This window comes from Ochotona princeps, chromosome 22 (assembly GCF_030435755.1).
Source record: "Ochotona princeps isolate mOchPri1 chromosome 22, mOchPri1.hap1, whole genome shotgun sequence".
NCBI lineage: Eukaryota > Metazoa > Chordata > Mammalia > Lagomorpha > Ochotonidae > Ochotona > Ochotona princeps.
Genome location: NC_080853.1, coordinates 34,754,910 through 34,824,421, shown reverse-complemented (window position 1 = coordinate 34,824,421; position 69,512 = coordinate 34,754,910). Strand labels below are relative to the sequence as shown.

At 47.9% G+C, this 69,512-nt stretch overlaps 3 protein-coding genes across 3 annotated transcripts; 2 read left to right on the top strand and 1 right to left on the bottom strand.

The window, feature by feature from the left end:
• Positions 1–9,389: 9,389 nt before the first annotated feature.
• On the top strand, positions 9,390–20,908 carry CHGB (chromogranin B). Its single transcript, XM_004593390.3, has 5 exons — positions 9,390–10,016; positions 13,836–13,882; positions 14,319–14,412; positions 18,176–19,830; positions 20,606–20,908. The coding sequence occupies exons 1-5, from the start codon at positions 9,968–9,970 to the stop codon at positions 20,681–20,683; spliced, it is 1,923 nt and encodes a 640-aa protein (XP_004593447.2). The 5' UTR covers positions 9,390–9,967; the 3' UTR covers positions 20,684–20,908.
• Positions 20,909–28,733: 7,825 nt separating this feature from the next.
• Positions 28,734–39,557, bottom strand: TRMT6 (tRNA methyltransferase 6 non-catalytic subunit). The gene is made up of 11 exons (XM_058679585.1): positions 39,221–39,557; positions 36,930–37,060; positions 34,546–34,655; positions 33,942–34,033; positions 33,729–33,812; positions 33,341–33,465; positions 31,647–32,005; positions 31,171–31,256; positions 30,429–30,531; positions 30,243–30,329; positions 28,734–29,009 (listed from the first exon to the last, which is right to left on the bottom strand). The coding sequence occupies exons 1-11, from the start codon at positions 39,421–39,423 to the stop codon at positions 28,818–28,820; spliced, it is 1,572 nt and encodes a 523-aa protein (XP_058535568.1). The 5' UTR covers positions 39,424–39,557; the 3' UTR covers positions 28,734–28,817.
• Positions 39,558–39,571: 14 nt separating this feature from the next.
• MCM8 (minichromosome maintenance 8 homologous recombination repair factor) lies at positions 39,572–67,861 on the top strand. Its single transcript, XM_058679584.1, has 19 exons — positions 39,572–39,703; positions 40,451–40,575; positions 40,859–40,942; positions 42,405–42,487; positions 42,791–42,940; positions 45,097–45,200; positions 47,552–47,750; positions 48,895–48,980; positions 52,868–53,019; positions 53,245–53,440; positions 55,827–55,857; positions 56,369–56,509; positions 58,507–58,648; positions 61,769–61,964; positions 62,756–62,975; positions 63,509–63,718; positions 65,165–65,241; positions 66,417–66,606; positions 67,566–67,861. The coding sequence occupies exons 2-19, from the start codon at positions 40,455–40,457 to the stop codon at positions 67,656–67,658; spliced, it is 2,475 nt and encodes an 824-aa protein (XP_058535567.1). The 5' UTR covers positions 39,572–39,703; positions 40,451–40,454; the 3' UTR covers positions 67,659–67,861.
• The last annotated feature ends 1,651 nt before the right edge of the window (positions 67,862–69,512 follow it).

The following is a 69,512-nucleotide window of genomic DNA, read 5'->3' as shown; positions in this document are numbered from 1 at the left end:
CATGGTACCTCCTGAGCTCCTGGCATCAGCCGAGCTGACCAGAAGGTGGGGCGAGGTCAGGCTCATGGCCACCATTCCAACTTGGCGCTGGAAATGACATGTTTAAACAGGTAACACGTCTTGAAATGAGAGCCATCCCTTCCTGAGAAGACTTTGACAGGGGAAGGATGAAAAGAGGCTGTGGGTATCAAGGCACCAGGGCTGGAGAGAGGTCACTCCTTCCCCCAGTGGGGAAGGATCCGCCCTGGAGCTCCTCCAGGGGCTGGCAGGAGCTCCGACTGGGCGAGTGTGACCTTTCTCCCTTGGTGTGAACCCACCTGCTTTTTGTCTTTTGAAGATTTCTCATGAATTCTCTCGATTTTTAAGTATGTGCTTTGGCTTAAAAGGCAGACAGAGAAAGGCAAAGAGAGACCTTCCATCCACTGTCAAGCCAGGACAAAGCCAATATTCTAGAGTCCCATCTGGGTCTCCCACATGCATGGCAGGTACCCAAGTAACAGGCATTGTCTGCCACCTCCCAGGATGCACAGTAACAGGAAGTTGGATAGGAAGTGAAGCAGCCAGGACTCGGGCTGGGAACTGATACGGGGTGCAGGCTTCTTAAAGTGCTAACTTATCCACAGTGCCACGCGCCTTTCCTGTTGGTGATTTCTTATTGAACTGGAGCACTCTGCCTTTCATTCCAGCACTGACAAGTACAAACACTGCAGACATGTGCAGTCCTGTATCAGTTGGAACACACTGAGCTTGAAAGGTACACTCCAAAAACAGCTCCAGTCTTCCCTCCCAGCTGCCTTCAAGCACATTCCATCCAGTTCCCTCCTCCTGACCCTGAAACAGCATCTCTGGCATCTCAGGAACTCTGGACCCTGAAACAGTCTTATCAAAACTCCGGCTTTCATCGTCACTCGGTTGCAAGCTCCTGCAGTTGCTCAACCAGGAACCAGATGTGTGGAAGAGGGAAGGGCTGGCGCATTCTTTGGTGCATGTTTCTTTCCTTCCTACGTCCCCCACACCTCTGGCCCTTGTCTGGGACAAGGTAAGGGACCACAGGAGCCAGTGTGTGCCCTGCAGTTCTCTTGGCTCCTCAGTGTCCACTGCCATGCACACCAGTCACGGGGCCTTTGCTGATTCTCCAGTCTCCATGGCAACCAGTCCCTGCCAGTGTGATGCCAACCACACTCCTCAGTGTGACCGCCAACCATACTCCTCAGTTTCCATCATCAGCACATCCCCCAACCCTCTTGCTCCCTCAGGCAGGAGCCTTCAGGGATAACTCAAATCCAGTAGCATTCCTAGGTGGCCACCTGGGCAGCTGTGCCAGCCCCTGAATTCCTTCCTCAACTTATGCTTGAAGGCTGCTCCAGCCAGCCTCCTGCCTTCCTCCCTTTACTAACTCTCTGCTCCTGGGAACGTAGATGAAATTGTCCTTTGGTCTCTTTCCCACTCTCTTCTGGTAGTGGCATGGGGAGGCTCAGGGGCTTTCACAGCTCAGTACACACCCGGCCAGGAGAGGAGACACAAGTCCCCCGTGACCGACAGCCCCACTCTGTGTGAACCTGTCCCTGCTGTCCCTCACTTAGGAGGTGTCACAAGCAGCGCGGGGCTCCCTGGCAAATGCCTCTCATGTCTTGGTCCACCTAGTCCCCCTTGGCATGTCCGGTTTTCTGACACTTGCACATCAAGAAGGATGACCCCTGTGCCATTTAGATGCCACAGTAGTAAGTCTTACAGAGTCGTCACTGGCTCCTCTTTGGGACATATGGGTACTAAAAATCCATGATTGCTAGCTCCAAGGCCTCAGGCTGAAGTCAGACCTAATGAGAAGGATTTTGTTTCATAGCCTGCTGTGGGTTTGTGTCACAGTTCCATTTCCTGACAAAGATTGGACTGGAATTCCTTTCTTCTGGAAATAACTTGAGGAAACTTAGCACCAACAGGGCAGTGAAGGAGGCTGCACTAATGAGTTCACTGTCAGGGACATGTCTGCTGCAGGCAGCCAGGGTGGGCACCACAAGGGAGCTCTCAGTGTCTGCAGAACCCGCAGCTGCGTCTCACCTACACTCCGAGTCCTGCCAGGCCTTGTCCCAGGGCTGCTCCTAGGGTCTTAATTCCCCAGTACATCCAGCTTGCCATTTGCATAACAGTGTCAGTTCTGGTGGCTTGAGAAATCAGCAAAAATGGACATGTCTTGGTCACTGGCAGCTAAGCCAGTATGCTTCAGAATGATATGCATGAGGGAACTGGGCAGGGTCCAGCAGCATCTGCCACAGCGTGTGTGTGTGTGTGTGTGTGCGTAGGCTAATATGGATATGCTGTCTTTGGAGCCTAAGGTCAAAGGGGTGAGCTGCATCCCCATCGTTTTGCCACATTAATGTATAGACTACCAGTTTCCAAAAAAAAAAAAAAAAAAAAAAGCAAAGCAAAAGACTGATTACAGACATGAGTAAGGTGAGTCAAGTGTTGTCCCACTGGGGTTCAGTCATCTGTCTTTCCGCCTTGCCTGTTTGCAATACCACTGAGCAAATGCAGTCCAGGTTATGCTAGCAGCTGTCTAGTCTTGGGGGTCTTGTGTCCAGCAGGCCCCAAGACCACTGGGAGGGTGGTGGGGTGAGGTGACAGTTCTCTGCAGCAGAAACACTGGAGACAAACTATTGGCAAGGGATGTCCGTTTATTTGAAAGAAGTCGCAAGCTTATATAGGGTTGGAAAAGGGGGCAGGAAGAAGGGTGGTCCCGACAGTACTCCCACCCAACTGTATTGTGACTGGCTAGTAGGTATGTCTATCTCTCTGGACTCTCCAATGAAATTAAAGGTCATGAAGCACAGGAAGCTATGTCTCAGGGCAAATTTATCACCTGCGATGAACATAAGGCTTGACTTCCTAGAGTTGTTTACCGAGGAAGTCCTAGCACAGTTCATGAAGGAGGCAGAGAGGAGAGACTGGGATGCAGCCCCTCGCTCCTGCTGCATGCTCAGTGAACAGGCCACGTTTGGGTCTCCGTTAGCCAAGACTCCCATCAGGGGATCCCCCAAGTGTGCTGTGTGCCTACAGCCTCCCGCATGGGCTGGGCAGGCATCCAAGAGGAATGTTATGTCACAGAAGAGCATCAAGTAACAGCCAAACAATGCAGATTTAAATCTGAGCTTCTGATACCACCCCTTCAGAAAACTCAGTTCCCTCTAGAACTGAGCTAGCAGTCCACATGGGTATGTCATTGGAAGCCAGTATACTGACCTCCACCAAGACATGTGCACTTGAGGGGTCACAGCATGGCTCTCCATAGTATTTCTAACCAGAGACAATTGAAATAGACACCAATAACAGAATACACAAGCCTGTTGTTCCACGTGCGCACTAAGGACTACATAAGGCAATTGAGAACAAAGCATTGCTGTAGATAGTATAGCAACTCGGAGGAACACCACAGCTGGAATCCTGAGTCAGAGTCAACACAAAGAGGATATCCTGCAAGCTCCCATGTACGTGAAGTTTTAAAGCAGTCTGAAAAACATGTGGTAGTAAACAGATCAGTTATCTGCGGGGAGTGCAGACTGGGAGGCTTGGGGGGACCTTTCTGGGGTGCTGGGAATGTCCTAGACCTAGGTGGTTACTGTGTGGGTGTAAGGAGTAACTCAAACAGAAACTCCAAGGACTGACCCCACCATCCTGGACTCAGTCCCACCTGGAATGTCTGCTAACCCAGTGCTGCCTTCAATCCCCTAGGACTCAGTCGCCTTGAGTACCTAGCTACCCAGCACTACCATAAAGCTCCAAGGCTCTCAGCTCCATGAAGGCCCACTTGTCTAATCAAGCTTAATGACCTTCAGGCTTAATCTGTGCACTCCACCACTTGAGGCGTCTATTCCTGGTGTCCACCTACAGAGCATCTGCCGATCCCTGACCCCACACACTCCCTATCTCCTTACCCCGAGACCATAAAGGATGCCTCTCCCCTTCCTTCTCTGTCTCTTCTTTCATCCTGCTCTCCCTTTCAGCTTTTCTCCTCATCCTCTGTTTCTCTCTGCTCTCACCTTCTCCCTGCCCCACACTATCTCCCTGGCTGAAATAAAGGCCTCTCATGTGGCTCGCTTGCTGCGTCTTGGGTTTGTGGAAAATGCTAACAGTCAGGACAAACGTGTAAAACTCCAATGGCCAACGTACTTGTGATCTGTGCACTTCCTCACTTAACTCTATGCTAATACTCTCAATTAAAAATAAAAATGATTGGGCCTGGCACAATGGCCTAGTGGCTAAATCCTTGGGATCCCCTATGGGCACAGGTTCGTGTCCCAGCTGCCCCACTTCCCATCCAGCTTCCTGCTTGTGGCCTGGGAAAGCAGTTGAGGATGGCTCAAAACCTTGGGACCCTGCACCCAGCATGGGAGAACTGGAAGAAGCTCCTGGTTTCAAATTAGCTTAGCTCTGGCTGTTGAGACCACTTGGGAAGTGAACCAGTGGATGGAAGATCTTTCTGTGTCTCCTTCTCTATAAATCTGACTTTCCAATAAAAGTAAATAAATCTTTAAAAAAATTTTTTTCTTGAAATAAATCTTGGGACCTGTGCTGTGGCGTTACAGACTAATCCTTTACTTGCAGCACCAGCATCCCAAATGGGTACCACTTCATATCCCAGCTGCTTCACTTCCAGTCCAGCTCTCTGCTTGCAACTGGGAAGGCAGTGAGCCATGGCTCAAGTCCTCGGTCCCCTGAACTCTAGTGGGAAACCCCACGGAAGCTCTTGGCTTCTGGCTTCAGATTAGCTCAGCTCTGTGGTGACCATTTGGGCAGAGAACAAGCAGATAGAAGGCCTCTCTGTGTGTCTCTCCTTCTCTTTGTGTAACTTCGCCTTTCAGATAAAAATAAAGTAAATCTTTAAAAAATTAATCTTTAGACATAAGCCAAAACATGTCAGTCTTGGGTTGATTTTGTCAACTTGGAATAGTTTTTAAGATATGTCTTGGGATGCCTGCATTCCTATTGAAGGTTCTGGGTTTAAATCCCAGCTCTGCTTTTTTTTTTTTGTAAAGGTATTTATTTATTTATTTATTTGGAAAGGCAGATACACAGAGAGGAAGAGAGACAGAGAGAAAGATTCGTCTGCTGATTCACTTCCCAAGTGGCCGCCAACAGCCAAAGCTGAGCTGATCTGAAACCAGGAGCCAGGAACTTGTTTCAGGTCTCCCACGCAGGTGTAGATCCCAAGGCTTTGGCCCATCCTCTGTTGCTTTCTCAGGCCAGAAGCAGGGAGCTGGATGGGAAGAGGAGCAGCCGGGATACGAACTGGCGCCCATACGGGATCCCGGAGATGCAAGGCAGGGATTTGGCCACTAAGCTACCGCACTGGGCCCCCAGCTCTGCCTTAAATTCCGACTACTTGTTAATGCATGCCCTGGGAGGCAGCAGCAACAGCTCGAGTAGCTATGACCCCACTGCCTGTGTTAGAGACCTGGGTTGAGTTCACAGTCCCTGGTTTTCTTGTTGTTGTGAGATCTGATGGATGCACTAGCAAACAGAAGACTGATGTCTCTCTCATTCTGTCTGCCTTTCAAATTAAAAAAATTTTCAGTAATCTCAACCCTGCTTTTTACACTAGACAGTTTGTGTTTTCCATTGTAGCCTCGTTTTTCTCATCTTATAAGGTGGATATTAGTGACCTGAGAAATCCATTCTATAATAGTTGCTGTAAAAACCCAGTCAAGAACATTTATGAAAGCGCTTTGGAAACCTGTAAATTACTCTGAGCAGATCAGCATGTGTTGACAGAGGAACATATAAGAATCCTGCAAGTACCCTCCATCCTAGATCCTTACTCTGGGAAAAATTGCTAAGTAGGAGCTAGCATCATGGTACAGCCAGTTCAGCTGCCACCTGTAACACTGGCATCCCAGAGGAGTGCTGGTTCCAGAGGAGACACCCAGAGGAAGCTCCTGGCTTTGGATTGACTCAGCTCTGGCTGTCACCACCATTGGGGAAGTGAGCCAGCAAAAGGAAGACTTTTCTCTCTGTGTCTCTTCTCTCTGTAAATTTTCCTTACCCATAGAAAAAAAATAGATAAATCTTTGTTTGAATAGTTCCTTTCTTGTCTTAAGGTGAAGCTTTGCTTTATGATTTCTTCACTACATTAAGATGCATCAACAATCTCATCTGGGAAATGAAGCCAGATGCTAAATACAGCTAGTGCCAAACCACCCAGGGACGATTGGTTGGCATGGTGCTTTTTATTAGGAGATAAATGTTGGTCTTGATGGCCACACACATGGGTAATTCTGCAGCTGTCCACTTGCAGGCCAGTGGTTTCCATGGTAGCACCATTTTCCTGGCCCGCCGTGCACTCCCTTCTGTCTCCTGGACTGGACTCTCCCTTTCACCCCTCCCCCTTCACTTCCTGTGTGCTAACCATTGCTAGAGCGGGTGTGCCATACTTCCTGTGCCATGCATATTAGGAGTGACCACATAACTTGCTGTCCCCAGATAAATTTGCATCTACTGCAGTGTTTCATGTTCAGTCAACATTCAGTCTCCCTTGCAAGTGGCAGCGGGCCAAGTACTTTTCCCAGGCCGGTCAGGGGGTTGGCTTGGAAGTAGAGCAGCTGGGATTCAACACTCCAATGGGATGCTAAGGCAGCAGCTTAGCCCGGTGCACTACAGTGACAGCCCCGCCCCCAGAGGTTTTTGATTGACATTGATGTGGATGATACCACGCGTCTCAACATACCAAGAACCAAGAGCAGCCAGTGCCCTTCTGAAGGTGTGCAGAGTTCTTTTCTTTTACAAAAAAATCAAGACTTACTAACAAAGATAAAGAAACCGTGGTATTGCCGCAAAGAATATAGAGGCCAATGAAATGAAATGCACCAGTGTCCTGGAAAAATTCAGAAATGCATCCCACCCATGTGCTCTAGATTTTTAAGTGTTTTTTTTTTTTTCTTTGAATGGTATTGCAAAGCAGGTGGGAAAGGACAGCTACTTCAGTAAAAATTCCCACGATGATATGGTTTAAAAAAGTGACTGTACCTCGTGTCACAGCATGCTTATTCTGAGCCCCGGTTCCTGAAGGAAACACTGGCTTTCCTTACTCCTCCTAGGTCAAGGGCATTGCTGAGAAGTGTTCTTCCAGATGTCTGTCCTCTTCTTTTATGGGGACGTGGAAATCGAAATGTGAAAGGCAAAACATCACAGTTCATTGGTAGAATAAAGCCAGGTAGAAGGAAAGCTCGGATGGATGTGGGGACTGGCTGGAGGTCACGGCTGCCATCTTCAAGTCCAATTGACAACAATAAAAAGATCTTTCCTAAATCAGGATTGGCCTTGATGAGGAATAAACAACCCGAGGCCCATCTGAGGAGACACAAGATGACGCGAAAAGTATGGAACCTTGCATTTTTGAGGAGGAGAGAGAGAAGAAGCAGTGGAAACCCAGAAGACAGATGCTCCTGGAAGGTGCCAATTTTCAAGAACTTTTGGCAACCAGTGCATCAGAAAGCATGGTTGGAACGCTTACATAATAAATTCCAACAGCAAAGACTCATAGACTCACACCCCATCAGGGCTGTCACTCACCTTTTTCTCTACCCACTAATTTACTGAACAGACTCTTTTATGTCCCAAACTTACATTTTAATTGTTTTTAAAATAACTTCAAATTTCAGGAAAAAGCCAAAGTTGCATAAAAAGTCCCGTGTGCTTTTCGCCCCAGCCCTCCAGATGTTAGCATGTACCCCTCTTGCTTTTGCTTGCTCTCTTTTCCTGCCCGTGGCACCACATTCTCTTTAAAATTGGAGAATAATAGTCTAGATACTTCAATGTGCATTTCCTGCAAGCAAAGACATTCTCATAACCACAGTGAAATTCTCAAAATCAAGAAATTAGCATTAACATGATTCTATAACCACGGATCTTCCTTGGATTTTGTCAATTGTCTCGCTAATATCTTTTAAAAAATTTTTTTAAATGCATTTCATTTTAAAATATTTTCTTTATTTGAAAGGTACAGTTACAGGGGACTAGGAGGTGGTGTGTGGTGGGAGAGACATAGAAATCTTCCATCTGATGAATCAGTCCCAAAAAGCACCTGGGGCTCAGCCAGGCCCAAGCCAGGTGCCAGGAACTTCATCTGGAACTCCCACATGGGTCCAGGGGTCCAAGGGCTTGGGCTGTCTTCCACTGCCTTCCCAGGAACATTAACAGGGAGCAGAATTGGAAGTGAAGCATGCAGGACTTGAACTGGTGCCCATATGGGATGGTGGCATTGCAGGCAGTAGCTTGCCTTGCTATGCCACAACGACAACCCCCTTTAAGAATGTTTTAAAATTTAATTTACTTTCCCTTTATTTCAAAAGTAGAGAGGGATTTCTCCACCCACTCATTCACACCCAAATATCCCCAGCAGGGGAGATATTTGCTGGAACAGGCTGAGGTCAAAAGCCCAAAACTCAATCGAGGGCACCCATATGGGTGGCAGGGACCCAAATACTTTGAGCCATCATCTACTGTCTCCCAGAATGTTTTAGCAGGGAGCTGGCTGCATTGCAAGTGGGGTAGCAGAGGTTCTGTGCTACTATGTGCTGGTATCCCAAGCCCCAAGTGGGAGTTAGTGGTTGTGACAAAAACGCACCCAAGGCCCTGTTACGCGGTATTCTGTGGCTGTGGTCTTGGTGCCTTTTCAGAGAAACGAAGTCACTCACATAGCTCATAGATGAAGATTTTGATCCTCATTCTTTTTCAGGAAAAAGAAACCGAAACCCTCCTTTTAGTTGGGCCTCCAGCTGGCTCTGTTCCCTGAAGCCTGCGTTACAGAAAAGCTCATTTCTGCTCTGTGCAGGGCATTATCTGGTTCCTCATTCATCCTAGAGAATCTGTGCCAAAAATATTCTAAAAGATGTTTTCACCTTGCTCTCACACATACTAAAAATATACTTTACTGTTTCGCCTGTGCAAGCAAGAGAGAATGGACAAGACTCGTAGGATGCGGCAGTTCCTACAGATGAGACTGGCTGTGTGGCAAAGGAATAGAGACGGACAGGGGATTGGCTACACAAATCCTGCTGTATCCATGCAGAGTCCTTCCCAAGAGGCAGCTGCGTGCGCTCCTAAGTCAACCACAGAAAACGTTGAAGTGTTGATGCTGAGGGGGAGCTGCACAGTTTGAGAACTGCAGGGAGGGATGGGAGATATCTGAGGAAAATCCGTGGTGCCATCCGATTTTATTTGTAACAGTGTATATGTTTATTATGAATCACGACAGGGAGGAGAGGGGGAAGGGAGGAGAGCGCGAGCGAGGGAGAGAGAGAAATAAAGAAAATGAATCATGGGTAGATATAAAACCTGAAAGTTTGAAGTAACATCAGGTCGCATATTCTGGTGCCCCTTTTATTATAGAAGCCACCATTCCCTTCGCTCTCCCTGGCGAGCGTCTCTTCCTCAGTTAAATGGTGGAGACACAAATCAGACTTAGTCACACGTTGTCTCTGCAGGAGCACACGCGTGTGCACGCAGCCTCCCGCACACGCTTTCAGAATTGGAAGTGGGGGCGGGGTGCGGGATGGGGCGCCATCCAAGCAAGCAGGGCTCCTCGCCTCTCTCGCTACCGCGGATCTGCACCAACTTCCCTCCCTCTCTTCCCTGCGCCCAGCTTTGCGCCCCACCCCCGTCCCGAACCCTGCGCACCCAGGCGCCTGGACTGGCGTAAATTTCCGCCCACTTGCGCGGCCGCCCTGGGGGGCTGCTTCGTGACGTCAGGCCGGGCGAGGGGGTGCCGCCTCCCGGCTGCCCGCTCCTCCCGGTCCTGCGGCCCCCGCCTGCCCTTTAAAAGAGCGGGGCCTCCGCCTGCCGCGCCGCACCGCCGGGGACCGGGACGCACGACTGCCTTCCCGGAGCACCGCAGCCTCGCCAGCCTTCGACACCTCGCTCCCCCGGGCCAGCAGCAGCAGCCCCTTGCCGCGCGGCTTGGGGACGAGCCGGGACCATGCTGCGTGCACGGCTTCTCAGCCTCCTGGGAGCCGCGGTGCTGGCGGGTGAGTGGGCGCGGCGGGCCGTTCAGCACCGCGGACAGCGCTGGCCCGGGTCCTGCCGGGCGGTTCCAGGCGTCCCTGCGTCCCCGCGCGGGTTCTGGGAGAGAGGGAGGTCGAGGGGCAGGTTTTCTGCTCTTGCTGCTTCTCTTGCCTGGGTGTTTCCCTTCAGCTCGCTCCCCTCCCCACCGACTGACTTGGAAAGAACCCGAGGGCTCCCTTCTTCAGCCTGGAGAGTCCTCTTTTCCTAGGAAGCAAATGGGCTGCACCTCCAAGGAAAGTCACATTTTGTGCTCATTTTGGATGTCAGCTCTCTGTGTCTTGAGACTCAGAAGTCTCCTTCTGTGCCTGTTGGACTCTTGAAAGCCCCAGAAACACAAGAGCACATGCAGTATGATATTAGTGGGCACCTGTTTTCCTGTATTATTACCTCTGTTGTGATATAAACTTGAAGAGATAGAAGGTAGTCCTGTTTGTAGACGGAACATGCCTTTAGAAAAGCGTTCATATATAATATATATTATGTGTGTCTAGTGTGTTTTTGTATTTTCATATGTGGAAAGATGTCACACTATTTTAGAGTTATGAATGGAAACTGCAATGGACACTCTTTTACACTCCAGGAAAAACAACTGGTGTAGAGAATAACTACAAAAAAAGGATCTTGTGAGTAGTAAAAACAAAATGATTCAGGCCACTCAGGAGGATGACATTTCAAGCCGTTGAATTTTTTCTTTTGCTGTGTGAGAGATTGTGAGATTCATGTTTCCAACTACTCTAAATCTGAAGGAACACAATACCCAGAGATTTCAGAAGTGTGTGTGTGTACGTGTGGAAGTAACAATATTGTGTCTATTGAAAGTATTGGGAGTGTAGCACCATGGATTGAAGTAGGGGTTTTCTGGGGTCGTTTCGGTGGTTTCTAGCAAACTGGCATCAAGGTTGAGATTCCTAACTAGAGTTAAAGTAATTGGCACCATTACTATGCAACGTTCATTGACAGAAATTACCAAATCCCAACTGCAGAGATAGAATGAGAGCCAGGGGCAGTTTGTTTGATCGCAAACTACCTCCATTCAGTGTTTTCTAATTTTTTTTTTTCATTTTTATACGTTGTTGGTCTATTTCTCAACTAGGCAGAAGAAACCATTTAGAATTCCTTCCAGAGTATTCCCAGAGAGGAACTAAGAGGATGTAGCTGTGTTGCCTATTTTGCAACAGACCTGGAAAACTGGCATGTGTGGGATTTAGTGAACTGTGATGATAAAAGACCAGAGTGCTTATATAACAGGATGTTCTTGTAGCAACAGCATGGGTACAGGATATTCTTTTAAAAAAGATTTTTTTGAACTGTTTTTCATACGCCATAAAATCCACCCTTGAAAGTGTGTAATTCAGTGGTTTTTAGTATAGCCACACATTGTGTAGTCATCACCCTTATCAAATCTCAGAATATTCCCATCAGCCCAGAAAAGACACGGTGTATCTGTTAGTAGTTAACTCACCATTTGCTCCTGACCCCAGCTTCTGGCTACAAGGCCTGATGCCTTCCAGTAGGATCTGGTTTTTGTTTTTTTTTGTTTTGTTTTGTTTTGTTTTTTTCAGCAGAATCACGAGATTGAGAGAAACCTCAGGAAACGATTTAGTTCATCTTCTACTATTAGAAACTTCTCGATGGAGATCCACAATCTTTCATAATAGCTGGTGCACACTCCAGAGAGTAATATGAAAGCATGACGTCTGTGTTATGCTGGGTGAGATGGTTTCTGTCATTCAGATGTGGTCTGGCCCACGTTTTAGGAAGAACTCAGGATCTTCATAACTCACTGTCACAAAAGCTGGTTTAACCTATTTCACAGCTATTCTTTTCAGTTTGTGATCAAATCATAATCACACTATGAAATATTCTCAGATTATTATATTCTACAATTTCATGACTTGACTTTGAACATGAACATTTTATTTTTGCAACCCCTGAATCTTACTGTGTGCAAATGTAACTTCAACTATTTTATGGCAGTCAACCTGATTTTTGGGTGTTTTACGGTTGTCATAGATTGCATTGGCAGAAGTATAGCAACATTGTAGATGTTTCACGAAGTGTAATATCCTTTCACAGGCCAACTCTCATTTCTTTCTGTCCAAGATGTTTGAATAGCACCAGTCAGAGAAGTAGGATTTTCCTGTACTTACAAACCTAAGCTACAAATTATTTAAATGCATAAAAGAAAAATATTTTTCTTTCATAAATATGAGAAATCTTCATTCTGGCAGTTTGACAATACCATTAGTTCATTAAAAAAAAACCACATATTTTACATTTACGAGGGAGGGAAAATTATTAGCACAGAATTGATTTAACAAACAAGGTCTGGTAAAGCTTCTAAATGCTCAGGGATGTCAAAGTGAGTGAGTTGAACAGCTGTTCTATTTCTGAGTTGATCCCCATGACAGGTCATTCATTTGGGCGCCAGTTATACAGGCTTGAAGGGTGAAGCATTTGGGGCAGAAAGGGCATGTCGCTGGTCCTAAGCAAACTGCAGTCAGGTGCCTTCCAAGTCTGATGTCCGGAGGTGTTTTGCTCTTAGCCCAACTGCTGCTGCTTCTGTTGCTCCAGGACCCTAGACTCATTACCTCCCAGGAGCCTCTCCCTTGGTGCCAGCAGTTACCTCCCTCAAGGTATGCCGGGAGAACGGTAAAGATGGGCCCGTATGCAAATGTTTGAGTTTCTCTGCAGAAACGGCTTAGACACAGCAAAGGGTGGGCGAAAGATTAAATTGTGTTGAAGGAGGAAAAAAATGGTACACAAAATTAAATCATCAGGAACACTTCTTAAGAGAAAGGCACTTCAAATGCTGTTCTAACATAGGTAAAAGCTCTTGCAACTTAATTACGTAAATTAAGTTTTTCCTTTTACAATGTTCTCATAAGCTAGTTGCTGAACACTAGCACAAGCCTGATGTTATGGAGTTGACGCTGTCCCAGGAGGATTAGGGAACTTGCCCATTCTTTAATGGCTGTAGACAACGTAGGCAAGAGGAAGCCCATGAGGCTGGTGCATGTGTAACCTTTTCAGGCAAAGGCCTTGGGTGAAACCAAGGCAAGGAATGAAGTGACAATTATGTCTGCATGGAGCAAGGGAGTTTAGGAGGTGATATTTTGTTGAGAGTGGAAATAGCTACAAGGGGCTCCAGCTGTTGGTCTGTTATTGCAGGGCCAGTGCCATAGTGCAGTGGGTTAAGCACCATCTGCAGTGCTGGCGTCCCATTTGGGTGCTGGTTTGAGTGCTGGCTACCCCTCTTCCAATGGGTTTCCCTGCTGGTGCAACTTGGAAGGCAGCAAAGGATGATTCAAGCGTTTGGGCTCCTGCCACCCACATGGGAGATTTGGCCAAAGCTCTGCAGCCATTTGAAGAGTGGACCTTTGGGTGGGTGTTCTCTCTCCTCCTTCTTTATGACTTTTAGAAAAACAAGTAAATCTTTAAGGGGAGGAGGTGAAAAGGAAGGGAAAAGTGGAGGAAAATGTCTTGGTTCTATGTAGACCTGGTTTGTTTTTAAACTTGTATTAAAGTAGAATATGTAAGCAACTGCCAAGATCATGAGTACAACATTTAGTGAAATTTTCAAAAATTGAGCAACCAGCTCAAGAAATGGTCTGTGTTCTGGATTTGACTGTACATTGGATGTAAGGTAGCGATTGTTTGGAAATATGTTGAAGACAGTGTGGGGGGAAGCCCTTTGATGGCATGTGTGTAAGTTCAGCCAGGGCACTTGAGGTTGCTGCAGAAAGCATCAAGATATTCATCATTCTTTTTCTCCTTCAAAGCAGTGAGTGCCATGCCACTGGACAACAGGAACCACAATGAAGAGATGGTAAGTTGAAATGTCAGCCCAGAATCTATTATGGTCTTCCCCCACCATCAGACCAAGTCACACACACACACACACGCACACACACAGCATGGTTGTATGTGGCAGGTTTTTGTCACTGAGAGAATGGGAACAAAGAATGCTCCTTTTGGGCTGTGCTTTTCCATCCCCCCGCCAAGGATAGCTCAGTCATCATGGTATTGTCCTTCATTGTCCTTGTTCAGAAATGGGTATTTATTTCCCTTCCCAATCCAGTGCTCTCTTGTATCATCCTGTATAGAGGCTTGGGAGCGTTCCTTATGGTCCTCCAAATCTGAGTCCAAGAGACACTTGCCCAGGTCACGTGGGCAGGCGTCCTTCCCATCAATTTCGACCCAGGGAGCCAGTCTGTCATCCCTGGGATACCAGTTGTTCCACCTGCTTCTGGGTCTTCCCCCAGGTGACTCGCTGCATCATCGAGGTCCTCTCAAGTGCTCTGTCCAAGTCCAACGCGCCACCTGTCACCCCGGAGTGCCGACAAGTCCTGAAGAACAGTAAGTGCTTCCCCTGCAAGCAGCGCTTTGTCCCTGAAGGGAGTTTTCTTTTTTCTCCTGCTCTCTCCCTCTCACCTTCCATTTTACATACAAATGGACCAATGGGGATTTAGGGCGCATGTGACATCATGCAGCAGGGAGAGAGTGGATTGGCTGCACTGGTGTTTGGAAGACAGAGGTTTGCCCCCCTCACCCCGCGTCCCTGCTCTGCCAGTCAGTAGGTGACTCTAGGGAAGGACCCTTGCCTCGTGGGCTTACTACCTGGAAGCAATGTGAAGGCGTTGGACTCCACCAGAACCTTGGAGATGCATAGCAGCTCTCAGATCCCTTCTTCCCACATTTCACATTCTGGAACAGACCTTTACTGGGATGGAAGGCGATGTGAGGAGTGCTTGTGTGTGAGTCACTGAGGAGGTGATCCTGGGAGTCGGGGAGATCAAGGGCTACAGATGGAAAAGTCCCTCTCCCCCCTGCCCTCTCCTCCTCTGACAGTGGGACGTTAGAAGCTTAGAAGTGTGGTCTGGAAACTCTCAGCCTGCTTACAGATTAGTGAAGACATTTCTAAGCAGAGCTTATTGGAATGCAAGGCACTGCCAAGTGGTACTGGGCGCTCAGGCGAGGATGTAGGGGAAACAGAACATTTCCCAATGAGTCAGATGAAAGACTTGCATCTACCCCGAGTCTTCCCTAGTATTAAATAGTTTCCTCTGAAAACACAAATCCGAGCCATGGGATAAGCAGTATCCACATTATGCAGCCGACCGCTTTTACAAAATCACACAATCTTTTCTGCGGGTGAAGTCAAGCTGATCTAAACAAACCCAGAAAACACTGCCCTCTTTAACCTTGCGGCCAACCTGGGAACAGTTGAATTTTAATATTTTTTTCCCCCCTTAAAATATCACTGCAGATTTCTCTTGCTCTTGCTGCTCATGAACCCTCATGCGTAACACAGTGACAATAAGTAATGCTGGCCACTGTCCAGAAAAGTTAGCCAAAGAAACTGAGTTCACCTCTGGAGGCTTCAGTGAGGGAAGCTCAACCTTGGGGCTGCAACTCTCACAGGAACAGCGTGTTCCCACAGCCTACCACCTCTTTCTAGATTTCTCCTCTATCCTGTTTCGGGATTGTTACAGGGCGTGAGAGCAGCGGGTACCAGATGGATGTAACAGGAAGAGGTATTTATTCAGGTCACCAGGGAACCATGATTGCTTAACCAGAGGTGTCAAATCTGGGCTCTCAGGCTCCTGGAGTCTTTCCAAGGTCTGTTGAGAGTCCTAGCAAACGGATACAAATAAAATGGCCCATGTTACAAGGATCCTGGAGACACTGTACCCAGAGAGAGATTAGACTGCAGAGGGGCAGAGTGCGAGAGCCCCTCTGAGGTTGCAGTTTGTTGTCTTTTTTTTTTAATATTTTAAAATTTTCATTGGAAAGTCAGATATACAGAGAGGAAGAGAGACAAAGATCTTCCGTCCGATGATTCACTCCCCAAGTGGCCACAATGGTTGGAGCTGAACTCCAATCCAAAGCCAGGAGCCAGGAGCTTTTTCCAGGTCTCCCACGTGAATACAGGGTCCCTAGGCTTTGGACTGTGCTTGACTGCTTTCCCAGGTCACAGGCAGGGAGCTGGATGGGCAGTGGGGCTGCCAGGACACAAACTGGCGCCCATATGGGATCCCAGCATGTGTAAGGCAAGGCCTTTAGCCACTAGGCTATCACGCCAGGCCCCCAGGTGGGGTCTTAAGAAAAGTACTGAAGGCCCTCTCCTCCTCTTCCACCTGTGTATCCTGAGTCAGCATCCACTCGCTGAGCAAATGGGTGTCTGGGGAGGAAGGAAACATCATTGTCTTGCAGCTGTCAGAAGCCTCGTGGAACAGACACACTGCCCAGCTTTTTCACGGACACAGAATTCTCCTGGGCCAGGGTGAGCTTGCGGTTCTTGCAGCACAGCAGTTAGGATGAGAAGTACACTTCTCCCCCCGCCCCCCCGCAGCTTACAAGAAAGATGAACTTCCCACCTTGGCTTTCTAGAGTGCCAGTGACTATGTGCTGTCATCACAGCCCTCTGCCAGTATCACCTGCTGAGACTTAGAGCTCAATTTAGAAAGAAGTGCTAAGCCTTAGGCACCAGCTGCTCTCCACAGAAAACACCGAACTGGGGAAAAAATAAAAACACTGTGTTCCTGACACCAAGACCCCATCAGCGGCAGGAAAGGGGCGATCCTTTCTGATCAGTTCCAAGTCAACTGACGCTCGGGCTGACGTCAGCATCTGCCCGACAGACAGCTCAGGCAGCTAGCACTAACACCAGCCAGGATTCTAGCATTTTCAGATAGAGCAGATGGGAAAGACTATTGAGAGATCTGATGCCCTGGCCCCTAGGATGTCTTGGAGATCTGGGGTGCATCTGACATGGCCTGTATGTCCCCCCAGTCTTGACCAACCTCATCTGTGGCTCTGTAGCACAAAGGTCTAGTGGCTCCCGCAACAGATGGTGCAGATTTACACCCAGAACTGTCCGTGACCTTGGCCTCGGGTTTTCTCTGGGGACCCAGTGCCATGCAGTGAGACCCAAGCTGTCCCAGCTGGTGGCTGAGACGCTGTAAGCTGAGTGGCTCATTTCAGGAGGGAGGGAGGATTTAGCGAAGGAGTTGTTGGAAAAGGTGGAAGAGAACCACCTTCCATTAAAGTGTCAGTTATACCATCTGCTGCCAGCTCACACAACAGAACAGCGCAGTGCAGGGCAGTTTATCCTCTACGCCTGAGAACACATTTGGCTGGAAGAACTGGTCCTGCCCGCTCCATACAGGAAAGAAACATGCCAAGCATCTCTCCAGTTCCTGAATTCTAGCTAGCGTCACTTCCTGTGGGATCAACTCTGCAAAGTTCATGTTGATTGGATAACAGGTGCCGGATAAACTCACAATTTAAAAATAGTAACTTCTCCTTGAACTCCTGATATTTCTGCTTGTGGCTATTTAACTTTGTATTATGGAGATTTTGGTTAGAGTCAATCACACCATGGTAATTATTTAAGTTTTCCATAGAGGAAAGATGGAAAGAATGATCCAGAAACATACTTCCCTGGGTCTTAACGTCTACCAAAAGAGGAGGGTGCTTCTAGTTCTACTCTGTTGTTTTGTAACTCCGTTTCTGGCTTTCAGTTTGGTCATGGCTAGTACAGCTGAGAGATGTTGGCTGGGTAGTATAGAAACACAGAAATATGGAGATTATCAGACTGAAAACAGCCAAGAAACCTTAAAATGGCATTTGCCTTTAAAAAGAATTTGAGAGGGCCTGGCGCAGTAGCCTAGTGGCTAAAGTCCTCATCTGGCACGTGCCGGGATCCCATATGGGTGCAGGTTCATGTCCCAGCAATCCCACTTCCCATCCAGCTCCCTGCTTGTGGCCTGGGAAGGCAGACAAGGATGGCACAAAGCCTTGGGATCCTGCACCTGCGTGGGTGACCTGGAAGAGGCTCCTGGCTTCTGATCGGCTCAGCTCTGCCCGATGTGACCACTTGGGGAGTGAACCAGCATACAGAAGATGTTTCTGTCTCTCCTCCTTAGTGTATATCTGCCTTTCCAATAAAAATGAAATAAATCTTTTTAAAAAGAATTTGAGAATATTCTTCATTAACTGAAAAGATTGTCCAAGAACCTTTCAATGTCCTTAGGATTTGCAAAATTTACCTATGCTAATGATTACTGAATTACACGCAATTTTTGAAATTATACTGACTTTTCTATTTTCAATCAAGGTGGGAAAGAGGCCAAAGATGAAGAGAAAAGTGGCAAAGAAAACAGCAAGTTTGAAGTCAGACTGCTAAGAGACCCAGGGGCTGCTTCGGAAGGCCAGAGGGCGTCGAGCAGGGCAGAAGAGGACGCATGGGGCCCCACCAAGGTGGAGAACCGGGCCCCAGGGGGCGGGCGCGGCCAGGAGGGCACTGTGGCCCCTGGGAGCAGTACCCGGGCCGCCAAAGAAGCGCAGACGCGCCCATCTGAGAAGACCGTGGGAACAGACAGTGAGGAAGAAGAGGGAGAGAATAACTCGAAGGAGAGGCACGGGGAAGATGCCACCGACGGGAAGCACCGCACAGAGCTAGGAGAGACACAAAAGGCCCTTCCCGACAAGCGAAGCCAGGCGGCGGCCCAAGCGGTCAGGTGGGACGGCCACTCCGAGGAGGAGACACACAGCAGGGAGAAGAGCAGCCGGGAGAGCGGTGAGGAGATGGGGAGCCGCGAGGAACGCCCCCCGGAGCCCACAAGCCAGTCCCAGAGTCAGGAAGAATCCGAGGAGAGCCGGGAGGATGCCACGGTGGAGGTGGCCAAACGGCGCGCCAGGCCCCGACACCACCACGGGAGGAGCAGGCCTGACAGGGCCCAGGACGGGACTCTGGGCTCCCAGGAGGGAGGGCAGTCCCACCCGGAGATGGAGGCGGCCGGTGCAGGCACGGCAGGTGCAGGGGGAAGAGCGGTCCAGCATGCAGCACACCCCAGGGCTTCCGAAGAGGAGCCAGCTTATGGGGCCGAAGGGAGGAGTTCCGCAGGTGTCCGGGCTCCTGCCTACCGGGACAGAGGGAGTGAGGAGTACAGGGCTCTGGGGCCCCAGAGTGTGGAGAGCAGAGAGGAAGGAGAGGAGCCCAGCCTGGAGCTGGACAACATGGCGCACAGAGATGGCGAAGGGCGCGAGGTGGAGAGGGGCCGAGAGCAGGGCAAGGGGCCTCGTAGCAGGGGCCAGGGAGGAGAGCCAGCTGCCCGTTCCTCCCTGACCACCAGAGGCGAGCAAGGGCCCATGGGTGAAGGACACCGGCGTATCCAGGAAAGCCAGATGGACAAGGCAAGCCGGTTACTGCCAGGGGAGTGGAGCGCGCCGGAGAGGAGGTACCTCAGCTATGGAGATGAAGGAGCCCAGGGCAAGTGGCCGTGGCAGGAGGACCTGCAAGCCCCAGAGGAAGTGATGCTCCAAGACAGATTTGGTCCCTATCCCAGCAAGGAAAGGAGGAAGAGATTAGGGGGGCTCTTCAACCCTTATTTCGACCCTCTCCAGTGGAAGGACGGCCGCTTTGAGAAAAAAGACAGCCTGGATGACAACTTTCTCGAAGGGGAAGAGGAAAACGGGATGGCCTTGAATGAGAGGGCCTTCTTCCCGGAGTACAGCTATGACTGGTGGGAGAGGAAGCCCTTCTCCGAGGACGTGAACTGGGGCTACGAGAAGAGGAGCTCCGCCAGGGCCCCCAAGCTGAATTTGAAAAGGCAGTACGACAGGGTGGCCGAGCTGGACCGGCTGCTCCACTACCGGAAGAAGGCGGCCGAGTTTCCCGACTTCTATGACTCCGAGGAACAGATGAGCCCGCGCCACGAGGCAGAGCGTGAACGGGCTGGGGAGGACGAGGCGGTTCTGACCGACCAGGAGGTACAGTACACAGCTTCTGTTACCAGTGTTGGCGTCCTGGGTCCCAGACGTCCTGCTATGGGAGGTGGGGGGTTGGGGGGGGCGAACGGAGGGATTTTATCGCCCTAAGAGTGTGGTCCTAGAGACAGCACTGAGGTCACCCTTCATCCATCCCTGTCCACCTGCCTCCATTGTGGCGTAGCTCAACCCTTGACTACATGTTAGAAGCATCTGGAAAGCTTGAGAAAGTTCTATGCCAGGAATCCACCCCTGCATGCCCTCTCCATGTTACAAAGACACCAGGTTTAAGCGTCCCAGGTGATTGCGGAAGACTTCCCTTGGTCATTTGGTGGCTCATCACTAGCTCCCAGGGGAGGGAGAACAGGTGACACGCAACGCAACTGCTCTGATGTCTCTGCGCTCACAGCCTACCATCAGAAGCTTGTATCTGAGGGACGTGACGTTGGAGCTGCATCTCTCCCAACCACCTCCCGCCTCCCCAGTACTGATTCCACAGATTCATGCTCCTTGAGCTTGAATGTGTCTGAGCATTAGGCAGTATCGCCAGGCCCTGGAGTGTGTGATTCACTTGGCCCGGGGAGGACGCAGGAACTCTGCATTGGCGGCAGGTTCCGGGCGCTGCTGTTGTGACTGGCTCAGCAGCTCAGGCGCGGCTCTCACTGAGAGCCATGGAGGCTGTGGGCTCCCTGCTTCCCGTTCCAAGCCACATTCCCTCCAACTGTAGCAATGGAAAATGATCGGGAAACTCACAAATCCACTCTTCTGTATTTTCCAGGAAAAAGAACTTGAAAACTTGGCTGCGATGGATCTGGAGCTACAGAAAATAGCTGAAAAGTTCAGCCAAAGGGGCTGAGTTTCAGAGCAGTGGGGGACTAAGATGCAGCCCTACCTTCCACCACTTCACCGGAAGTCACACTTATTTACCCAAAGGCAGAAAATAGAATTTACTAGTCATTAAGTGTTTGACACAATTGGAGATGCCTTTAATTTTTGCCAGAATGCTATTGAAGATGTGAATAGCATGACTTGTAGCATATTTTTTTCTTGCAAAATAGACATATTAAAATGCTTGTGACAACGACTGCTACTGTCTTTGACAACACGTCTCAGTTTGAAATAATAAAAGATTCGCTCAAGACCAAAAGCTTCATGGTTCTTCCTGTGGGCAAATCAGGAGTATGATTCTCAAATCTATTTCTTTTCTTTTAAATTCTGAAACATAGGGTCCAGTGCTGCGGTGCAGGGGGTTAAGTTACCACATGAGATGCTGGCACCCCGTACTGGAGCTCCAGTGGGAGCCCTGACTGCTCCACTTCCGGCCCCGTGCACCTGGGAACGCAGCAGAGGGGGTGCCGCCTAGGTGTGAGGCTCAGGGGAGTGCCAGGCGACCCAGTCACCTTTCAGGGAGTGAACCAGCAGATGGGAGCTCTCTCAGTCTCCCCTTCTCTGTCCTTTTGCCTTTCAAATAAAGTAAATCTCGCTCTATTGGGATGTGTTGGGCTTTGAATGCACAAACAAAAGCAAATATTTTGATGCAGAAGAATGTGCAAAGTGCAGGATGTGAAGAGAGCTAGCTCAGCAGACGCCTGCTCCCCTAGGGTGAAAACCAGAGTGGCCTGAAGAAACTAGTGTCACTGTTTGCCTAACATTGCATACATGAAATTCATAAGATATCTTTATAAAGGAGGGAAGGCCGTCCTTCAACATGACTTCTGACAGTGTATCAGCTGGCACCCTTAGGGAGTCACCATCTGCTAGCATCCCCAGGCTGATGGGAAAGCCTGCAGCATGAGCCTCACTGTGGATCTGGAGTCTGAACATCCGGCCTGTCTAGACAGATCCCCGATCCCCCTGGGTCCAGCTGACTTGCACCTTGTACAGTGGTGGCACCTGGCCTTGTGGCTAACTAGCTGTGTAACTTTGGTCAGTTGACTGTCCTTGCAACCTGTTTCATCAATAAAGTAAAGATGTTGGTGTCTCCGGGTTGTCATGAGGCTGACTGCAGGTCGGGAAGAGCCCGCACTTGGTGCCTGGCATGTGGCAGTGCAGGGGAAATGTTGGCTGCTATGAGGAATCCCTGCGGCTTCTCCGAGACTGGCAGCTGGGCGATGCCTCTTTCCTTTGTGTCCTGTCATTTCTTTGCTCACCGGGAGTGGCTCACACTCATCTCCTTCACTTTGGCAGGTGACAGAGCACAACTGTCTGGCAATATGGGGATCTACTGAGGAAGGTCCGACCCTGCTCCTCTTGGCTAACTCGAGAACTATCCATGCTAGTTCAACCAGACTAACAGATCTCAGTGATGTGTCTTTCCTGGCAAAGTGTGGCTTTGTCATGCCATGCATTTAAAGGCATGCAGTTCTGGCCCTGAACACGTTTCTGGGGCCTGCTCACTGTCTCTCTGGTGTCTATGACTCTGGCCTCAGGACTTTGGCTGTTTGCAAAGACCAGGGGGAAGCACCAGGGATGCGGGGGAGAGGGCTGGATCGTGACTGTTGGAGGCAGCCTTTTCAAGTGGGTAAAATTTAGTCTATCCATTCCTAAGGCTGTCATAATCAGATACTGCAGATCAGGTGGCTTCCAAAATAGATGCTGTCTCCTGGTCCTGCAGGCCGGAAGTTCAAAATCAAAGTGTCAGCAGTCACGCTCCCTGGCCTCTCAGCTGGTGCAGTGTGACTACACTCTGCCATCTACACTCAGCGACTTCACCTGGCCACCTCCCTCCTGAGAGAGCCTCCTCACCTGGTACTCTGGCCAACCCTACTCCAGTATGGTGTCATTTTAACTACATATACAATGGCCCTACTTCCAAATAAGGCCACATTTTGATACCCAGCAGAAGGCTGGGGTGACAGACTTCAGAGCATCTTTTCCTGGGGAGATATTTCATCCCCAATAAGACAGGCCAGGGCCCACCGTGGCCAGGGGCAACAAGTCTAAAATGGCCTCCCACAGTGGGTGGAGCCCTGGGTGCCATGGTGATGCCATGCTTCACAATGCATCCTTTATGTTACCTGCCTTAACTCGGTCTTGCTGCCTCCAGGTGTTTCCTGGAGTCATGCCCACCACCCCACCACCACCCAGATCAACTTTTTGTCCTTAACCTTTTATTTTAGTGTTCCTTTTGGAAATCATCCAAAGCCAAATTTTATGACATCAACATAACTGCAGTTGTAGTAAGTCATAGTGAAAACTCTTATAACGTCCTGGTGGGAGATGCTGATAAATTGCTACCACATACTCACACTCTCACACCTGCGATGCAGTCTATACTGGCCCTGTATTCCATAGCAGTATTAGTAGAAAATGATTTCCCAAAGAGAATTTTAGGAGCCCAAGATGAATGTGGGGGGGGGGGCTTCACTCATTGGGAAACAAAAAACTTCAGGACTCCAAATGCCAGCTTACACGCACACATGCACGCACCGTGCTACTCGTGGAGAGAAGCTGTTGACAGGCACAGCACAGCACAGCACAGCACAGCGCCTACTGGCTTGGAGATGGTTCTGGAACCAGAACAGTCCTTGTGTGTTAGAACAGCAGGGAGGCAGCGTAGGCATCCTTATAGGTGATGGTATAGGAGTGGCAGGTGGTGATCACACAGGACAAGGGCTTTTGCTTTTGTGACAGGTGAGGTCAAATACGGCCTTCTTGGTATTGGCCCTGCTGCTTGTTTCTACATTGCAGTGATGGTGGTGGTGGTGAGGATGACAATAGCTTAGCTAAGCCTTGCCAAGGTCAGATCTCTCTTTTTTTCCTAATGTTAATTTATTTTTATTGGAAAGGCAGACATACAAAGAGAAGATACAGAGAGAAAGATCTTCCATCCACTGATTCACTCCTCAAGCAGCTGTGACAGCCAGAGCTGAGCCAATTCGAAGCCAGGAGCCCAGAGCTTCTTTCAGGTCTCCCATGTGGGTGCAGGGTCTCAAGGTTTTGGGCCATCCACCACTGCTTTCCCAGGCCACAAGTAGGGAGCTGGATGAGAACTGATGCCCATATGGGATGCCAGCACATGCAGGCAAGCATTTAACCATGAGGCTATCGTGTAGGACCGTACATTTTGTTCGGAAATGTGGCTGTGCTACATGTTGTTCAAAGCTAAGACACTGGGCCCAGCGTGGTGGCTTAGCTTCTAAAGTCCTCGCATTGAACACCCTGGGATCCCATATGGGCACCAGTTCTGATCCCAGTAGCCCCACTTCCCATCCAGCTCCCTGCTTGTGGCCTGGGAAAGCAGTCGAGGACGGCCCAAGCCTTGGGGACCCTGCACCCACATCGGAGACTCAGAAGAGGCTCTGGGCTCCTGGCTTCGGATCAGTGCAGCACCAGTGGTTGTGGTCACTTGGGGAGTGAATCATTGGATGGAAGATATTTCTCTCTCTCCTCCTCTCTGTATATCTGACTTTGTAATAAAAATAAATCTTAAAAAAAGTCAATACACTTTCAAAGGAGAACACAAAGCCAGAGGACAGAAGGAATGGTAGGGTTCCTTATGCTTTCTGGGAGTACTTCCCCCAACAAAAACTCAGTTGACCATGAGCAAACTAAAGCCATGTATTTGACGGGTTGAAGGAAACAATGGTGGAAATCAATGGGGTCACAGTGGGAACACAGAGTTTGTATGATTGGTAACATTTTTAAATAGTCGCAGGGGAAAGCTAAAAGACATGAGAATTATTTAAGACCATGCCTGTGGCTTAGCAAGTAGTTGGAAAGAGACCAAATGGCCTAGAATGTTTGCTTCCAAACTCTCGGGGAAGAATGTGCTGGTGGCTGATTTGAGGACGCCAGGAGAGGGGTGTGGGGAGCTGGTGAGGGGTGAGCAGCCACACAAGTGGGGGTGTCAAGTCCAGGGTTCCTCCTCGTGCCCCGAGGACTGCCTCTCCTGTGCCTGCCTCAGCTTCCCTCTCTTGGCTTCTAGGACATCATCTGCCTCCTGGTTTCTCTCTCCAGGATGAGTAAGCCTCAGGAACTGGTCAAGACAAAAGCTCCCCCCATGAGGTGGCAGCGGGAGAGAGACGCTTCATTAGGCGACAGTGAGCATGACAGACAGGCATGGAAGAGGGAATGTGTTCCTCACACCTTGGGGCACGCCACTCGAAGGGGCAGGAGGCTGAAGAATGGGCTTTATGACTACGTGTTGCTGCTCAGCAGGGTGGTGGGGAATAGCTTGCAGAGTGGGTCTCCCAAGCACAGGGCCGTATCCTCTCAGGGGCTGTGTGTGTGTGTGTGTGTGTGTAGCTGGAAGGGGGGAGTAAAGGCCGGCCAGCAGGCAGGCAGGCAGGCTGTAAGTGGCTAGGAATTATTCAGTTTGTTCAAGGAGTTGTATAGAAATCTGATCTTGGGACCCAGTATGGTAGCCTAGTGGCTGAAACCCTCACCTTGCATGTGCTGGGATCCCATGAGGGTGCTGGTTCCTGTCCCAGCTGCTACACTTCCCGTCCAGCTCCGTACCTGTGGCCTGGGAAAGCAGTGGGGGATGGCCTTGAACCCTGAGACCCTGTACACAGGCAGGAGACCTAGAAGATGATCCTGGCTCCTGGCTTTGGATTGGCTTAGCTCTGACCATTGTGGCCACTTGGAGAGTGAACCAGTGGACGGATGATCTTTCTGTTTCTCCGCCTTGCCAATAAAAAACTCTTTATTAAAAAAGTGTCTTCAGTGCTTTGTTACTACCTCTGCCTTTGTGAAAATGAAATGCCAAAAAAAAAAAAAGTCTGATTAATAAAACGATAGAAACAAAAAAGTGGGACCCCAAGAGAGTAAGTTACTTGCCTACACTTATTCATCAGTCACAGGTTATCAGCCGCTAAGTAGGTACATAAGGACTCTTACCACCTGACCCATGCTTCATAGCGAAGTACAAAGAAAATCCTTAATCTTTCTGATGGAAACTAGTATTAGCTCAGGACAACACTGCAGTATTAGATGCATTTTGTTCCTTTCCAGCACCGCATTTTTTTTTTAAGATTTTTTTTTTTCTTGGCAAGGCAGATACACAAAGAGGAGACAGAGTGGAAGATCTTCTGTTGATTTACTCCCCAAGTGGCCGCAATGGCCAAAGTTGCACTGATCCGAAGCCGGGAGCCTGGAGCTTCATGTGGGTGCAGGGTCCCAAGGCTTGGGCCGTCCTCTACTGTCTTCCCAGGCCACAAGCAGGGAGCTGGGTGGGAAGCAGGGCTGCTGTGCCAGGACCTCCGGAACGCATTTACATGCATCCAAAACTCAGGAACATTTAGAGCAAAGGAAATTTCAATCAGATTTTTGGGATATGCTTTTTGATATTACTCTTTCACCATTTACAATCAAGGTCTTTAAAACAACATGTACCCTACCCCACCACCAAATTCATACACATTAAGACCACTTTTGGGGTCTGGTGCAGTAGCCTAGTGGCTGAACTCCACAACTTGCATGCACGAAGATCCCATATCCTGCTTGTTCCACTTCCCTTCCAGCTCCCTGCTTGTAGCCTGGAAAAGCAACAAAGGATGGCCCAAAGCCCTGGGACCCTGCACCCGTGTGGGAGACCCTAAAGAAGCTCCTGGCTTTGGATCGGCTTAGATCCGGCCATTGTGGCCACTTGGGGCGTGAGCCAGCAGAAGGAAGATCTCTCTCTGTATTTCTGCCTTTCCAATAAAAATAGTAATAAATGTCTTTGGCTTTTCCTCATCAACTCAATGATTTCCTGACATGTACAGTGTCCCTTTCCTCAAACACCTTTTAGATGTCTCCCTGGTGTTCTTCCAAGCCCGCAATCCAAAGCAGAAAGAGGATGCCTGCTACAAAATACCCTGTTCCTCCTTTGCACAACTTTGAGGCGTGGAGAGAATCATCGATCACACGCATGCTTCCAGTGCTGGTTCAAGCCCCAAAAGCCCTCCACGGCCTGAGCGGCGACTGCTGCCCCCACCCATCCCAGGGCAGGCATTAGCAGAAAGCAGGAGTCAGAAGCCAAAGCAAGGCACTCTACCACATGATGGTGGGCATCTCGATCTCACAGCTAAATGCTTGTCTGATTAGCATTCATTAAGGTGTTATTCCATGCAAGTGTCTTGGTGGCTGGATATCCAGTGGCATGAATTGGCCAATCTAGCGTGTACCATGCTGTCAGCAGCAGTGCCATGCCAGCACCCTAGATGGGTCCAGTGTGTATCCTGGCTCCTCCACTTTGGTTCAGCTTTCTGCTAATGCACCTGGGAAAGCAGAAGACGGCCCAAGTGCCCAAGTACTTGGAGCCTGCACCCATAGGGGAGTCCCGGATGAAGCTCCTGGCTTTGGTTTGGCCCCATCCTGGCCATTATGGCCGTTTGGGAGTGAACCAGTGAAGGGGAGAATCTTTCTGTTTAACTCTTTCAAAAAAAAAAAAAAAATCCCTGCTCCAAAGACAGATCTCTGTTCTACAGGAGGTAACACTGCGCAGGTAGCCACACCTGGGACTGAGGGCAGCTCGGAGGTTCTCAGGGGCCGCTCTCCTGGCTGGCAGCATCAGCACCACGTGGAAACTTACTAGAAACGTCCTAGACCTACTGAATAAGGAACTCCCATGAAGGCTCCAATGATTTCTGAAAACCCTGCAGGGGTTCCCGAGTTTTTAAAAATGGGACTTGGAAATAGGTTTGAATCCCCAAAAGATGATGGCTCTAAAAATAGTGACAAAAGATCAACCAATCCTGACTCTAGTCCATGCACACAGTTTCTGTGTTCTCTTGTCAACCTGACTGGCTGCAGGCAGCGACAACCTGCGCGTTCACACCAGTGACGGGCTGCTGAAGCAATGTTCTCTCGCCCAGACAAGACAGGCTGAAAACCCGAGATACGTACCAGCAACGACTGCATCGGTGAGTTAGACCACAGGAAACACTTTTTATTTTTTAAAAGCAACTGTTTTAAGAAAAGAAAGGGTCCAGACTGTCCTCACTGGTCATCACACTGGCCATGAGAACAGCGCAGGCCACAGGCAGTCCCCTTCTGAGCTGTCGTCACTGGGTCACACATCTGTTCTCCGATGAGAGGCACAACACGTGCAGGACACACTTCCTGCGAGCTGCGGCCATGCTCTCTGCGGCCGCAGCTCCTCACAGTCTGCTCACAGTCTTGAGCTTGCACGGACCAATCACCAATGATGCCAGAGCTTTTTAGATCAACATTAACCACCACCAGTAAAGGCACTTTAGAATATGTATGACAAGCAGTGACACCAACGCAGTGAGACTGGCTTAAGTGTTGCTTCAACTTTGTCAGGGTTCAAACAGCACATTTTGTGTCTGTCCGTAGGTAGTACATTCTGTCTTCATGTTTATGTATTTAGCAATATCTATACACATATAAACACACGTACCTTGCGTATCAATAAATCTGAAGTTTCTAAAAACACCCGCTTCCTTCAATTCAATATTACACAAAAATTCTAGTCACTTTATTTAGAACAAAGACAGGATTGGAAAATGAATGCAAAGAAGTAACCCACTAAAACCTCTGTATTATAAAAAGGAGTAAAAAGTAAAATAAATATTCAAAACTTGCCCAGGTTATCTCCTATTAAAAGAAAACCCAGCAGCGACCACGCTTACTGTACTGCAGGGGACTGGACATTTTTGGTACTCTCAATTTCACGCTCTCACACATCCATATTGCTTAGGCTGAAGAGAAAGAAAAATGGAAATTCCTTCCACAAATTCCTTCCTTCCTTTCAGTACTCACCAGGTTTTAGCTAAGTTGTGCCACTCCACTTAGCTGAAAATATAAACCTCAGTCTTGTAGAAACAGACACGGAGGAGGCTGAACTCCCACGGCCTGTGTACTTAAAGGACTGCAGGGGCTCTGGTAAGCCGACAGACTCCTCCTGCCCACAGAGGGTGTGTGGACACAGTCTTACTCTTAGGACAGGAAAAAAAAAAAAAAAAACAATTGCAATGGTATTGAAAGTTTAATTACTAACTGTATAATGCCTGAGAACAAAGATGGAAGCCAATCTTGCAGGCTTAAGAGCCAGACTCCGGGCATTTCCGTTTTTTAGCTGCTGGCTCCTCAGGCTCCTGGGACTCCAACGTGCTCACACTGGGTTTCAGGCTCGTGTCTGCTTTTATGTTGTCCATGGCAACCGTGAAGCCCGAGAGAAGGTACCCCCCACCGCCACTCATCAGCAGTTTGGGATGACTTCGATCTGGCAAAACCTAACCAAAACAGAAAGAGAGACATTCATGCTTCCCCAGACCAGGCGGCCAAAAACCAGATTTGAGACACACACATTTCCCTGAAGACACAAAGGGACCAACTTCCAAGGAGCTCATTCCTTCATGTAACAGTGCACACAACACCAGAAGGAACAGCTTTCTGTCAGAGTAACATGAAATCCCCACTTCTCTGAAACCTAACAGGCAAGTGCTTGCACAGCACCCCACATCTGCACACAGCTTTCTTCCTTTTGGCCTCAGCAAAGCGTGGGCCTGGACCTGGAAGAGGTGCTCAGAACCTCCCCGCTCCCAGTAATCCAGCCGAGCAGGGATGTCCCTACCACAGCATCTGAGGCCACACAGCAGGACAGGCTAGCAGTGGCATGAAGTACCCCCTCAGGACTTCCTACCTCAGGGAACAGGCCTCTGGGCAGCAGAAAACCTCCAGCTCTGCTGCTCCGGGACCCACAGCAGTGCACGTGCTGTGGCCCTCCGAAGCTCCTACAGTGCTGACAGGGCAGCAGGGAGGGCGCTGTCCGCCCAACACGGGACCCCTTCAGCAGCACCCTGGGCTCCTGAGGTCCCCCCGGCCCAGCCGCAGCTTTTCCAGAGTGGCACTACAGTCCTTCCCTCCCGGGCAGTACACTGCCTCAAGTCATTCTTTCTTCCCTTTTACCTTTCAAGGGCATTTCTCTCAAATCTTTTCTACTTCAACTCCCACCTTGGTGAGTCTTCTGAAGTGCTGAACTAACACACAGCCAGACAGTAAACCCTGAAAACTGGCCATAAAGACCAGCAGAGGAGCTGGAGGTGTGGTGCAGCTGGGAGACGATCATCCCATATGGGCACTGGGTGGCCTGAAGCCTCGGGACCCTGCACCCGTGGGGAGACCCAGAAGCAGCTCCTGACGCATGGATTCAGATAGGGCCAGCTCTGGCTGTTGGGGCCATCGGGGAAGGCACACAGACCTGTTTCTCTCTTCCTCTCTCTGTAAACCCTGGCTTCCAAATCAGATAAAAGATGACCAGCGACACAGAGGCTTATACTATACCCTCACAGTACCACCAAGGGCCTGGGACGGCCACATTATTCAGGGCAACATGCCCAACAAACAAGAAAAGACAGGGACAAATAGCCAGGGTCCTTTTTCTACCGTCGGTCTGAGACACTCCCATGCCCGTGGATGGAGGCCGAGGGCCCTGTGATCTGCAGCAGCCCGGGGCTGCCACCCACCTGGTAGTTCCGGAGCCAGGTTTCCGACAGCCTCAGATTGATGACTCCTCCACGCTCCCGCAGTTTGGTGTAGCACTCCAACAGAGGCTGAAGGCACAATCAGAGTTGTTAGGGACAACCTGCTGGCCAGCACTTAGACTCAACACTCAAGCACAGGAAGTCCCGTCCAGTCCACCGCAGCATTACCTCTTTATACTGACAGTAGACCACGAACGGCCTTGAAGGCGCCACGAAGTCCAGCAGAGACAGCAGCAGTGGAGTGGGATGGAAACGACTAGCTACAATGAGGCTGCAAGCAAACCATCAGAACAATCATGTCTCCGTTCCCTCAGCGGGGGACACAGGCCTATGAATAGGCATCTGGACTCGTCATGCACCTGTCTGCACAACTCACGTAAGCCAAAGGATTGAAATATTGTGGAAATTCAAAGCAGAATAAACTCGCGAGCTCTTCCTTTCTAGGAAATACCAATCACATCATAAGCTCTGACAGTGCCAGGTCATTTTAAATGGCATTTAGTGATTTGGAACCTTTATTACACCATCTGGAAACAAGTCTGTTGCTTTTCTGGATGTCTCCTTTGGCCTCTGCCTGTCCGATTTTCAGCAGCCTTTGCCATCAGCACTGGCAAGCCAGACGGCCACCTGCCTCTGGTGAGAGTACTAAGCCCCGTCACGTTTGGTGCACTGACGTGCGGGACGGTTCAAACCTGTTGTGAAGCTTTTCAGAACCACCGGTCACCTTGCCACCTCTGAGACCCAGTGTCCTCTCTCTAACCAAGACAGAGCCCTCACTGCTGTCCCACAGCCCATGGGCCTTGCCACCTCTGAGACCCAGTGTCCTCTCTCTGACCAAGACAGAGCCCTCACTGCTGTCCCCACAGCCCACAGGCCTTGCCACGTCTCCGGCATTCTGCCACCCACTCACCCATCTGCATTTCTCTCACTCAGCAGGGCGGCTGCTTCTAAACGTCTTTTCTTCTGCTCTTCTTGTCTCCGTTGTTTTTCCTGAATCTTCAAAAGGAAAAACGAGAAACCAAAGTACTGAGGTCATTCAGTTGGGTTTAAGGAAATTCTTGCCTGTGCAAATGTTTCAATAGTATTTCGCAACACAGCCTAAACCTACAGAAGGAGGCTGCTTATACGGAAGGTGAACATGAAGGAGCTGGGATTTTACAAAGCCATCATTAGGCTAGATGGGCAAAGCTTGTGCACCCCAAAGCCACACGCTGAAAGATGAAGCCACCCACATGCACACGCACACTCCTTCTCCGGCTCTTGGGGACGGCTAGTTACCATCCCAGGAGCTCATGTTCCAAAGCCAAACTGAACCTCAGTGCCTGCACAGAGTCCACGGAGGCCCTGAGAACATCACCAGGCCAGCGGGGCTCTGGCCATTCTTACATAATCTCTCTTGCCATCTTTTTCTTTAGGCTCCTTATCTTCTGGATCCTGGGAAACCTCTTCCAGCGTCTCTTGCTCTTCCAGAAGGTTGCTCTCTGGGGCCTCGGCCAGGCCATCCTCACTCTCGGCTTCAGCAGCCTGCTTGCGCCCCAGAGTCCCACTGCTTTCCTCAAGTGTAGCGCTGTCCTTGGGCTCTGAGAACAACATCTCAGCCGAAAACGTGCCATTGAGGAGACTGTCCACTTTGTTCAGGGGAAATTCATAAAGACCACTGAAGAAAGACTTGGGAAATCCAAAGCACGTTGTAGCTGCCCGAACAGGCCCACCTCCAGCGTACAGCTGAATAATGGAGCCAAAACCTGCGCAGACGAAGGAGACAAACACCCGCATGATGGAGGGGCCTGCGGAGCCCCACACCCCCACAGGGTCCTCCCCGGCATCAGACCGAGGGGGGGGCTCTGCTTCACAGGGGCCTAGGAACGCTTCTGTTGCAGGCAAGAAAATCCCAAAGTAGTCAACAAAAACCATCCCACTTGACAAAACTGTTAAATCCTGTGATGGGGGCGAGCGCCATGATACAGTAGGCTAAGCCTCTGCCTGGGGGGCCAGTTTGTGTTCCAGCTGCTCCTCTTCCCATCCAGCTCCCTGCTTGTGACATAGGCAAGCAACAGGATGGCTCAAGGCCTTGGGATCATGCACCCATGTGAGAGACATGGAAGAAGTCCCTGGATCCTGGCTGCAGACTCGCACATCTCTGGCCAATGTGGCCATTTGGGGAGCAAACCAAGAGAGGACCTTACTCCGTCTCCTCTATGTAACTCTGCCTTTCAAAAAAAAAAAAAAAAATCTTAAACAACAAAAAACCCCTGTGATCAAGCAAATTTGGATGTCATTACTGGTGATTGATTCCTGCCCCCCCGCCCAATGCAGAAAGAAGGGGCACTTAAAACTCTTTATTTTCTGTAGTTCACAGCAAGATAAGCAATCAGACCCTGCTCTTTCACGAGAGAAAAATCTATTCCTCATATTGTTCCCACTCAGTCTACTCAATTCGGGGCAATAAAACGAGCACCAGCTACACAAGAGTACACACGATTCATGGTTCGACACAAGTCCTAGCCAGCCAAGGCACCAGAACCATCTCCTAAGATGCTGCAGCTAGACATGACAACCACCAGCATCACCTGGATGGCACAGGTGCGTCATGCGGGAAAGGCCTGGGTGGGAGCGGTGCAGGTCACCCGCTACTGCAGTAACCCTGACGTAACTCCATCTAGCTTCACAGCAGTCCAAGCTTTTAGATCCTTCTACTTCCATCAGGGTGGGGGTTTACTGCATTAGAAAATGCCAACTCTAGGGTCTGGCACAACAGCTTAGCGGCTAAAGTCCTCACCTTGCACATGTCGGGATCCCATATGGGCACCGGCTCTTACCCTGGCAGTCCCGTTTCCCATCCAGCTTCCTGTGGTCTGGGAGGGCAGTCAGGAACGGCCCAGGCCTTGGGACCTTGCACCCACATGAGAGAGCTGGAGGAAGCTCCTGGCTCCTGGCTTCAGATTGGCTCAGCTCTGGCCACTGCAGTCACTTGGGGAGTGAGTCATCGAATGGAAGATCTTTCTCTCTCTCCTCCTCTCTATATATCTGACTTTTCAATAAAAATAAATCTTTAATGAAAAAACAATGCTGACTCTCACCTCCCATTCGTTCCATCACTGCACCCAGCACCAAGCCTGCACATGTTTCCATGACAATCATTTTATTGCCAGCACGGATATTTCCCAGCGTCAACATCTGAGCTAATGTATCGTACCGCATGTGGCTAAGGAAGAAAGAAGGATTCATTCACTCGTCGTCAGGTACATGAAGCTTGTGATTTCAATCATTTTTCAAATTTTGTCTTATAATAAAATTATGCTGATAACGTTATTGATTGGTTAGGAGGCGACAGTAAAGGACTTACAAATTTATGCAGGAGGAGGACACTTTATGCAGGTGAGCAAACTTTTCATTTTACTTAAAATCATGACTTTCTTAAAGACACATTTTCCCCCAATTATACTTTTGAAAGGAAACAAAGCGTACTTAATTTTTCCAGGTTCTCTTGCATAATACATAATTGAAAGAATACGAGTGGACGGCCTCACAACAGTAATGACTGCTTCGTATCTGGGTGAAGAAAAAAAGGAGAACACTAATTTGGAAAAATGATGTAAAATGTATTATTTTAAACAAGATGCACATTTTCACATTTTTAAAAAGAAAACGTTTTAACCTTTTCAATCATGAACTACTTACTTCTTTTTCTTCTTTTTTATATATTTATCTTGGGCAAATTCTGTCTTGTCTCGGAATGTTGTACTATTCTCAATTAACTGCTGAACTATTTCCTATAAGAAAAGGAGCAAGCAGATTTTCTGAAACTTTATTATCACAAGACAAGTCACTTCAAAGGTACCTTACCCCCAAATGGATCCACAGGTCTGCCCCTCCATCTCCTCGTGGGCAGCGGTCCAGATGATGAACTCTGTCTGTATATTGCCATACTCTACTGATAACTTGTAAATAAAAATCTATCAAGCAATGTGTGAGCCAGGGTAAAAGAACAGAGTGAACACGACAAAGGGCGGCGAGGGGGAAGGGAGCCTGCTGGACGCCAGACACTGGCGGGAAACAGAGTTCAATGTGGAGCAGCACGCACTAGCGACAGTACCAGCGAGAGCAGGAATATCCTTCATGGTACAGCCCTGCGAGAGACACTGGGCTACGGAGCACAGGTCCACCATCACCCTCCTGCCAGCAGAGTAACATCATTTGTCCATTTTAGCTCGGGCAAAGCCTGCTTTAAAGATGAAGACATTTTCTACACACCGAAAAAAAAAAAAAATTCTTCGAATATTACCTCTCCTTTAATGCCTCTGTCCTTCAGGGCTTTAATGTCATCCTGAGTGAGTTTCTGTGATTTCCCGTCATCGATTATATTTCTATTATCAGTGCCTGCTTCTTTCGTCTCTAAGGAAAGAAATTGCGCCATGACATTTATGATCTGAAACTATCATACCGCTTTTTATTTTTCCAAATTTACATCGCTATGTAGTCCGAGCTTTAAAAAAAATTTTTTTTTTTTTTAGATTTATTTTTTAATTGCAAAGCCAGATATACGGAGAGGAGAGAAAGGAAGATCTTTCATCTGTTGACTCACTCCCTATGCAGCTGCAACAGCTGGAGCTGAGCCAATCCGAAGCCAGAGCCCAGGGCCTCTTCCGGGTCTCCCACATGGGTGCAGGGTCCCGAGGCTTTGCGCCATCTGCCACTGCTTCCCCAGGCCACATGCAGGGAGCTGGAGCCCATATGGGATCCGTACCTGTGTGAGGCGAGGACTTTAGCTGCTAGGCTACAGTGCTGGGCCCTGTAGTCCAAGTTCAGCAGTCCATTTCCACGGTGGCCAAGCCCGTCCACTTCTCGCCAGGTTTCTGCAAGGCTCTCATTCTCCTTGTGGCTTTCGTTTCTTACCTCTACGCTATCCACATGGGGGTCAGAGAGCTTATTTATTCTGATGCTTATCACCATGCAATAGGAAGAATGAAAACACATTGCAAACATGACCTATAAGGTCCTACACACCTTGTCACTGCCCACCTCATCTCCCAAGCCCTAAGTTTCACTCTAACTGCCTCTCTTCCTCCCTTGAGCACATCCAGCCAGGGCTTTGGTGTCTGCTACTTGTTCTGCTGAGGTACTGGGGTTTCCCCAGTCCTCACCCAGGCCAGGGTCACCTTCCCTAACCAGGCTGGAAGAGCTGCCTTACGCTCGCCACTGCACACTGCTGCCACCAGAACTCAGGCTACTTATCCCTGGGATTATATCTGCTGTCCTCTGGAAAGACATTTTAAGAATTGCTGCAAATACAATGTCTAAATGTGACTAGCACATTTTTTGGTGCTTAAAAAAATAAAAGTATAGATATCAGGCCCGGCGGCGTGGCCTAGCTGCTAAAGTCCTCACCTTGAATATACTGGTATCCCATATGGGCACCAGTTCTAATCCCAGCAGCTCCACTCCCATCCAGCTCCCTGCTTGTGGCCTGGGAGAGCAGTCAAGGACGGCCCAATGCTTTGGGACCCTGCACCCGCGTGGGAAACCTGGAAGAGGTTCCCAGCTTCGGATCGGCGCACACTGGCCGTTGCGGCTCACTTGGGGAGTGAATCATTGGACGTAAGATCTTCCTCTCTGTCTCTCCCCCTCTCTGTATAGCTGACTTTGTAATAAAAATAAATACATCTTTTAAAAAAAAAGTATGGATATTAATGTAAATGTATCTAATTGGATAGCATCAGAATCTTAGTACTATTTTAGTGATTACTTAAATATTTTATCACTGGCAACCTTTTTATTAATATTATTACTCTGAATACTTAAGTACTTGTTTTTAATTAACAATGATTAATAATAGCTAGTTACGGAGAACTCACTGCAGACAAAATACTGTGAGGATCTTACTGGAATTCATATTATAATATTCAGAACTTAAGCATTAATTACAAGAATGCTTTAAAAATCATGGCAAGGGCCCAGTGCTGCAGCTTAGTGGCTAAAGTCCTGGCCTTGCACACACTGGGATTCCATATGAGCACCGGTTCTAATCCCAGCAGCTCCGCTTCCCATCCAGCTCCCTGCTTGTGGCCTGGGAAAGCAATCGAGGACGGCTCAAAGCCTTGGGACCCTGCAGCCGCGTGGGACACCAGGAAGAAGTTCCTGACTCCTGGCTTCAGATCGGCTAACCTCCAACCGTTGCAGCCACTTGGGGAGTGAAATCAGTGGATGGAAGATCTTCCTCTCTCCTCTGTGTACATCTCACTTTCCAATAAAAATAAACAAATCTTTAAAGAATAATAATAGCAGATGCAAAAATAGTTAAGAAGTCTTCACAAAGCTCATGAATTATGCATATTTTGAAAAAAACTGCATACAGATTTGCAACATTTCTTCCATTAAAATGAACTTCCTCAATTCTTTTTCTAACTCTCCAAAGCATCTCAGCTACCTTCCAGCTGACCCCGACTCCAGCCCTGAAGGGGTTCCCTGTGTGTACCCTGTGTACCCTGGCCTTGAGGCAGCAGGGTCTCCCTGGGTTAACTGCCAGGTCCGAGGCCGACAGTCAGGTAAGAGCAGGGCCAGTGCGGCTCCAGGTTAGCCGGCTGTGGAAGGCGGCACTGTGTTCCTCCTGCTCCTGCGGGCCAGCCTGGACAGCACTGAGGGATGAAGCTGACAGTTCTCTGACTGCACCTGCAGTGGGCTCCCCCTCCTTCTTCTTCTTGGGCTGAAGACTTCCTCCTCCGGTCACCTCAAAGGTAGTCCCGTAGCTGTGGCCAATGACATTATCCAGGTAGAACCACTGCTTCTCAAAAGTCACTTTTCTGGGGAAGAAAACACAATCAATCAGTTAAATTTCCTTTGCAAACAGGGTAGAAAAGACACACTCATCCCAGTTTATCTTAAAAAGAGCTGCCCCAGCAGTCAGTAGCATCATCTCTGGACACAAAACAAACAATAAAAAAATTCAAGAGAACTGTGTTGAGAGATGCAAAGCGAACAGAGAAGCCCTAGACACTGTGAATTCTCCAAGGATTCTCCTGGGACAACAGCTGCTCCCAGTCTGCACGCCAGCAAGCAGCTCTCCACTCACAGGCCCTGGAGCTTCAGTGGGCAAGGCTAAGGCCCCAACAAGCCCTAGGAAGCCCATGCAACTGACACCAGGAAATCTCAAGACAGCACAGTCCCCCAGAGGACCAGAAACAACAATCTCTCTGCTCCTGGCCATTTTATTAAAAAATTGTCCGATAAAATCAAGTTGCATTTACAAATAAACATTAATGACAATCTATACATTAGGATTTTTAAAAAATCTATCCATTTTTACTGCAAAGTCAGATATACAGAGAGGAAGAGACAGATCATCCGTCCGATGATTCGCTCCCCAACTGACCGCAATGGCCGGAGTTCAGCCAATTCGATGTCAGGAGCCCAGAGTCTCTTCTGGGTCTCCCATGTGGATACGGCATCCCAAAGCCTTGGGCTGTCGTTGACTGCTTTCCTAAGCTACAAGCAGGGAGCTGGATGGAAAGCTGGGCTGCTGCGCCCATATGGGATCCCGACACATGCAAGGCGAGGACTTTAGCCACAAGGCCACTGCGCCGGGTCCTACATTAGGTTTTTAAGATAGAGTTCCTAGGAAGCCACGATGCAGGATTCTGGCCCCCGTGGCCTGTGGACCTCCTGCTCTGTAAAGGCCCAAGGTTTTCCCTCAGTGATGATGCCAGCCTTGGCCAGCTTTTCTTTATTGGAGCCAACAATGTATCCTCTTCTCAGCCCTGTTCCTCCCAGGGAACTCCTCCAGCACTCAGCTCAGGGACATCCTGCTCACTCCCAATGTCACCACAGTGGAGCTCACCACGTGTGCCCCACAGCCCAGCAGGTGGTAACATGACCCATCTGGAAAAAGTACCTAACACCCACAAGACTCTGTGGAAGACAGTGGTTTCAGGCCCAGATTTTTATCTCCCCGCTGAGCGGGAATCTCACAAAAACCTTTAAGATTCCCACGTGCTAAGGTGCTAAGTGCCAGTTGGAGGTTACATGTGCACACCACATGAGCCTCACCCTTTTTCATTCTCACAGTAATCCTCCAGTGGAGCTTCGTGGAGAAGAGCCTTGTTCAGTTACAAGGGGCCAGGCCTGCGATTCACGTCCAGGGCTGCCAAACCATTAAGGATAGTTTCTTCCAGTATACCAGGTCCATTCCAGCAAACACCTAAGGGCCTTGCAAAGCACCACTTAACCTTACAGCAGGGCCCACATCCACGGCAGAGTGACCGCTGGGCAACATGGACTCAGAGAGGCAAGACCGAGATGGGGGGGCGGGGTGGAGGAGGAGAGGATCCCTCCCTGCCCCATCCTGCCAAGGTAGAAGAACTCCAGGATAAAGGACTGGGCAGTGGAGAAGGTCTGGGGACCCAGAATGGATCCTGGGGCAGAAACCCGGCTAAGCCTGGAAGGGGACCCTAAGGGGTGAGGCCAGGTGTGGGATCATGGTCAGCAAGAGCCATAGATGGAGATGAATCCTGGTGGAAACAGACTCCGCTGGGCAAGGAACAGCGGTGAGAAGCGACTGGGGCAAGGATGCGAACCCAGACAGGAAAGACCGGTGTCCTGGAGGGTGAAAATGTGAATTCAGGCAAGAACAGGGCCCTGGAGGGGAGCTGGGTGAGGATGTGAACCTAGAGAGCCGAGAACCGGGTCTTGGAGGGGAGATGGGTTAGAATGCGAACCCAGACAGGCAAGAACCGGGCCCTGGAGGGTGAGTCAGGACGAGGATGCGCACCCAGAGAGACAGGTAAGAACACAGATCTGGAAGGTAGCTGGATGAGGATGCGAATCCAGACAGGCAAGTACGGGGTCTTGGATGGGGAGTCGGGTGAGGACGCGAACTCAGAGAGCCGAGAACCGGGTCCTGGGGGATGTGGAGGAGGGCGTCCAGGACCTGGGGAAAGCCCCCCGTCCCCAGCCAGCAATCTCACTTTCTCCGCTGCACCTGTACCGCCTTGAACACGTCTTCCCGCTTCAGCACCACGAAGTCCCCGTCTCGGATGCAGTGGTTGGCGGGCCGCGGCTCCCCCGCGCCCTCCATGCCGACGCTCAGCCAGGCCTGGGGCTGCCCGGCGCCAGCAGCGTCCCCTGCACCGCCGGGCCCCTCCTCGCCAAGAGCCGTGACCGAGGCCATCGGCCTCACCGCCCAGCAGCAGGAGGACCAGAGCCCGGAACCGGCGCCGCCCCCACGTGCAGCACGGCGCTTCCGCTTTCCGCTCCGAAGCCCAAAGTCGCTTCCGGAGCCTCCAGGCTTCCGTTTGGCTGAACTCTTTGATTGGCTGCGCTCCGCCCCGCCCCGCCGTCCTTGCGGCTGCCCGGGTCGGAGTGACGTCACAGACGCGCCAAAAAGGAATTTGGAAGGCGGTTGGGGCTCGGCCTGAGGTGCGGTACAGTGTCCCGCAGTGGACAGTGGGGTCGACCTGGTGCGGGCGGCGGGGCCCGGCAGGGGACTGTCCCGGGAGGGCGGGTCGTCATGTACCCCCAAGAGTTTTGGCGATCCTCGGTGCCAGGCCAGAGGGAACCTGGCCCCAAGGAGACGGGAGCGAAGAGAGCCCCACCTGTCGCTGTTAGTCCAGCGTTCTTGTGTTGTAATGATTACCACCTCGTTCTTGTGCGTGTCATAAGGTCTAGCTGATTTCTTAAAGTCCCTATCGCTCCCTAAAATTGACCAACCTTTTCATGATTAGCTTAACGTTCACCGAGTCCCCTTGCAAATAAAGTCTCAGATAGGTTTTCCTTAATGAATGGCATATTTTCTTGTTTATTTTCACCCAAAGGATATGAATTCTTTTTAGAATGGGCTTTATTGTTTAGAACGCGTTGAGATTTACGGGGGAAATTGGCCAGCAGTTGTATGTGCTGCAGACCCAGGTCTGGAGTGTGTTGGGCGGACTGCCCACAGGTTATCTTAAAGTTCATACCTGGTGCGTGGGAGCTTCTGTGCAGACGCACTCTCACAATACAGTATCTCTTATTTTTATTGCTAGAGCCAGGAGTTGTTCAAAGAAACCTTCAGAGGATGTGGGTGGTCTGTCAGGATGCAGAGGGTTGCTACTCTCAGTAGAATCCATTCCATTTCCCCCCCTGTTTTATTGCCAACAGTGCTGTTTCTTCTACACGTTTGGTAGAGATTTCAAATGATTTTTTTTTTTCTTTTTAAGGGGCATGGCTGGCGAATACAGAGGCAGAGGGTTTGGACGAGGAAGATTTCACAGCTGGAAAAGAGGCAGAGGTGGTGGGAACAGCTCGGGAAGGTGGAGGCCGAGGGAGCACAGACCCCAGCTGAGTAAGTCGTTGGGGGGAACGCCTTGATCCTTCGACCTGAGTCCCTGGGGATGGCCTGAGTAAGTGAAGCCAGGCCCACCCACTGTGAGGTAAGGGGTGTTGACCTCACTTGGCCTTTTGTTTGGTGTTGCTCAGAGCTCCTGCTTGAATGTTAGTATGCAAAATTCTGCAGCGTGGACATTCTTTTATTGTTAGGTCGTCAATGCTGGAAGGAGGGACGTGAAAAACGTGTGTGCTCTATTTCTGCTGACCTAGTGTGCTGGTTTTTTTCTTTTCCCCCTCAGAACAGAACTCCGCGTCTTTGCTGCTTCAGTCAACGTTGGAGCAGTTTATACCCTACAAAGGCTGGAAGCTGTATTTCTCTGAAGGTAGCATTGGAAGTGCAGGAAGCACTCTGGGTGCTCTGTCACATGTTACTGGAGTTCTTTTGGGCTATTGCTAGGATAAAAATATGGAAAGTAGAATTACAATGTTTATTTTGCTGTGAGTGATTTCAAATTTCATGCAGATTTTCATAATAGACATTTCTTTCGTGAACTTTTTGAAGAACCCTTAAACGTGAATGTCAGACTTTTGCCCCAAAATATATGCTTAATTCCATGTTACATAATTAAAAAAAAAGAAACTTATATGTTTATTTGAAAGGCAGAGTTGAGAGAAAGCAGTTTTCCGTTCAGTGGTTTGCTTCCCAAATTGCCAGTGGCTCAGGCTGGGCCAGGATCCCTCGTTCTTGGGCCATCCTCACTGCTTTCCCAGGTGAATTAGCAGGGTGTCTGATTCCAAGTGGAGCAACCAGAAATTGAACAGGGCTCCGTATGAGGTACTGGACTGAAGGCAGCGGCTTTACCCACTATACCTCAGTGCTCGTCCCATTTCCCACCGTTATTTGGAGTACGCGTATGTCCTAGTTGAGTGTTCCTAAACTTAGGAATTTGCAGTGGAGTTTGTCTTTGATCCTCAAGAACACCAGCTAGCATCGTGCCTCTGTCAGGAGAGGCAGGGAGCGTGCTCTTGTACGCACACTGTGTAGATTTGCCCTATCTTTTGTGAGGTATGATATTTTAAAATAGATTCACCAGAGCTCTTCCAAAAGTCAGGGATTATGTATTATGAAAAAATATGCATAAACACCAAGAATATTTTGCACAGTGCTGCATAGGTCTTTTTTTGTATGTGTGTGTGTGTTGGGAATCTGTTTGTTTCCATTCTGTAGACACACGTTTCTTGTGCTAGTGTAGAGTGCATTAGCTGTCAATACTCATATTTCTTTAGCAGTTAGCTTAGAGCACTATAGATGATCTTTATTTTTGCTGCTTTATTTTTGTAGGTGATCTTTAAACTGCTCGTAGGCACCTTGGACTTGACTAGCTATATTTCCAAACTACATCATTGTACTGTTTCTCTGTGGGAGACCAAATTGACTATATTCTAGAATGTAAAGGCTTTGGAGTTCCTCATTTTGCGAGAGGATTGGACAGGTGGAGTTTGGACTAGTAGAATTTACTTTAGGAAGACTGCTGATCTTCAACAATTCTGTTCAGTGGAGGCTTCAGTTTTTAATTTAAACTTACTGTGTAACCTCTTTAACAATGCCCTGTTCTGTGTGGAAGGACTTGTTACAAGGTTTCCTGGAGGCTGAGGCTTGTCAGCCAATTCCTGTCTGCATTTTAGATTCTGCAAACCTAGTCTTTTGTTTGAAGCTCAGGGATATGTTTACTTAATCATAAAACAAAGTAATAGGAAATAGGCACCTGCTGTGTATATAGTGTTTCTTAAAAACGGGCTTGTCCATGTGTGAGTGTTACTGCTAATGCTGTACTTGTTGATTAGTTTACAGTGATGGCTCTTTCTGTATTGAGAAGATTCAAGCATTTGAGCAGTTTTTCATGAGGCGTATTGATTTATATGATAAGGTAAGATTCCTCCACACCAGAACTGCCAGTCCATCCTTATCTGTCATCAGACAGTCTATTTTTTGATTTTCTCATCTGTCACTTGGAGATAGCAATGTAAACATCTACCTCAAAGATTTGCTAATAAGCGTAAGTAAATTAATAGATTTAAAATGTAAGAGTCATGCTTGACACAGAGTTCTTATAGTGCTCACCATGAGCAGCAAATCGTAAGTGCTTTCTGAAGATGTGTAATGGAATGCTTGACTAAGGTGGTCAGCTTCAAGAGTGTAATTATTGTATTAATACCTTAATATTTCATAGGATGAAATAGAAAGAAAAGGGAGCATTTTGGTGGATTTTAAAGAACTGATAGAAGATGATAAATTAACTAATTTAATACCAAACGTGGCGAATGAGCTGAGGGAAGCACCTGAGAGGACCTTGGCTTGCATGGGTCTGGCAATACATCAGGTAAATGTTTCTTTTACTTAGGGGCTTTTGTCAAAATTTTAAAAGGAACATTTCACTGGGGTGGCTCAAAGGCCTTAGGATTGAGGCTTGGGCTGTGGCTCAGCATCAGTATCCTATGTGCGTATGTACTGGTTCTAATCCCAGCTGCTCCACTTCTGATCCAGCTCCCTGCTGGTGGGCTGGGAGGGCAGTGAAGCATTGCTCCAGTTCTTGGATCCCTGCACCCATGTGGGGGACTGGGAGGATGCTCCTGGTTCCTGGCTTCAGAGTGGCTCAGCTGCAGCCATTATGGCCGTTTGGGGAATGAACAAGCAGATGGGGGATCTCTCTCTGTCTCTCCTCAAATAAAAACAAGTTAATCTTGGAGGGGAGACATAGCAGATATGGGCTATGACTTACCAGTTGTAATCTTCCCCTAAAAGATCTCATTCAACCGTACTCCATAATTTACCTGAATAGAACATGTACTCCTAACTAATTTGAATTAGTCTCATTATTATGCAGAGGGCCCGGCACAGTGGCCTAGCAGCTAAAGTCCTCACCTTGAACACCCCGGGATCCCATATGGGCGCCGGTTCTAATCCCGGCAGCTCCACTTCCCATCCAGCTCCCTGCTTATGGCCTGGGAAAGCAGTCAAGGACGGCCCAATGCTTTGGGACCCTGCACCTGTGTGGGAAACCTGGAGGAAGTTCCTGGCTCCTGGCTTCGGATCGGCACAGCACTGGCCGTTGCGGTCACTTGGGGAGTGAAACATCGGATGGAAGATCTTCCTCTCTATCTTTCCTCTTCTCTGTATATCTGACTTTGTAATAAAAATGAATAAATCTTAAAAAAAAGATTATGCAGAAAGGAAGCCTCGTTTTCAAGGAGCTGTGTGGTCTCAAAAGGACAATGAGGCAAGATAATCATGCTTCGACGGTTAAAATTAGGCATGAAAAAAAAAAAGAAAATCCACCTCAGAACTATTTTTTGCAACTAAGGCAAATCACTTAGTCTCCTGGAATACTCCATGAGATATTCCTCCTGCATCCTCCACTGCTTTCCCAGGCACATCAGCGGGGAGGTGGAATAGAAGTGGCACAGCCAAGATACACACTGGCGTCCATATGGGATCCCAGTAGATGCAAGGTGAGGACTTTAGCCACTAGGCTACCATACTGGGCCCTCTTTTTTTTTTCCTAAAGAGGGGCTGGAACCTTGGCCCAACAGGCTATTCCGTATCGCTGTGGTGCTGGCATCCCATCTGTGTCCTGGCTGTTCCACTTCTCTTCCAGCTCTGCGCCTATGGCCTGGGGAAGGCAGTGAAGCATGGCCCAAATCTTTGAGCCCGTGCCCCCATGTAGGAGACCTGGAGGAGGCTCCTGGCTCCCAGCTTTGGATCAGCTCAGCTTTGGCTGTTAGCTGTTTGGGGAGGGAACCAGTGTATGGAAAATCTTTCTCTCTCTCCTCTTTGTAAATCTGCCTTTGCATTAAAAAAATCTGTGGTTTTTTTTTTTGTTGTTGTTGTTGTTAAAGGAATTCTTTTACCTTGCATATGCATATATTTGGCCTGAGTGCATTGGTCGCTCTGTCAGCCTTTGCTCATGATCCTGTTTGAAAACTAATGATATTTTGTCTCTAAATCTTTATGACCTCTATAGCAGTCACAACTGTGTAATATATCCTGTAGCTTCTTTTACTGCTCAGACTGTAAACTTACTCCTTTGAACACAAGTAGGTATTTCATATTTAATCTCGGGTGCCAAAAGACTGGGCATTGGGGTATTTTGAATCTCATTTCTATTTTTCTGTTTTTATTATTCAGTGAATATGGAGAACTTGAAAATCGTGTTTTTCCTCTTACTTTCCATTTTTCTGTCCTTTTTTTTTGCTGCCATCCAGGATAATGGATAATGGCGTCCCAGGCTACTGTAAGAACTTTGATGTGCACAGGGAAGGAGGGAAGGCAGGCTGCGGGGTTTCCAAGCCAGGGACAGCGCAGTCACAGGTTAATCAGTAGTCTACTGTCAGAGAGACAGTAATGGACTGTTTAGGTGCTGTTTATGTTCTGGTCTAAGCTTTTAGTGTCTATAAACCTTGTGTTTTAGTAGATGCAGTTCCGCTTGAAGCGAGGGCTCTGTTTTCCCACTTTTGTGTCCGTGCCTGTCCCCTCTAGGTGTTGACTAAGGACCTCGAGCGACACGCAGCTGAGTTGCAAGCGCAGGAAGGACTGCCACAGGACCGAGGAACGATAGTCAATGTGCCACACGTCCATGCCAGGTGAGGCACTGGCCGGGAGCCCAGCGTTGCAGGCTAGGGCACAAGCCTGCTCCCAGATGGGAACTTCATAAGCAGGAAGGGCACGAGTGTTTTGCTGTCTGGTTGGTCATCTCACCAGAGTGAATTCACTGTATAGAGATCGTGACTGAAATGACATTTCTCTCCAAATAAGTTGTGCAAAATTTTTGGTAAGCATTGGTTTTGGATATATACTGGTCAAAACTAGCTGAGTAAATTCATGATCTGTGTCACAGACAGTCTGTTAAATTATTTCTATTAGATACAAGGGAGTGACACTATTTTCTTTCTCCTGAATTCATCGTTGTTATATTTGAAGATTTTAAATTTCTTAAATAAGATAATGATCAGGGGTTTTGCTTTTCATTTTTAAAATTTATTGAAGACCTTTCCAAACAGTTCTTTTAAAGAGTTGTTGAATATTTATGTTCTCTATGGTATTGTTGTGTTTAGGCCATGGCACCGGGCCCAGCATTGTTATGTTTAGAAGTGTTCACTCATTGAAAGGCAGAGAGGGGCCCGGCAGCGTGGCCTAGCGGCTAAAGTCCTCGCCTTGAACACGCCGGGATCCCATGTGGGCGCCGGTTCTAATCCCGGCAGCTCCACTTCCCATCCAGCTCCCTGCTTGTGGCCTGGGAAAGCAGTTGAGGACGGCCCAAAGCTTTGGGACCCTGCACCCACGTGGGAGACCCGGAAGAGGTTCCTGGTTCCCGGCATCGGATCGGCATGCACCGGCCCGTTGCGGCTCACTTGGGGAGTGAAACATCAGACTGAAGATCTTCCTCTCTGTCTCTCCTCCTCTCTGTATATCCGGCTTTCCAATAATAATAAATCTTAAAAAAAAAAAAAAAAGGCAGAGAGATAGCATCCATACGTTTACTCCCCAAATGCTCACACAGGCCAGCGTTGGGCCAGCTGGAGCAAGGATCCTGGAACCTAATCTGGCTCTCCCTTGTGGTGGCATGCACCGGAGTGGAGCATCTGAGACCCAAGCACTTGAGCCGTTTCCACAGCTTGCTAGGTGCATTGAGGGTGTGGGTGGGAAGTGGAGCTGGAACTCACCCAGGTACCCTGGAGATGGATCCGTGGTCTCAAGCAGCCTAGTTAACCACTAGGCCAAATCTAGCCTCCTGCTTTTATGAATTTTTTTTCCTCCTAGAAATAGAGCGTGGAACATGAAGAAAAAGGAAGGCCTAGCATTTTTAATTTTTTAAAATATTTTATTTAATTATTTTTTTTATTGAAACGCAGATATACAGAGAAAAGGAGAGACAGAAAGATCTTCCAGGCCTGGTGTGGTAGCCTAGTGCTTAAAGTCCTTGCTTTGCATGTGCTGGGCTCCCAAATGGACACCAGTTTGTGTCCTGACGGTCCTACTTCCCACCCAGCTCCCTGTTTGTGGCCTGGGAAAGCAGTTGAGGACGGCCCAAAGCCTTGGGACCCTGCACCCATGTGGGTACTGGAAAGATGCTCCTGGCATCTGTCCTTGGATGGGCTCAGCTCTGGTCATTGCAGCCACTTGGGGAGTGAGTCATCGGACAGAAGATCTTCCTCTCTGTCTCTCCTCTTCTCTGTATATCTAACTTTCCAATAAAAATGAATTAAATTTTAAAAAATCTTGTATCCACTGATTCATTCCCCAGATGGCAGCAATAGTTGTAGCTCAGCTGATTGGAAGCTAGGAGCGTGGAGGTTCTTCCAAATCTGCCATGCAGGTACAGAGTCCCAAGGTTTTGGGTCACCCTCTTCTGATTTCCTGGCTCCTGCAAGGCAAGAATTTAGCCCCTAGGCTATCACAGTGGGCCCAGCATTTTTAATTTTTAAGAACGACTTAGCTCTTGGGAGATTTCTGACATAAGAAATATATAAGAGAATATAGTTTGAAAATTCTGTTGTTGCTCCCAAAAGAAACTTGTGAAATACAATCTGGGGCCCAGCACGATGGCTGAATGACTAAATTCTTACCTTCCAAGTGCTCGGCTCCCATATGAGTGCCGGTTCGTATCCAGGCTGTTCCATTTCCCTAGCAGCTTCCTGCTTGTGGCCTGGGAAAGCAGTCGAGAGTGGCCCAAAACCTTGGGACCCTGCACCCGTGTGGGAGATTTGAAACACCTGGCTCCTGGCTTCAGATTGGCTCAGGCTCCGTGGTTGTGGCTGCTTGGGGAGTGAGGCAGGGGATGGAAGTTCTTTCTGTCTCCTGTCCGTAATACTTGATCTGCCTTTCCAATAAAAGTAAATAAATGTTAAAATAAAAGAAAACGAAAAAAACCACATAACCTCAAGATTTTGTTTGTTGTAAATTTATACATGAATGTATTGCCGGTTTGTTTTAGAGTGTACAACTACGAGCCCTTGACACAGCTCAAGAATGTCCGAGCCAACCTCTACGGGAAGTACGTTGCTCTGAGAGGGACCGTGGTTCGTGTGAGCAACATCAAGCCCCTGTGCACCAAGATGGCTTTCCGTTGTGCATCATGTGGAAAAGTTCAGAGTTTTCCTCTTCCAGATGGAAAATACAGTCTCCCCACAAAGGTAACATGCTCTGTAAAGCCTTCTTTGTGCATCCTCTTGGCAAAAAAGGCAACTCAGTTCTCAGAAAGTATTTTTCCACACAGAGTTTATGTTTTTATTTTCAATTTTTGGATGATGCAATGCCTCAAGGTACAGAAGATACATTAGTGCATGTGAAGCTCCTGTACTCAGCATCCCAGATTTACACTGTGTAGCTCAGATGTAAGTTTAGAAACATCTATGTGCTATTTTAAATATATATGTGTGTACTCTGGAAGGCATAGTGAGGGGACAAAAGAGGGAAGCAGAGCATCACTCTGCTGACTCACTCTCCAAATGGCTGGCGTTCCGAGTCGCCCTTGGGTGCTGGCGGTCGAAGCTCTTGTGCAATCTTTTGCTTTTCCCACCACATCCGCAAGGAGCTGGATTGGAAACACTGCAGCGGGGACTCTGACCAGTGCTTCCGTCTGGGATGCTGGCGTCACCGGTGGTAGCTTAACTCACTGTGCTGCTGGTTGACCCTGGGTACCCGTGTGAGCGCCAGAATCCTGGAGTCAGTGCGCGTCCTTGGTTCACGTTCTTGGGGTTTTGATTTCTTCCACCCAGGCAGCACATATCAGGTTTTCTTCCTCTCATTGCTTCTCCTTTTTGAGAGTGGCATCTTTTTGAAAGTGATAGGTTTTGTTCTTTGTTTCACTAACTGTGGATTTCTTTTTTTTTTTTTTTCAGCAGTAGATTGGGGGTGGGGAAGTATTTGTTTGAAAAGCAGAGTCACAGAAGGACAGGGACAGATATGCTATCCATTGGTCCACTCCTTGGCCAGGCGGAAGCCAGGAGCCTAGAGCTCCTTCTGGATCTCCTGTAGGTGCTGAGACCCAAGCACTTGGGCCATCTTCTGCTTTCCCAGGGGCATTAGCAGGGAGCCAGTTTGCAAGTGGAGCAGCTGAGACTCAAACCATGCTCATAAAGGATGCTGCTGGCATGGCAGGTGGTGGCTTCACCTGCCATACCACAGCGCTTGCCAACTGGAAATTCATTACAGCTCTTAGTGGATTTCACTGTGATGTCATCTTGAAAGCAACTTTTACAGTAATGTCCTACCTGGAGCTTCCTGAGCTGCCACTGCAGTTCAGCAGCGTGTGTGTGTGGCTGGCCCCTGTTGCAGTGTCCTGTGCCTGGCTGTCGAGGGAGGTCCTTTGCTGCTCTTCCCAGCTCTCCTCTCACGGTCACCATGGATTGGCAGTCGATCAAGTAAGCAATCGGCCTCTTAAACTAAGTCTCTTGTTATACTGTGACTTGTTTTTTTTAAAGCAACGATAAAGTATATAGTAAGCCTATTTGATGAAGAGTGTGTGCTGTAAAATGTTCACTGTCAGATGTATTCTCTGTTAGGATTCAGAAAGGTTTCATTGTGCTGTTAATGTGGTCTGTTGGTGCTGAGACTAGCTTAGCTTTGCAGGCTCGAGTGTGCGACCCACTGCACTGGGTGTGGTTTGAGGCAAAGGTGCATGGGCCACTCTGTCCCAACCTCTGAGAACAATCTTGCTTTGAAGTTTTCAGATAAAAAAAAAGCATGCTCTTCTCTTAGAAATCAACATGGTACTTGTTCATGAGGCTTGACCATAGACTTTTTCTTCTTTTTTTTGTTTTTCCTTTTTTTAAGATTTATTTTTATTAGAAAGGCAGATTTTTATAGAGAAGGAGAAACAAAAAGCTCCCATCAGCTGGTTCATTCCCCAAATGACTACAATGGACAGAGGTTGTTGGGAAATGGAGCAGCCAAGACATGACCTGGCACCCATATAAGATCCCAGCACTTGACAGGTGGAGGATTAGCCTATTGAGCCACTGTGACAACCTCCTGTGAGCATCTTTTTCCAATTGCTTTTGTGTGTGTGTGGGGGGGCGGGGTAGTGGGAGCCAGGGAGGTACAGTCTTAAAGTTTCGTGTATGTTTCATGCAGATAACTTCATGTTTCTAGCCATAGTCCAGTCATTCATCCCTGCATGGAAAGTAGTTTTGAGGTCAGTGTTAGAGTGCTCTCCAGGAGACATGGCTCAAGCAGAAGGTGCTCCAAAGAAAGCCAACTCCTAGGGCCAAGGGGGGCTTTGCTTCCAAGGAGTACCTCGGCTTCACCTTTGCCCCTTTTCCCACCCCCCCTTTTTTTTTCAAGATTTCTTTACTTGAAAAGCAGGGTTACAGGAAGTGAAAAGGCAAGATAGCTCTTCATCTGCTAGTTCACTCCATAAATAACCGTAACAGCCAGAGACGGGAGGCAAGAGCTTCACGTGGGCCTCCCCCAGGCCATCTGCTGCTGCCTTCCCAGGCTGTTCACAAGTGGAAGCAGCCAGGACTCGGGCACACATGGGATCCTGGCACTGCACCCCAAGGTACAGCCTGATAGACCCGATACACCTCTGCAGCAGTCCCACAGAATAATTTTATAGAATTTTTTTTTTTTTTTGCCTTAGAAAAAAAGTCTCATTCCTGCCATATTTAGCTAATTCAATTTCTGTTTTTTCCTGAGGCTTAGCTTGTGATGACCCTAAGGAATTATTTTCATCTAGCGTGCTGACACATTTGGAATTGTTAAGGTGCTAGCCTACCTTATAATGTGTAGCAAAACCTTACAATTACAGCAGTTGATGTTATAGAAGCTTACCTGATAAAAAGATATGATAATATACAAAAATAGTCTGCTGAAACTGTTTTCAAAATGGTAATTTTAAAAATTAGTGAGGCCCAGTGCAATAGCCTAGTGGCTACATCCTCACCTTGCATGGCCTAGGATCCCTTATGGGCACCAGTTTATGTCCTGGCTGCTCCACTTCCCTTCCAGCTCCCTGCCTGCAGCCTGGGAAAGCAGCAGAGGACAGCCCAAAGCCTTGGGACCCTGCACCTGTGTAGGAGACCCAGAAGAAGCTCCTGGCTTCAGATCAGCTCAGCTCCGGTTGTTGGCAGCCACTTGAGGAGTGAACCAGTGGACAGAGGATATTTCTGTCTCTCCTCCTCTCTGTGGTTCTCTTTTTCCAATAAAAGAAAGTAAATCTTTAAAAAAAAAAGATTAGGCATCCTATTCTCTAAAAGCAAGAAGATGTTCAGCATGCTTCACTGTGAGGCTGCTGTTCCATTCTGCCAGCTGTCCTGTGCCTGCGGCCGGCAGTCGTAGGTAACACAGAGCAGGGCTGCAAGGCAAAGGGACTGCGCGTGGCCGGCTGTACCCTAAAGAGAGTTGAGATAATCCAGAAGTGTAATGAACACATTCCAAAGTTGGAATTTCTTTTTAAGATTTATTTTTATTGCAAAGTCAGATATACAGAGAGAAGGAGAGACAGAGAGGACTATCTTCTGTCTTATGATTCGCTCTCCAAGTGGTCGCAACGGCTGGTGCTACGCCAGTCTGAAGCCAGGAGCCAGGAACTTCCTTCAGGTCTCCCACACGGGTGCAGGGTCCCAAGGCTTTGGGCTGTCCTCGATTGCTTTCCCAGGCCACAAGCAGGGAGCTGGATGGGAAGTGGAGATGCCAGGATTAGAACCAGTGTCCATATGGGATCCCGGGGTGTTCAAGGCGAGGACTTTAGCTGCTAGGTCACTTTGCCGGGCCCCAAAATTGGCATTTTAAACTTTCAATGATTGTACTTCTATTACTTAAAAGCCATTTTAAAAATAATGCATTTAAGTATTTTAAGATTCAGTCTGTATAGAAGTCCACAGTCCCCAGACTTCCTGTTACACGGAGTGTTAGGTATATTCTAGTTCCTTGCTTTACGGTATCTGCTTACGTGGGCAGACGATGTTGCTGGTGGTCTTGCTTTGGCATCTTCTACCTCTAGATTTTCTTAACTTGTTTTACTTGTCAATGTGGGCCTTCTGTTTTCTAGACATAATTGTTTCCTGGGTCATACAATAAACAATGTTTACATTTTTCATGTTACTGTGAAGGCTGTAAACAAGGAACTGAATAGAGATGATGAACTTCCAATAAAAAGAAAAAGTAATTTATATTACTAAGTTGTTTCCTTTGAAAATGAACCCAGCATCCAAATCAAATAGTCTTTGCTCCCATCCCACTAGTAGTCAAAAATGATTTCTAAAGAATGATTGGGCATGGGGCCCGGTGCCGTGGCCTAGTGGCTAAAGTCCTCGCCTTGAATGTGCCGGGATCCCATATGGGCGCTGGTTCTAATCCCAACAGCTCCACTTCCCATCCAGCTCCCTGCTTGTGGCCTGGGAAAGCAGTCGAGGACGGCCCAAAGTCTTGGAACCCTGCAGCCGCATGGTAAACCCCGAAGAGGTTGCTGACTCCTGGCTTCAGATCTGCTCGGCTCTGGCCATTGTGGTCCCTTGGGGAGTGAACCAGCAGATGGAATTTCTCTGTGTATCGCCTTCTCTCTGTATGTCTGTCATTCTAATAAAAAAAATTAGTGATTTCATTTTTAATTTCTTTTGAGTCAGGTTTTGCTTTATGAGTGCGTTTTGACTTGGAGTGGAGCGTCTCAGGTGTTTTTTCCTGGGACCTTGATACCCTCACTGGATGCCTATTGTCTCTTCAGAGATAGGATGGATGGTTTTTCGAAAACAGGGCTCTGGTTCTTTCCAGATGGTACCCCCCCAATCTTTCCTTATCTGCCTGCCCATTCCACTTCCCAGGCTTCTCTGTACAACCATTCGGTCGCTGTCTTTCTGTTAGCTGTCTGCCTTCTAGCCGTCGTCTTCTCCCCATCGCTGCCGTGGCAAGCTTGGGCTTTGTGTAGGGCTGTAGAGCGCTGGTTGCCACTTCTTTCGTATCCTTGTAGCTATTGCCTGTTTGTCTTGTGGGTCACATTGTTTTATCTGTCAGTACTTCTCCACTTGCTGTTTGCAGTCATTTCATCAGTGTCTTATTTGCTAATGACACCTCCCCACACCCCAAAACGTCACTCATAGTGACTTCTTTTCAGTGGATGCTTGGCAAAAGGCTGTTCAAGGCGCAGGCTCATTCTGCCATCGTGAACTGGAAACTGCTGAAGTAATTTTAGATAAATCTTTGAGTTTTTCTTAAACAATGAATGCTTGATCTAATCACATTGACCCTGCATGGTTAAAATGTTGAAGAAGCAACTTAACATATCTTAAATGAATCCTGGTCAACTTTTCAGAATTCAGGAGCTAATGTCTGATGACCAGCGGGAAGCGGGTCGAATTCCACGAACAATAGAGTGTGAGCTAGTTCATGACCTTGTGGACAGCTGTGTCCCTGGAGATACAGTGACCATCACTGGAATTGTCAAAGTGTCAAACGCTGAAGAAGGTATGGGATAATGTGTCCTCCTTTTGGTTGACTTTTAGTGTTGACTTGTTAGCATTTACCTGCTTTAAAAATATTTCTGAGTCTCTTACGATTATGGAATTCTTTGCTGCTGACATGAATATGTAAGTGTATTTGCAGCTTACTGTGACGTTCATTCCGATTCTAGTTGAATTGTTACAGCAAAAGTGAAAATACCAATTATCGTATTTGTTCTTGAATGTATAGGCTCCCGGAATAAGAACGACAAGTGCATGTTCCTTTTGTACATCGAAGCGAATTCTATCAGCAACAGCAAAGGGCAGAAAGCGGAGACTTCTGAGGACGGCTGCAAGCACGGGGCACTGATGGAGTTCTCGCTGAAAGAGCTGTACGCCATCCAAGAGATTCAAGCCGAAGAAAACCTGTTTAAACTCATTGTCAAGTATGTTTGAGTTTACCTTAAGGTTCGTTAGATACACAGGTGTTGGAGCATTTTGAGTACAGGGTGACAAAGAACTGCTCAAAGTGGTTGGCAAACTGTAGTGTGGGGGTCAAATCAATTTGTTTTTAGAGATTTTATTTTTATTCTACTTGAAAGTCAAGTGTTACAGAGAGAGAGAGAGAGAGAGATATCTTGTGTCTGCTTTTCACTCCCCAAATGGCCACTATGGCCAGAGCTGGGCTGATCTGAAGCCAGGAGCCAGGGTCTTTCTCAGGGTCTCATATGTGGGTACAGGACTCTGCTGCTTTCCTAGGCCATTGGCAAGGAGCTGGATCAGAAGTGGATAGGCAGTACTCGAACCTGCACCTGTGTGGGATGCTGATGCTACAGGTGGAGGATGACGTAGCTACGCCACCACACTGCCCCCTCTAACACTCATCTTACTCGTTTTGGTATAGCCCATGAACAAACAATGATGTGTGTATTTTTAATGACTGAAAAAAAGGCAAAAGAGGAATGTTTTATGACACATGAAATCAAATGACATCTAAATTGGAGCATCCATAAATGACATTTTATGGGATCACAGCCCCATGCATTTTCTCTGGCTGTTTTTGTGCTTCAGTGGTAGCTGAGCTGTTGGAACAGGGAGCGTATGTATGACTCAAAGGCATTTAGGCTTTGGCCCTTTACCAAAAAAAGTTTGCTGATCCCTAGTTCAGACAACAGTAAGAAGGCTGCTACTCGGCAGAAGGAGGACACAGCGGTGAATTGCTGCTGAAGTTGTACTGTGACTGTTTACTTACTGTGAGAAAGCAAGGTAAGGATTCAAATAGAAGTGACTTAGAGAGGCGAACACTTAGCGCGGCAGTTCACACTCAGGACGTCTGCGTCCCCCGGCAGCTTCCTGCTGTCGCACACGCCAGGAGACAACCAGGGATGGCTCTGGGCCTGACTCCTGCCACCCACGTGGGAGAGCCAGATTGCATCCCCGGCCCCAGGCCCTTGCCTGGCTCAGCTTGCCTGTCGTGGTGCTTGAGGAATAAATTATCAGATGCAAGTGTGTCTCTCTACCTTTTGAATAAAATAGAATGTTTAAAACGTCACTTGGATTTCATAACTTACTTTCCCTTTTGTCACTATACAGTGAAGCCCCAGCACGGTAGTGGGGCTTGTGCTCTCAGGCTCGGGGCTGCAGTTAGAGACCAGCCCGAGTTAAACTCCTGCTGCCTGAGTGCGTCATGGCCCTCTCCTGTTTGCACTTTGAAACGGTAATCCATAAGACGTACACAGATTAGTCTGAAGATTGAGATTTTATAATACACTTGACATAATTAACACAATTTGCCATTACTTTTTACTCTTGACAATTTTGGGGGTAAATATGAAGAAATAAGGAAAACCAAGAAAGACTGAATTGTTGGAAGTACTGAAGAGAGACTTGGGAGGAGAGAAGGCCTTGGCATGCCAAGTGGGAAGAAGGCGAGCCCGTCAGGTGACCAAGGCTCTGGGCTCTGCAGAATCCCGCTCTTGTCGCTTCGTGCCTTCGCTGTAGTCAGGCACATAGAGTTCCTCAGGAGGGCTTTGTCCCCAAACCCTCCGAGACATGGCTGTGTGTGGTTCTCTAGACCCCCTTCGGGAGAGAGAGTTCTCTGGACTAGGGCTGTTGGAAGCTGCGTGTGTGTGTGTGTGTGTGTGTGTGCATGCGTGCTTTGAGAAGGCAGCAGCCAACGAGCATCCAGCTGGAGGACACAATGCCTCTCTGGTTCCCCTTCCTGACCATGATGGTCATAGATGATTTAATGGATCAATAAAGAGTAACTTAGATGGGGTCCAAAGTGATAGCCTAGTAGCTAAATCCTCACCTTGCAACTGCTGGGATCCCATAGAAAAGCCGTTTTGTATCCTGGCTGCTCCACTTCCCTTCCAGCTCCCTGCTTGTGGCCTGGGATTGCTGTCAACGATGGCCCAGGACCTTGGGACCCTGCACCCGCGTAGGAGATCCTCAGGTGGCTTTGTTGTTGTTGTTGTTTTAAAGTAAGTTAGATGGAGCTGGCATTGTGCTTCTCAGGTAAAGGCACCTGCAAACCCTGCACACTTTCTGGGTGCTGTGAAACTCCCAACTGCTCCGCTTCCCCTCCCCTCCCTGCTGTTGGCCTGGGAAGAGTAGCGGGCCATAGCCAAGCCTGGGGCCCTTGCCACCCATATGGAAGACCCGGATGAAGCTTCTGGCTCCTGGTTTCAGCCTGGCTCAGCGCTGGCTGTTGGGGCCACTTGCGGACTAAATCAGCACATGGAAGATCACTCTCTTCCTCGCTAAGTTTGACTTTCAAAGAATTATTATTTTTTTAAAGTAAGGATTTATAATTTACGTTCTGTTTTTCAGCTCACTTTGTCCTGTCATTTTTGGCCATGAAGTAAGTACTTCATCTTCATTCCAAAAATACATAAAGGTGATAAAATTAATAAGGATCTTAAAAAAATAGCAAGCTGTTGGGTTAGTTTCTCATGTTTTGTATGAGTCTTTATTCGCTCTATGTGAATGGTGTGGGAGGCAAATACTTCAGGTAAGAGAAACTGCCTACAGATGACAGTACATAGGAGTGGGCCTCCCGCAGTGGGACTGTGCGGTGTGTTAAAGCAGGAACTAGGGGTTGAGGCCTTACAAGGGTTATCTTCACTTCGTACTTTCTAAGAGATGCTCTGATGTTTTTGCTTTCAACTCCTTGTCTAAGCATTTATAGTAGTTTATGTTTCTAGATTTTTCTATTAAAAGCAGTAAAGTTTAATCATGCTTGCTTAGAGGTAGCACAAGTTTTAAAAAGCCATAAACAAATCTCTAGTGTTACCATATGTGGAAGATCTCATTGCTATCCATCCTTATGTTTTTTTAATTTGTGTTTGTCTTTTTCTCTGTCTACACTTGAGCTTGTTAAAGCAGGTTTGGCGTTAGCACTCTTTGGAGGAAGCCAGAAATATGCAGATGACAAAAACAGGATTCCTGTCCGAGGAGACCCGCACGTCCTCGTTGTTGGAGATCCAGGCTTGGGGAAGAGTCAGATGCTGCAGGTAGAAATCAGCTTTAGTGTCTGACCCTTGGCTTGTGAAAAGCATGACTAATTCACAAGTGAGCTTTCTCGAAGCAGGCATTTGTGGATCTGAGAGTATGTGAGTTGGAATTTGTTTAATAGGCAGCTTGCATCTGACCCTGTTTTCGAATTAAGCCAGTCTCCTGCATACAGGCTTCAAGACATTTTGGTCCATTGAGAGACCAACCTTTATAAAATGTTAACCACTTGGCTAACCCCTTTTTATCTAGCATTGCTTTGGCCGCCTTTATTCTTGTGATGGGGCCTCACCTATGAACAGAATGATTCAACAAGGTGGCATAGGGCCAGTCATCCACCCACTGTACATTTTAGGTTCTAAGAGTGGTCTGCTAGAGGGGAGGCATCCACGTGTCTGCATCCCCCCACCCCCCATTTCTCTAAATCCGAAACAAGGCAGCTTCTCTGACCACTTACTGCTCCCCAGGCAGATTCTGCCTCTCCCAGAGCTAAGTCATGGTGGCTTCCGAAAGTGCTATGTGTTGGTGTTCCTGTGGTGTTTATCACAGTGACACCGAGAAAACCAGCTGTCTTTCCTAAGGATGTCATGAGCCACTTCCTCCTCCCCAGTGTGGACCTGGGGCCGGCGGGCCTTCTGATAGGCGGTGGCCCAGCTGCTGAGTGTGTGTGTGTGTCTCAGGCTGCGAACCTTTCTGCACATTCAGAAACACCTTTGGGGTGTTTTGAAAATGCGCTGGCCTGCCTCCCAGCGATGAAATGAACAGTCTCCTAGTTAGAGTCCAGTGTCCAACTCTCCCCAGGTGATTGCGAGGCGCAGTAAGGAGCAAGGAGTGCTTTGATTTGATTTGACTCCATTGTGAACCCACTGTCCTTCCTGTTAGCAATGACTTGAATTCCTAAGCTGACACTGAGTCTGTGGTTGGGTTCCTTTTTTCCAGTTGCCTACTTTAAAAACAAAACACAAAACAGAACAAAAACCAACTTTCTAAATAAGCCTTTGCTGTAAGCCTAACAGCTGACACAAGGAGTACCCAGTTGTATGCAAAATAAAATTGATAATAAAGACAGGGCACACATGGGAACCTGAGTTACTGCAGCTTGCTTTGTTTTTGCTTATTGGTGCATTATAGGTGGAAACCTGTGGCATCTGCCCTCGCATGAATATCTGTACTAATAAATCTTACAGTTAAATTTCTGAATGTTGCTTACAGTATGTAAAACTTCTGTTCTCTCTTTTTTATTTATTTATTTTTGTCGTTGTTGTTAATTTAACAAATGCCGACTCGTAGATTTTGGTTTAAAAATTTGTAACGACTTGTCAATCTTTAGATCTGGTTTAAAGATTTTTAAACCCTTGGCTCAATTTAAAAATAGAAACTGTAACATTAGTGAAAATTGAATATTGGGAACACTGCACCGTACTGCAGGTAAGCCCTAATGAGCCAGGACATTTTTTTTTTCAAAAACACCTTTTTTGAAGGAGAGACAGAGAGGAAGATCTTGCATCCAATGGTTCACTCCCCAATTGGCAGCAGCAGCCGGAGTTGAGAAGATTCAAAGCCAGGAGCTAGAAGCCTCTTCTGGGTCCCCCTTGCTAGTGCAGGGTCCCAAGGCCTTGGGCCATCATCCTCAACTGCTTTCCCAGGCCACAAGCAGGGAGCTGGATGGGAAGGGGAGCAGTCAGGATCAAACGTGCTCATATGGGATCCCGGCCCATACAAGGTGAGGATTTAGCTACTAGGCTACTGCACCAGGCCCCAGCCAGAACTTTGAAAGCATTCAGCTAACACATATGCAGATCCCAGCTTCCCATCCTCCTATCTGTGAAGGCCTTGGTTTCTAAGTCAGGATGTGGGTGGGTCAGTCCTCCCTCCTATGGTGGTGAAGACTGTGTCGTTAGACTGTTAGAGCTGACGCATGGGAGCTGGATGATCAGCTCCTTGCGGCCCAGGCGCTGTCTCGCTGTGGTTGGCCCTCTGACACTCTCTGTTCCCTCAGGCAGTGTGCAATGTTGCCCCGCGCGGCGTGTACGTCTGCGGCAACACCACCACCACCTCTGGGCTAACTGTAACTCTTTCGAAAGACAGTTCCTCTGGAGATTTTGCTTTGGAAGCTGGGGCCCTGGTACTTGGGGATCAAGGTAAGAGACCAGGGAAGGGACCCAGGGTTTTTTGCTCTTCAGTAAATGACTTTGCCCGCCTCGGTGAGCTGACTGTGCGTGTTCGAGACAATGAGCAGTGATTTCAGGAACGCGGGCTGCGGCAAAGCCCTACCTGCCGAGCGTGATTCCTGAGCGTTCAGACTGAGGCTGGAAGGGAGAACATGGGTGAAGAACACCAGCAGGAATGACTCCTGGTGAGAAGTCATGCACGTGGGAGCAGAGAAGATAGGACATGGAACAGCCATTCTCACACTGCAGCAAGATGGAGACACATGGCGGCTGTGCAGCAGTCACAACAAAGTTAGCCAGTCTGGTCATCCAAGAAACAAATGAAACCTCCCCATGAGTACTTCAAGAGTTTAATAACATGAAGTTAGAGGAAAAGCAAGGGGCAAGGATAGGATATCAGAGGCAATAGATAGCTAATAAAACTTAATAAACTAAATAACACTGAATGAGAAGTTATGAATATAGAGGAAAGTCTTGATGTAATTGCTGGAGTCCAGCTCCAGCTGAGTTCGGGACTAGAGAAGGGTGCGTGGATGAGGCGCAAAGAGGAATGAAACGGGCCACTACAATTCCAGGATCATCATGGACAATGTGGGAAAGCTGTCCCCTTTATACAGAAGCAGTCACAAGCCCTGGCACAAATGGGGCCATCCAAGAATAATTCTGCCCTTCGTTTCACCTAAAAGCAATAGAAGTTCCTACTACAATCCTTATTCTGCAACTCAATCTTGTATCACAAAGAAAAGGAGAACCTAAAGATCAAGGAAAGAATGAAACCCTAAATACAGGTCCCTTGATTAGCATAAGGTCAATGGGGACAGCCAAGACAGCCTGAATAATAAAAGGCTCTTTTGCAAGACATTATTATTGACAATAATGTCCAAGCTCACATTGAGTAAAAAGCCAACTCCACAACAGCAAACAATGCCTGGGTGGGTTAGAATCCTTCCTCAGGGCGGTCCGGTGTCCATGCCAAGGAAGGTGGAGCTGCATTCAGGTGGCATTCAGGTGGCTGCCATACAGTGGCAAGTTCCTTGTAACCCTGCCTGCAATGGAACAATACTCTTCACACCTTGCTGTCACCCCACATCCACCACACGGACCCCAGCATGTAACCACAATGAATATAAAAGAAATGCAAAGTTTGAAATAAGGAGGAACTGGGGCCCAGCGTGAAAGCTTAGTAGCTAAAGTCCTTGCCTTGCATGTGCTGGTGTCCCAGGTGGGTGCTGGTTCTAATCCTGGTGGCCCCACTTCCCATCCAGCTCCCTGATTGTGGCCTGGGAAAGCAGTGGATGACAGCCCAAAGCCTTGGGACCCTACACCCATGTGGGACACCCAGAGGAGGCTCCAGTCTCCTGACTTCAGATTGGCTCAGGCATGGCCAGTGAGGCCACTTGGGGAGTGAATTATTGGACGGAAGTTCTTTGTCTCTCCTCCTCTGTGTATCTGACTTTCCAATAAAAAATAATAATAAAATTAATTTTTAAAAAAGAAAAGGAGCTGGCATTGTAGGTTAGAAGGTTCAACTACCAGCTGTACTACATTCAACATGTGTGCCACTTTGTGTCCCAGTTGTTCCATCTGCCTGCTAACAGCCTGGGAGAGCCAAGGAGGATGGCACAGTGCAGGGCCCTTGTTCCCGTGGGGGAGACTCAGAGGAAGCGCCTGGCTCTTGTTTCTGTCTGGCCCAGTCCCAGCTGTTGTGGCCATCTGGGGAGTGAACCAGTGGATGGAATTTCTTTCTCTGTGTGTGTCTCTTCACTGTAACTCTGCCTTCCAGAGAAATAAACAGGTCTTTAACAACAACTAAATAAAGCAAGTAGAACAACAATACTAGAAAACAAAGGAGATTCAACTTATGGATAATTGGTTTTATGAAAAAAAAGAACCCTAAAACTAGAACCAGAAGTAGATTCGTGGATATGAGAAATTCTTGATTTTTTTTTAAAGATTTATATTTTTTTTATTGGAAAGTCAGATATACAGAGAGATGGGGAGCAGAGAGAAACATCTTCCACTGGTTCACTTCTCAAGTAGCCACAACAGCCAGAGCTGAGCCTTCCTGAAGCCAGGAGCCAGGAGCTTCTTCTAGGTCTCCCACGTGGGTGCAGGGTCCCAAGAATTTGGCCATTCTTGACTGCTTTCCCAGGCCACAGGCAGGGAGCTGGAAGGGAAGTGGAGCAGTCCTGACAAGAAGCAGTGCCCATATGGGATCCCAGTGCGTGCAAGGTGAGGATTTTAGCCACTAGGCTATTGCGCCGGGCCTGAAATCCTTTTTGTCCTGAAATTCTTGATTTTTAAACCAGAAATTAACCTGCAGTTGTTGTCTAGATACACCATTAAATTAGGAGAACTCAGATGTAGAATAGAACCGAATCACAGTAATCAGCTTATTGTAGTCATTGCCAGAAATCACCTTTAATGCTAACCAAGCCGGTATGGGGAGGCAGGGAAGCTAGTGCGAGGTAACGCCAGAGGGTCTCCGGTAACTCAGGGCTTAGAGCAGGATCTGATCTTGGTGCCCTGTTTTGGCTTTAAGAAGGGTAAGTGATCTCCCTATGGGTGTGCAGTGAGTACCTGGCACTGCTCAGGCCTGTGCTCAAGGCTTGTGATTTTAGAACCACACTTGCCTTCCCAAATCGTATTGTCCTGAAGATTCCCAAAGACCTTCTTCTTTAAACCTTTCCAGATTTCCCTTTCTGTTTCAGCTGCTCCCCTACCCCAGAAAACTTGTTATGTATTTTGTAGTTTGGGAAGTATCCTTCCCACATGTATATATTTATTTTATATATTTGGATTTATGGCCTTAGCCCTATTGAAAGTCATTTTCATATCTCTGTCATTTATATAACCCTCATAACCTAGTGCTTGTCCTTGGAAAATACTCAGTGCATGATTAAACCAGACTTAGGTAAGTGAGACAGCAGTATTACTTTAAAAAGGAGTGATTCTGTATTGTCTGAGAGTCTTAACTGCTGGAAACAAATAGCAATAACTCTTTGTTGTGAGCAGTTTGCATCTTGTACAGTTTGAAGTTGGACCAACAGAATACTTCCTTTGCCCTGTGTTGTCCCACTGTGATTGTAGGTGTTTGTGGAATCGATGAGTTTGACAAGATGGGAAATCAGCATCAGGCCCTGCTGGAAGCCATGGAGCAGCAAAGCATCAGCCTTGCCAAGGCCGGCGTGGTCTGTAGCCTCCCTGCGAGAACTTCCATCATTGCTGCCGCAAACCCGGTCGGAGGACACTACAATAAAGCCAAGACAGTTTCTGAGAACTTAAAGTAAGTCTCCTCACACACTTACACTGAATCTTCAGGACTGGTGTTGTGGTGGAGTACAGAAAGCTACCACCTGTGACGCGTCTCCCATGAGTGCAGGTGTGTGAACACACTGTGCATTTCCATACTTCCTTGCTAACGAGCAGTGGAAGATGGCTCAAACCACTGCCACCCACATGGGAGACACAGAGATTTACACTCCTGGCTTTGGCCCCGCCCAACCCTGGCCACTGGCCATTTGAAAATGGAAAATTCTTTCTCTCTCTGTGATTTACTTACTTTTTTTTTTTAAGATTTATTTATTTTTATTCGAAAGGCAGATAGATACACAGAGAGGAGGAGAGATAGGAAGATCTTCCGTTTGATGATTCATTGCCCAAGTGACTGCAATTGCCAGAGCTGAGCTGATCTGAAGCAAGGAGCCAGGAGCCTCTTTTGGGTCTCCCACATGGGTGCAGGGTGCCAAGGTATTGGGCCATCCTTGACTGCTTTTCCAGGCCACAGGCAGGGAGCTGGATGGGAAGCTCCTTTAGTATTCTGTGTGTAAGAAGTTGGGGATTTTGTCAGCTTGAGAAAGGGCCACGTCCTTAACCTATCAGAGGCATGGAAGGCTTATACATGTGGAGGGGTTGGAGTAGGCGGATAATATTAAACCCAGAAACCTTCCCTTAGCGTAACACTAGGTGCTTGTAAGTCCTTTATGAAGCTTGAGTAGTACCCAAGAGTCAGCTGTCTTCCAAGTGCCTCCTACCCGTGTTCCTTGCACTCCTTGTCTCGTCTCCCCTGCTGCCCAGGATGGGAAGCGCCCTGCTGTCCAGGTTTGACCTGGTCTTCATCCTGCTGGACACTCCCAATGAGGATCACGACCACTTACTCTCTGAGCACGTGATCGCAATACGAGCCGGGAAGCAGAACACTGTCAGCAGTGCCACCGTGGCGCGTATGAACAGTCAGGAGTCAAATACTTCCATCCTGGAAGTCGTTTCTGAGAAGCCATTAGCAGAAAGACTAAAGGTATGCATGCTGCTTTGTTTTATTCGCTCTGTTTGCTTCCATTGGCATGTTGGAGTTCGTGTGTGCTTTGCAGCTGTAGAGCTGGAGCGTATCGGTTTGCATAGCAGGGAACAGCATTTGGTGCAGTGGTAAGGGCAATGCCTGGGACAGCTGCTGACAGAGAAGGCCCCGGTTCGAGTCCCATCTCTGCCTTCAGTTCTGTCATCCTGCTAATGAACACTGGGTGGCCAAAGGTCATGGCTCAAATACCCGGGAGAGCCAGGCTGAGCACTGGACCCCTGGCCTTGGCCTGCCCCAGCTCAGGGACTGAACCAGTGAACCAAAGTGTTTGTCTCTATGTCTCTGCCTTTCAGATAAGCAAATGAATACATTTTTAAAAATCATACCGAATCTTTTAGTGTTATTATACTGGAGTATGTGAACTTCATACCGGAGTGAGAGCATAACTACAGTACTCCATTTAAAGGACTCCACTTATTTGGAGAGTCTTAGAATTGATTACACAGAAATATTTTGTTTTTATCATGCTCTAGGTGGCTCCTGGAGAAGCAATAGATCCTATTCCCCACCAGCTGTTGAGAAAGTACGTTGGCTATGCGCGGCAGTACGTCTACCCGAGGCTGTCTCCGGAGGCTGCGCAGGTTCTTCAGGACTTCTACCTGGAGCTCCGCAAACAGAGCCAGCGCTTAAATAGCTCGCCAATCACCACGAGGCAGCTGGAGTCTTTGATCCGTCTAACAGAGGTTTCCTTATGGTTATGCTTTTGGAAGTTAAAGAAGGAGATTGGGGGCAGTATTGATTTCTCCTTGTATCATTTCCTGCGTAATTGACTTGATTTTTCTACCTAATGAAAGACATTAAAAATGGAGATGTGAAAGTTTCCAAAAAGCTTTGAACATATACGTAACATGTGAAAGTGTGGCCACTTCTCTGTAAGTACAAGGCCAATTACCATGCAGCACATTTTTTGTTTTGGTTGGGTTTGGGTTGCTTTTTGTTTTTGGTTTTGTTTTTTGCAGACAGAGAAGTTTTATTTGCGAAGGGACCAGGTGAGCAGGGAAAGAAGGAAGGGGAAAGCCCTCCCAGGAGAGACAACTTGTTTTATTTTTAATGACACTTAAAAGGTGCTGAAGAGTGCTTAAGGTCAGCAAGGATGTTTAGTGTATAGGAACAGAGAATATGCCAAATATCTTGGCTATCTGATTTGATTACATTAAGTGCAATCTATTTAAAAATTAACATTTAAATGTTTCTTCATTTTATTTGGAAGAGAGACAGACAGCTCTTCTGTCCACTAGTTCACTCCCCAAACGCCCACGACAGCCAGGACTGGGACAGGCCAAAGCCGGGAGTCCAGAACTAAATTGAGGTGTTCCTCATGAGTGTCCGAAACTCAGGCTCTTGGCTTGGCCTCCATGGAAGCATGCAATTTTCTAGCAGCACTACTCTCTCTTCACATCTGTGGAATGCTAAGATGGTCTGGCTGTTAAAAATAGCTAGATTTCGGGGGGGCCAATGTTGCCTCACCTCTGACACCAGCGACCCATATGGGTGCCAGTTTATGTCCTGGCTGATCCATTTCCAGTTCAGTTGCCTGCTAATGGCCTGAAAAAAAAAAAAAAAAAAAAAAACCGCAGAGGATGACCCAAGTGTTTGGACTCTGGTCATTCATGTGGGAGACCTGGAAGAAGCTCCTGGCTCTTGGCTTCGGTTTGGTCTAGCGCTGACTGTTGGGACCATCTAGGTGAACCAGCAAGAGAGACATAGGGAGATCTTGCATCCACTGATTCACTCCCCAGATGACTGTAACGGATAGAGCTGGACCATTCTGAAGCCAGGAGCTTCTTCTGGGTCTCCCATGTGGGTACAGAGACCCGAGGGTTTGGACCTTCCTTGCTGCTTTCTAAGACCATAAGCAGGGTCAGAAGTGGAGCAGCCGGGATTCAAACTGGTGCCCATATGGGATGTTGGTGGCACAGGCTAAGGCTTTACCTACTATGCAGGAGCCCCTTCCGCAGCCATATTTTAAGTGAGTCATTCTTTTTATATTTATTTCAAAATTTTGACTTTTGATACTGCAGACTCCCTCCACTAAAAGTCAGTTTTTATTTATATAAAATGAATAGATAAAATAAGCTTGGGAATAGATGTGTCTTGTACGATCTGAAAGTGGTTGTCTCCTTTCAAAGGCACGAGCAAGGTTGGAACTGAGAGAGGAAGCAACCAAGGAAGATGCTGAGGACATAGTGGAAATCATGAAGTACAGGTGAGGCTGGAGTGCTCGATGCTGCTCTGAGTACCTGTTACCTTCTCATTTCAGCTTGCAGAGTTAGGTCAACCAGACGATCTTACACAGTCTGTTACCTCAGAATGATGTTATGTAGTGTGTTAACAATTGCTGCGTAAAAGCATGTGGCTTTCCCCGGAAAGCAGCTCTCCGGTGTTTCCTGTTGGGACTGCTTGTTTCTGCCGCTTCTCAAAGCTGCCCCGAGTGTCTGAGCATCCCTTCAGAGATGTCTCTGGAGGGATGCACATGGCTCTTGTCTAAGATTACCAGCCCCTTCCCTGGAGCTGTCTTCAGTCAATGTGTCGGCTTTTATGAACATTTCAGGAAAAACACAAATAGTTTGACTACAGAGGATTGGAACGACGTAGCATCATTTCCATGGGAAACACAGTGCGGTTGAATTATGGGATTAGCTGTGCGTTGTACTGACCGTGGCTGCTGTCCTTAGCCTGTGAGCGCACGGGGCTCACCTGCCTCCTGACCAGTGTACACTCAGGGCCCAGACTGCCTCCCGGCATGCCTCACCTGGGGAAGCACATGTACTATGTGGAATTGACCTTGAAGTTGACCTTGTCATTGTTCATTCAGCAGCTCTTCCATTACAGAGTTTCCATCACTTCAGTTTCATTAAGTATTTGTTCTTAATGTGGTTTTCAACTATGAAACTATATTTTAACTAGGAAGCAGAAGGCTAAACACGAAAAATATGAATTGTAACATAGCTATAGCATGGCACATAGCTGTCCTTTGTTGTTCAAAATGTGAGTGTTTCCACTTAGGAAGCAGTCCTGCAGGCTTTGCCCTGAAGAGGAGCGCAGAGCCAGCCCCAACCCGGAAGCACTGCGGGCTTTACTATTCCCAGCAGGTGGCTCACGTAGTCCACGTTTGTCTTCAAATCCAAATCAGGATCAAATGAATTGTGTGTTTTTGTGTATTTCTCTTTGTAAATTTAGTGTTTCATAAAAATGGCAACTGTCCCTATTTTGATCCCCAAATAACCCATAACATAGTGAATTTCAGAGTGGCCACTCAATAAACTTGTTAAACTACTTGCTAAGTAAGATTCATGGCTACTTCCAGCTTCTAAAATCCCAGAAACCCAGAACAGTGTCTACTGTAGCACGTGTCGAGTAACTCTCTCCTTTCCCTTTAAGTATGCTGGGAACTTACTCCGATGAGTTTGGGAATCTAGACTTTGAGCGATCCCAGCATGGTTCTGGAATGAGCAACAGATCAACAGCAAGAAGGTTTATTTCCGCGCTCAACAGTATTGCTGAAAGGACCTACAATAACTTATTTCAGCTATGTCAACTCCGGCAGATTGCCAAAGAGCTCAACATTCAGGTATGATTAACAGTTACTTCAGGAAGCCTAACGTGCACAGCTAACCTCTTCTCAGAGGTTTGTCCTCATTTTTTTAAAAAAGATTTATTTATTTTTATTGGTTAAACAAATCAGATTTTCACGAAGAGAGACAGAAAGAAAGCTATTGTGCTGGGCCCCTACTCTGTTTTTAAGATAAGCTAAAACAGAAGTTTTTAAAGAAAAATAAAAATATTTATTTTTACTGGAAAGTCATATTTACAGAGAAAAGGAGAGACAGAAAGATCTCCCCTCCACTGCTTCACTCCCCAAGTGACCGCAACGGCAGGAGCTGAGCTTATCCAAAAGCGGGAGTTTCTTCCGGGTCTCCCACACAGGTGCAGGGTCCCAAGGCCTTGGGCCGTCCTCGACTGCTTTCCCAGATGACAAACTGGGAGCTGGATGGGAGTAGAACAGCCAAGATAAGAATCAATGCCCATATAGGATCCCAGCAGATACAAGGTAAAGACTTCAGCTACTAGGCTACCGCACTGGGCCCTTAAAACATATTTTTAAAAGATAATTAATTAATTAATTGGGCTCAGGTCAGTGGCTAAGATCCTTACCTGGTAAGCACCCTGATCCCATATGGGCGCTGGTTCATCTCCTGCGTGCAAGACCTAGAGGAAGCTCCTGGCTCCTGGCTCCTGGCTTTGGATTGTCTCAACTCTGATCATTGCAGCTAGTTGTAGAGTAAATCACGAATGGAAGATCTTTCTCTGTCTCTCTGTAAAATCTGCATTTTCAATAAAAGTGAATTTAAAAAAAGATGTTTAACTGTACTTATTTTAGTACTGTAGAATTCAGAGCTCAAATGTAGTCAGTTTGGTAGACATGCAGTTGTTTCATTTGCCCAGGAAACTTTCTGTTTGACAAATAAGTTTCAAAAGGGATTGTTTTGGAATATTGCTAACGGTTGACCCTTTGATCTTTTCCTTCAGGTTGCTGATTTTGAAAACTTTGTTGGATCACTAAACGACCAGGGCTATCTCTTGAAAAAAGGCCCAAAGGTTTACCAGCTTCAGACCATGTAGCATTTCATCGAGTCAGTCTCCCGGCTCCCCAGCCAGCTCGTGCCTTCTTAATAATGAAGAACATGTAAAAATAAGAGCCTATTTATATCTGTCCTGAAAAAGGTTATAATAGGAAAATGGGATTAGTCATGCAAATAGTTTAAGAAGAAATAGTCAAATATTAATGTTTTGCAGATTCTCCAAGACTAAAAGTTATTTTATCCAAATGATCCGCACGACGTGCAGCTGTATTTTTAGGACTTCAGGGTGTGCGTGTCCGTGTCTCCTGGGTAAGCATTCAGACAGTACAGAAACAGAATGGCTGTGTTCTAATAAAAGTTTATTTTTGAATATCGAACTTTGTATTTTATAATATTTTCACATGTCAAGAATAAAAAATATTACTAATTTTTTTTTTTGTTTTTTTTTTAGCAAACCATCTAGTAAGTCGAGGGCCTGATTTGGCCTACAACTTTGTTTGCAGGCTCTTGGTTACAAATAACGGAAACTGGCTGATGAAACGGGAGGGCTTTTGTGAGTCAGTGTTGGTGAGCTCACAGAACCGGAAGGAGGCTGGGGAAGCAGGGGTGCTCTTGTCTCCAGGCCTGACTGATAGCTGCTCTCACCAGGAACCCCCGCTTCTTTCTACCCACAAACACCCACACCAGAATATTCACCAACCAAACCCACACTGGCACAGCTGTGCCAGAACACCCAGGCCAAAACAGCCATATTGCACACCCACCACCAGAACACTGCACCAGAACAGCCACACCACAGCACTCACAGCACCCCGCAGCACTCACGTGAGCAGAGCAGAGCAGAGAAGGGTCTCCGGGTGGCAGGGGCCCAAGCACACCTACTGCCTTCGTGGGCACATTTGCAGGGAGCTGGATTCGAAGAAGGGCAACCAGGACTGAAATGGGGTTGATTATAGGTGAGGTTTAATCTGTGCCACAGGCTGGCCCCTGTATTTGTTTATTTGGCATCCACTAATTAGAGGGCTAGACAACTCAAGTTGCCTATCTCTGCCCTGTAATTCAGCTCTCTGGTGTCTGGAAATCATGACCCGTTCTCCAACCACAAACCCCGACCTCTGTTTTACTTGTGGCCAAATAGGGGATCTCCCCACTGGGCTGTAGCAATAGGAGCTCTGGCTCTGGCAGACTCGGCCCTTGCTTCTCCCAGGGTCCCCTGGGGCCTGGGTCTGTACCACCAGCTTTAGTCGAAAGGTCCTGTTCACTGCTGATGTAAAAGTTTTTTTTCCAGGCCCAACACAATAGCCTAGTGGTTAAATCCTCATCTTGCACAGGCTGGGATCCCACATGGGTGCCAGTTTGTGCCCCGAATGCTCTACTTCCCTTCCAGCTCCCTGCTTGTGCGAAAGCAGTTGAGGACAGCCCAAAGCTTTGGGACCCTACAGCTGTGTGGGAGACTGGGAAGCGGCTTTGGATTGATCGACTCAGCTCTGGCTGTTGTGGCCCCTTGGGGATGAACCAGCGAATTGAAGATCTTTCAGTCTCTGTAAATCTGACTTTCCAATAAAAATAAATCCCCTTCATTCAGTATGTATTGAGTCTGTAGTTCTATCCAGTTTCAACCAATCTTTCCCTTTCCCTGAACTAAGTTTTAAGATCAGCTTTGGGGAGGGTTTTGTGGCATAGTGCGTCTAGCCGCTATGCATGATGCCAGCATGTTAATGAATGCTACATTCAAGTCCTGGCTGCTCCACTTGCCATGCAGCTCCCTGCTAACGCATCTGGGAAAGCAGCAGAGGATAGCCCAGGTGCTTGAAGCCCTGCACCCACAAGGCAAACCGGGACGGTGTTCCAGGCTCTTGGAGAGTGAACAAAGCGATGGAAGAGCTGGGTGTTT

Bases quoted from the DNA above. Each gene is read 5' to 3' on its own strand.
- CHGB (XM_004593390.3), top strand. From the start codon at position 9,968: ATGCTGCGTGCACGGCTTCTCAGCCTCCTGGGAGCCGCGGTGCTGGCG. The intron at 14,413-18,175 runs GTAAGTGCTTCC...TTTTCAATCAAG, and splicing joins CCGACAAGTCCTGAAGAACA to GTGGGAAAGAGGCCAAAGAT. The intron at 19,831-20,605 runs GTACAGTACACA...TGTATTTTCCAG, and splicing joins CGGTTCTGACCGACCAGGAG to GAAAAAGAACTTGAAAACTT.
- TRMT6 (XM_058679585.1), bottom strand. From the start codon at position 39,423: ATGGCCTCGGTCACGGCTCTTGGCGAGGAGGGGCCCGGCGGTGCAGGG. The intron at 30,532-31,170 runs GTGAGTGGGTGG...GTTTGCTTGCAG, and splicing joins AGTGAGAGAAATGCAGATGG to CCTCATTGTAGCTAGTCGTT. The intron at 30,330-30,428 runs GTAATGCTGCGG...TTGTGCCTTCAG, and splicing joins TCTACTGTCAGTATAAAGAG to CCTCTGTTGGAGTGCTACAC.
- MCM8 (XM_058679584.1), top strand. From the start codon at position 40,455: ATGGCTGGCGAATACAGAGGCAGAGGGTTTGGACGAGGAAGATTTCAC. The intron at 40,943-42,404 runs GTAGCATTGGAA...CTTGTTGATTAG, and splicing joins GAAGCTGTATTTCTCTGAAG to TTTACAGTGATGGCTCTTTC. The intron at 62,976-63,508 runs GTATGCATGCTG...ATCATGCTCTAG, and splicing joins CATTAGCAGAAAGACTAAAG to GTGGCTCCTGGAGAAGCAAT.